Source organism: Urtica dioica, chromosome 2 (assembly GCF_054948205.1).
Source record: "Urtica dioica subsp. dioica isolate 48M chromosome 2, U.dioica_male_clone48M_v1_H2, whole genome shotgun sequence".
Taxonomy (NCBI): domain Eukaryota; kingdom Viridiplantae; phylum Streptophyta; class Magnoliopsida; order Rosales; family Urticaceae; genus Urtica; species Urtica dioica.
The window spans coordinates 50,790,760-50,861,510 of NC_142757.1; the positions used below are offsets into that span (position 1 = coordinate 50,790,760).

The 70,751-nt window shown below is 37.3% G+C and overlaps 6 protein-coding genes across 9 annotated transcripts; 5 read left to right on the forward strand and 1 right to left on the reverse strand.

The window, feature by feature from the left end:
• Positions 1–18,683: 18,683 nt before the first annotated feature.
• LOC149405365 (protein SCAR2-like) lies at positions 18,684–26,001 on the forward strand. Of its 2 annotated transcripts, none has more exons than XM_089607105.1 (9): positions 18,684–19,090; positions 19,857–20,020; positions 20,560–20,683; positions 20,790–20,919; positions 21,479–21,546; positions 21,664–24,970; positions 25,084–25,170; positions 25,266–25,376; positions 25,490–26,001. In XM_089607105.1, the coding sequence occupies exons 1-9, from the start codon at positions 18,936–18,938 to the stop codon at positions 25,538–25,540; spliced, it is 4,197 nt and encodes a 1,398-aa protein (XP_089463231.1). In that variant the 5' UTR covers positions 18,684–18,935; the 3' UTR covers positions 25,541–26,001. The 2 variants fall into 2 exon arrangements, with proteins under 2 accessions (XP_089463231.1, XP_089463232.1); XM_089607106.1 differs by having other exon boundaries at positions 21,482–21,546.
• Positions 26,002–27,674: 1,673 nt separating this feature from the next.
• LOC149405366 (crooked neck protein, putative / cell cycle protein) lies at positions 27,675–32,213 on the forward strand. 2 transcript variants are annotated; one of them, XM_089607108.1, is made up of 8 exons: positions 27,675–28,895; positions 28,990–29,055; positions 29,415–29,559; positions 29,659–29,877; positions 30,185–30,404; positions 30,513–30,708; positions 31,031–31,170; positions 31,874–32,213. In XM_089607108.1, exons 1-7 carry the CDS (start codon positions 27,736–27,738, stop codon positions 31,143–31,145), a joined length of 2,121 nt encoding a protein of 706 aa, XP_089463234.1. In that variant the 5' UTR covers positions 27,675–27,735; the 3' UTR covers positions 31,146–31,170; positions 31,874–32,213. The 2 variants fall into 2 exon arrangements, with proteins under 2 accessions (XP_089463234.1, XP_089463233.1); XM_089607107.1 differs by lacking the exon at positions 31,874–32,213 and having other exon boundaries at positions 31,031–31,381.
• A 4,076-nt stretch (positions 32,214–36,289) lies between these two features.
• Positions 36,290–45,251, forward strand: LOC149405367 (uncharacterized). The gene is made up of 8 exons (XM_089607820.1): positions 36,290–36,393; positions 36,511–36,591; positions 36,709–36,780; positions 36,832–36,914; positions 37,809–37,861; positions 38,030–38,104; positions 38,376–38,454; positions 43,426–45,251. The coding sequence occupies exons 1-8, from the start codon at positions 36,290–36,292 to the stop codon at positions 45,249–45,251; spliced, it is 2,373 nt and encodes a 790-aa protein (XP_089463946.1).
• A 754-nt stretch (positions 45,252–46,005) lies between these two features.
• Positions 46,006–52,961, forward strand: CIP1 (COP1-interactive protein 1). The gene is made up of 4 exons (XM_089607109.1): positions 46,006–46,216; positions 46,716–46,786; positions 48,007–48,160; positions 48,299–52,961. Exons 3-4 carry the CDS (start codon positions 48,067–48,069, stop codon positions 52,651–52,653), a joined length of 4,449 nt encoding a protein of 1,482 aa, XP_089463235.1. The 5' UTR covers positions 46,006–46,216; positions 46,716–46,786; positions 48,007–48,066; the 3' UTR covers positions 52,654–52,961.
• A 7,326-nt stretch (positions 52,962–60,287) lies between these two features.
• On the forward strand, positions 60,288–63,923 carry LOC149405369 (mitochondrial adenine nucleotide transporter ADNT1-like). 2 transcript variants are annotated; one of them, XM_089607110.1, is made up of 8 exons: positions 60,288–60,561; positions 61,046–61,094; positions 61,318–61,481; positions 61,615–61,652; positions 61,978–62,090; positions 62,212–62,325; positions 63,140–63,490; positions 63,584–63,923. In XM_089607110.1, exons 1-8 carry the CDS (start codon positions 60,431–60,433, stop codon positions 63,665–63,667), a joined length of 1,044 nt encoding a protein of 347 aa, XP_089463236.1. In that variant the 5' UTR covers positions 60,288–60,430; the 3' UTR covers positions 63,668–63,923. The 2 variants fall into 2 exon arrangements, with proteins under 2 accessions (XP_089463236.1, XP_089463237.1); XM_089607111.1 differs by lacking the exon at positions 61,046–61,094 and having other exon boundaries at positions 60,290–60,561.
• Positions 63,924–65,776: 1,853 nt separating this feature from the next.
• Positions 65,777–67,089, reverse strand: LOC149405370 (uncharacterized). Its single transcript, XM_089607821.1, has 3 exons — positions 66,717–67,089; positions 66,182–66,209; positions 65,777–66,065 (listed from the first exon to the last, which is right to left on the reverse strand). The coding sequence occupies exons 1-3, from the start codon at positions 67,087–67,089 to the stop codon at positions 65,777–65,779; spliced, it is 690 nt and encodes a 229-aa protein (XP_089463947.1).
• Positions 67,090–70,751: the final 3,662 nt, after the last annotated feature.

Consider the following 70,751-nt stretch of genomic DNA (forward strand, 5'->3'; position numbering starts at 1 on the left):
GAGTTAATTAATATATATATATATATATATATATATATATATCTTTACTGAAATTTTGTCATGATCTCCATTATAATTATTTACATTAGGTAATTTAGAATGTACATAATCATATACACGCACCATTAAAAATGGCTAATGTATTGTTTATTAGTTATTAATTATTAGTTATTACTACGGTATTAATGAAGAACGGACTAATAGCCCTCGAAGTGTGGATCCCACAAGTTTAGAGACATGTATATCACTATGAATGAAAGACAAGGCTACATGATAAGAACGTAATGGTGTGTTATTTACGTGAACATGCCAAAAATAAATTATTAAACGTTATTATAGTGTATAACGTAAAGTTTTTAAGGGCCCTATAATCATTTGTAGGACCATATGCATTTGAAAGACAATAATGTTAATTTCTACATAGCATGTGGTAATTCTAAAAGGAGGTCGAAGGTAAGACAAATCTTGGTTAATTTTTTTTGCTTGGAAGTCAAAACAAACCTAATCTCATATGTTAATTAAGTTACTTTTTTTTTAAATTAAATATTTACTTGTTTAACGTCATTAATAGTTTATATATATAATAACGTCATTAGTAGTTAGTACATATAGAATTGCTAAAGTATAAGGAGAACATGGCTCTTTCTTTTTCTTCAAATTTTTATAGACATTCAAACATTAGAGTTTTTATTTCCTTTCAAGTTTTCTTTTAAATTTTCTTTTAAAGTTTCATTTTCATTGAACTAATCACTTTCCATCTTAAAATTTGTGTTCCAATCAAAGCCTAGTACAGACAACCCTATGAATATCGAGATTTCACAATTGTTTTGTCGGATACTATATCCGTAACATTTGTTCAAATTCTAGGAAAATGCCTATATAATTCTAGAAAAAAAAAACAGAATTATGTAGGGACCTCCTATATAGGAAATTGTTAGCGGAACCTCTATTTTGTCCTCCAAAAAATATTTGCGCATAGGTCCCTGAGGGATTTTGTATGGTTCCTCAACCTGTTTAATGTTTACTAGAGTCAATTTGTCAAATGTTCGTTTTCCTTCTTTAGGGGATGGTGGTGGAAGGGCAGGAGATAACTAACCCAAGGATCCTTAGTCCACCACCGGGGATTTCAAATTTGCCGTGTAACCTTTCCGTTTGATATCAATAGACAAGTAGATTAATTTTATTTCCCTGATTGTCGTGACGTGTCCCTATGAATGATTGTTTGATTGTTGGCTTATACACTTGTATGTTTGTCGATATGTTCTTGTGTGTGAATGATGTGGCCATATGGCTCGTTACAGTATTATGTGGCCGATCATTATCTTATGTTGTCTTGCAGACATCCAGTAAGTTGACTTGCTAGCGAAGCGCCACAAGTGCCGAACGTTCCGACTATCTATTGAGTGAAATTAGTCGACCCGTGACAACATGGCTCTTTCTTTTTCTTGAAATTTTTCTGGACTTTCGAATACTAGAGTTTTTATTTCCTTTCAAGTTTTCTTTTAAAGTAAGTTCATTTTCATTGAACTAAACACTTTCCATCTTAATATTTGTGTTCCAATCAAAGCCTAGTACGAACAACCCTAGGGATATCGAGGTTTCACAATTGTTTTATAGGATACTATGTCTGTAACATTTGTTCAAATTCTAGGAAAATTCCAATATAATTCTAGAAAAAAAATAGAAGTCAAAGCAGAAGCTCGGACATAAAAATACAAAAAACGGATCATAAGGTAAGAGCAAAAAATTATACGGAGATGAACTAAAAATAATAGAAAAGCTGATAATTCTAAGCAGGGACGAAGCTAGAAATTCAAGTTAGGGGGGGGGGCTAATATGCGAAATAAAAAGTTGAGGGGGGCTGATTTGTAAATTTTTAGGATTAAAAAAATATATATGTTGGTAGAGTTGGTATTTAATATCAATATAATGGTTGATTTGTGGCAACAATTTGAGTGGGGTCCACTCATCGGAATTTGATAATCCAAAGTGCTATTGAATATTTATTTGCCAAAATCGGACCTAGAATGAATGAGAAATTGATGCTCAAAGTATACTAAAAGAACACATTTGTTATGTGTAAGTGAAGTGAAAAACAAGAGTCCCACATGAGTTGGGTAAGTATGTTGTGTAGTGTATATATAGTCTCCTCTTTCTTTAGTGGTCAAGCAAGTGCAAGAGAGGAGAGTGTGAGTGAGTTAACTCTTAACCCCTCGAGCGCGCACACACACACGCGTGCCGCCGAGCCGGGTCGGGCCGGACCGGGCTCGGGTTTCGGGAATGTTTAGGGTTTAGGGCTTGGTCCTATCTTTTTATTGCAAATTTCACTTCTGAAAATTTTAATTCCTCAAATAACTCTTGTGGTATTTTGAGAATTAAATTGTAACCGTGTGCACTAAGCTGGACGGTTTTGAGAGCGTTTGTAACAGCTCATTATGAGCGTTAATGGAAATAAAAGCCTTTAAGGCTGGGCGGTTTTGGTCATGTTCAAATTCGTAACCCCACTGTTCCCTTGGCCTATAAAAGGAGGCTTAGTTCTCTCATTCGAACACAACAAAAACCCACAATCTCCCACTGTTCCCGAGCTTCCTTCTTCCCCAGAAATATTTTCCTTTTGTTTGTCTTGGTGATAGTTTCTGACACAGGTTCTAGTTCGTCGTCGATACACTAAGTGGTGCCTTTGCGTGTCCTGTTCATCGTTGTATCCTGGGCATGGTTCTAAATGTCGGGGAAATTCACCGAAAATCGCCGGCGAAGTCGCTGCCGGACCCTTGACGGCCGACGAAGACTTATTTTTTCGTTTCGCCATTTAATGCCGTTCGATATTCGAGAAAATGACGTACCGTTTCGCAGTTAAACGGCCGATAAATTTCGATGTATAGAAGCTTAAAAATCTCACCATTTTCGTCGCTTAATCGGAGAATATCGGAGAAATAGAAAAAAAAAAAAAAAGATATTTGGTGGGAAGAGGGTGTTGTTGAAGATGGTGAAGACGCCGGCGTGAAGCAGCTTGAGCAGAGACTACGTCGCCGGATCGCCGAGGAAGCAACAGTTGTTGGCGCAGAGGTTTGAAGGAGGCCAGCAATGGAGTGGAGAAGAAGATGGATGTGGTTGTTACGTAAGTGAAGAAGAACAAATTCAAAGCCCTAGTGGGTCAAAATAAAAGAAGCCCAAGTGGGTTTAATACCCAAAATAAAAAAGAGCCCAATAAATACCCAAAAAAGAAAAGGGTCACAAGTTATAAAAAATAAAAGCCCATTATTTGAGCTTGTGTACAAAACAATTTTTTTTTAACAAATATTATATGTATAAATTGTTATTTTTTATAATTATTTAAGTACATATACATAAACAAATATTATAACTTGCATATCATATATTTTCAAGTTTAAATTTGAAAAATATATCTATGTATATATTTTTACATATTTTGCAACATTATTTCCGTTCGATTTTTCATCGACACGTCGGTTTTCCATGGAAAACGGTATTTGAAAACGGCATATCAATTTTCTTTTTTCACATTTTTTCCATTCGATTTTCCATCGGCGTGTCGGTTTTCCGTAAATCGGGAGGTTCGAAACGGCGTCGAAAACGGCATTTCAAACCTTGATCCTAGGAGGCTGTCGCCCAAGTAATCCTGCACCTGAAGAGGGCGATAAAAAAGCTTCAAGGAAGCTGTCCAATGAGCCTCGACTCTTTCCTTGCCGACTTCTTCGTTTTTGTTACTATTTCCGGTTTTTGTTCTACATTTTATTTCCTTACTTCTGTTTTTATTTTCCTGTAAATATTATTTTGTAATATTGCTAACAATATATCTATATATATATATATATAAAATCAAATACGGGAAAAAATGCAAACAAAACAAAATTTGAGGAGCGGCTATAGCCCTCTCTGGCTTTTTATTGGCTTCGTGCCTGATTCTAAGGATCAGCCAAGTACATTAAAAAGCATGATCACTAAAAAAAATAATCGTTCGAAGACACTAACTTTTCTCTCATCCCTTAGTAAACTTACATAAAAAATTAAGGACTTGATCAACTCACACCCTAAAAAAAAAACACAACCATAACAAACAATATTAACAAGACCAGAAAGAGACCTATCTTATTAACACTCACAAGAATTTTCATATATTATGATAAATTAGTATTTTTTTTTTTAAAGAAAATTCGGCTTAGAATTGGAAACGAATTTCTTGCTATCTAATTGAATATTTTTTTCTACTGCTATGGTTTACATATATCATCTAATGTGTGCTTATTATTCTTTCTTAACTTAGTAATAATTGCATATATAACCTCACAATATATGATTTTAGAATTAGTTAACCATTGTGATATTCTTCTCAACAAACACTTGATCAAGCGAACATATGAACTTCCATATAGATGTACAGAAAAAAAAAAAAAAAACCTGAGTGAGAAAATAATATTGTATATTTATATTTTAAAATTAATATAACCTGTAAAATGATTTCATGGCTAATTAACTAATTAATTGACATGTAACAGTTTCCAACATTTTATTTTAATAAATTAACTAATTTATTTTTTCTGATTTGTATGCACAGGGAGATCTGTATTTCTTTTCTTTCTCTGGAAAGACTTTTCGTATGTTTTGAAAGCTTCATGTGAGTCCACATAAGAAGATAAGAGATGTTTTTGTTTTGTCTATTTAGATGTGTTTTAAAGTGGTATATTTTTCTTTTGCTTTATAGAATTAAAGGTATCCTTGATCTATACCGTTGAACTCTTCATTTAATTCTTTGATTTATAGGGGCTATACATATTAGCCCAATTGGTCTCCCTTTATTAGATTGTTCTTCATCCGTATATTTATTTTCTTATTTGAAGTTTTATATCGACCTAGTTTTGAGTGTGACTAAACGATTAACGTCAAAATTGCCAATTGGGTAAAGCTTAATGTATATATATATATATATTGCATTAACCAGTATCTATTTTAGAGATGATATAAATTTAGGGATCATAAAAATCATGTGACTTACGGTTGCACCCAATTTATATTAACATATGAAAAGAAAAAGACAAAAGGAAAAGAAAATATAAAAAGGAACAAAAAGAGAGATACAAAGCATAAAGACGAAATCTTGGTTACTTGATTTAAATGTAAAAGGTGATACCTTGTAAATTATAAGTTATTCATGAGATTTCAAGGAAGTTGAGTTTGTAAATTTGATAAATATAAATCATCATCATCATCGTCATCATCATCATAGGCATTATTGCATTAAAAAAATCAATATATGTGGTGTAACCGTTCCCTTCTATTCCCTACGTCTTAGGATTTGTATTAAATTCGATTATATATTGCTGTACCATACAAAATCTTACTTGATTAAGGAACAACATTAACATTAAAGCTAGCAACTAAGAGAAGTCAGTTGACGGGTGTGCTCTTGGCGGTTTTGCTGGCAAAATTTCGCAATGTTCATCAGGCTCGGTTCAAAGATGACAATCAACAAGTTATGGAGTGCCTAGAGAGAAATTCTCAGTGTCCAAGTTGGATTTCGATTTCTCTGTTTAAGAAGATTGAGATCATGTTGGTGTTTTTGGTTTAGTTAACTTATGTTGGAGTCCTAGAGTATTTAATGATTTGGTCCACGAATTGTGCCGTTGGGTGAATCAAATCGGTTTTACTGTGTGAAATTAAAATTTGATCAACGATGTCGCTTAGCCAATCCGACGTACTTGATGAATATTTTACAACTTCCACAGCTATCGAAGTTTTGTTGGGGAGCATATGAGATACGACATATAGAGTAATTTTTTTTGGATTTGTTGGAAAACTCTATACAAACTAAGTGAAAAATGTGGTATGAGGTTTTGAGACCTATGATTGTTTAGAAACGTTTTTGTGGGAAAAACAATATCGAACAATTGTCCAAAACTCCAATTTCTTAACCTGCAATGTTTCAAAAGACACCCACTTCTTAGATGCCAACTAATGGCATAAAAAAGGTCACAAATTTGAAAAAAGCCTTTTTGTGATGGTGTGATCTTTTGCAAAAAAACATGAAGTGGATTTTAAAAAATTGCCCGCTGAAGATAATTATAATAATTATCTTTCTATTATTTAATTAAAAGATGAGTTGGGATTCAAAGCTTCGGAATGGATTACCGGCTGGGCTACCTGAGAATGTTAATTAGTTTTTGACTCATTCCACTCTGGCTTGAATTATTTTGTAATGAAATGCCAGCTTCATTAAAAGAAGAAGAAAAAGAAAACGTGTATATAATAATGTGCATCTATTATATGTGTAGGTGATATTCATTTTCACATTTCCCAAAGAGAAGAAAGTTATTCCAAAAGACGACACTGATTTTGTTGTTGTCGTCGCAACAACTCACGAAGCACAAGGTCATGACGGTTGAACCATAATGAACCAATGTGGGTCCCACTAGACATATATAGTTGGTTTTCAGTTCTTGGGTAGTTACTTTTTTTAAGACAATAATATTAAAGCATTAAGGAAAAAATATGCTTCACAGTGGCAATATGTAATATTAATTAACTCTAAAATCCTATATTGTGAGATTATATGAGCAATTATTACTAAGTTACTCATAATCATACTTATAAGATGATATATGTAAACCATAGCAGTAGAAATTTTTTTTAAGTAGATAGCAAGAATTCGTTTCCCATTCTAAACTGAATTTTCTTTTAAAAAAAAAAAAATACTAATTTGTCATAATATGTCAATGTGAGTGTTAATAAGATAAGTCTATTTCTGGTCTTGTTAGTATTGTTTGTTATAGTTGTGATTTTTTTTAGTGTGTGAATTGATCAAGTCCTTAATTTCTTATATTTACTATAAGATATGAGAGAAAAGTTAGTTTTTTCGAACGATTATTTTGTTAGTGGCCACACTTTTAAATGTACTCGACTAGTCTTTAGAATTATCATCTTCTCTAATATTTTTATTTCAACTCCGTATAATTTTTTGCTCTTACCTTATGATCAGTAAGTGTCTTTTGTATTTTTTATGTCCGAGCTTCTGCTTTGACTTTTTTTTTGGGAGTTATATAGACATTTTTCTAGAATTCGAACAAATGTTACAGGACAAAACAATTGTGAAACTTCGATATCCATAGTGTTGTTCGTAGAACTTCGTACTAGGCTTGGATTGGAACACAAATTTTGATATGGAAAATGATTAGTTCAATGAAAATGAAACTTTAAAAAGAAAATTTTAAGGAAAACTTGAAAGGAAATAAAAACTCTAATATTTGAAAGTCTAGAAAAATTTTAAGAAAAAGAAAGAGCCATGCTCTCCTTATACTTTAGCAATTCTATATGTACTAACTACTAACTACTACTGACTTTATTATTTATATATATATATAACTACTAATGACGTTAAAATATAAATATTTATTTAAAAAAAAAAGTAAATTAATTAACAATTGGATCCAAGCAAAAAAATTAACCAAGTTTTGTCTTACCTTCGACTCCCTTTTAGAATTACCCCATGCTATGTGGAAATTAACATTATTGTTTTCAAATGAATATGGTCCTACGAATGATTAAAGGGCCCTTAAAAACTTTAAGTTATACGCTATAATAACGTTTAATAATTTAATTTTGGCATGTTCACGTAAATAACACACCATTACGTTCTTATCATGTAGCCTTGTCTTTCATTCATAGTGATATACATGTCTCAAAACTTGTGGGATCCACACTTCGAGGGCTATTAGTCCGTTCTTCATTCGTAGGGATGACAATTTGACCCGTTACGCGTTCCGGCCCGTTACCCGATTTATTCGGGACGGGTAATACCCGTTCTTTTTGAGTAAACGGGTAATACCCGTTAAGGTTTTAACGGATCCGGGTACGGGTAACGGAATAGTTATCCCGTACCCGGTTACCCGGGACCCGACCCGTTAACTTTTAAATATTTAAAAAGATAATAAATTTTTATATGTTGCAATGAAGATGACCAAATTTACAATGAAGATGATCAATTTGCAATGAAGACTTTTTTTTGTATTTTTTATTTATTTATTTTGAATTTTAATTTTCTTTATATTGTAGTAGCACTTTGATATTTTTCACCTCAATTTTATTATTTTTAAACTTTCTATTGTTGATGGATTTTTATTTTATAAACGGGTAAGCGGGTCTACCCGATCCGCTACCCTTTTTTAAACCGGGTAAACGGGTAACGGGTCCAATATTTTTAACCCGCTTATCCGGCGGGTATCCCCGTTACCCGGCCCGTCTCAAAATCCGGGTAAATGGGTCCGGGTAACGGGTAAAAAATTATAACGGGTACGGGTAACGGAATAGGTGTACCCGGCTTTACCCGTACCTGTTGCCATCCCTATTCATTCATACCAACCATAGTAATAACTAATAAACAATACACAAGCCATTTTTAATGGTAAGTGTATATGATTATGTACATTCTAAATTACCTAATGGTAAATAATTATAATGGAGATCATGACAAACTTTTTAGTAAAGATATATACTAAATATATTAAATGACTCCCAAAATTTTAAAATTCTGATGCCATTTCTCAATTTAGAAATTTGCAAACTTACAACATGGGTAATAAGATAAATGAATAACTTAAAAAATGATATTTCTTAAATTAAGGAGCTTGTATATAATTTAATCCAGCTACTTAATAGTATTATAATTAACTAAGATAGACTTTTGTCTCACATTATTGAAAGCCCGAAAATGTGGCTGATCTAATTTTGGTATTTGAAATTTTTTGAATAGTTAAATTTACATGGCAAGGTTGATTTTCTTTTATCAACATTTACAGAATATATGATCAATTGAATAATACTCGGTAAATAAACATGATTGACATCAAAATCAAACAATATAATTATTATTTTTAAGTGTCTCAAACAATATAATTATAAACACCACGTTTCAGAAAGATCTATCTCATATTCTTCCTTAAAATTATATTGCTTGTGAAAGGGCCTACATCATTACCCCAGAACCGAGAAGTAACTATAAATGTCTAGTGACCACAATAACAAAATCAGTGTCCTCGTTTGGAGGAACTTCTCTTTTTGGGAAATGTGGAAATCAATATCCACGGTCGATCACCCATACATACAAAACAATACAATAAATACATGTTTTTATTTATTTATTTATTTAATGAAAATAGTATTTCATTTCAAAATAAATCCAAGGCAATGTGACAAGAGTCAAAAACAACATTATCAGATAGCTCAGAGGAAGGTAAAGAAAAGAAAAAGATAGCTCAGATGAAGCTTTTATAGCGATGAGAATTGGGTGGACTATTGAGTTACAATTGTTGAAAATAAACTCAATAAAAATCAAACGACTTAAAAATATGATGTCTTAGCTTTCATTGTCGTAAAGAATTTGATGTTTGGTCGCTTTAAAAAAAATAAGTGCATGTACTTCAGAAGTGATCCTTGCCTTTCACAATTCAGACTCATGCCTAAATCTCAAAATTTTAAAAAATAATAAACGTTAAAAAAGACACATTTCATAATATTAAGGGTCCATAATTTGATCGAACACGTAAATATTAGTTCATTTCTTTATAAATGTAATTTTTTTTTAGAAGACTTAATTCTTAAATTTTGCCTAAGATCTCCGATTGTATTGCGCCGACCCTGTTGTACTTTTGAGTATAATTTACCCGTTATTTAATTAAAAATATCAAATTATCTTAAAAAATTGTTAAAAGTAAACTCTGTTAGCAATATTATAGTGATATTGACGTAAATAAAAGACAAATTGCATGCATGAAAAGTACACGTAAAATAAATTACAAAAAACCCGGTTACACCTTTATACTAAGAACCGGAAAAACAAAAATAGGTCGAAAAGTCGAGGCCCGTTAGACGGTCTCCTTGAAGCTTTTTATCGCTCTCCCACAGGTGCTGGAAATCGTGAGCGAAAGCCTCCCAGGATACAACGACTTCAGAGGTAAGTTGAGCACCAACCACTTGACTCTCTCGGCGAACTAGAACCTGGGAGAATACTATCACCAAGACAAAGAAAAATTTCTGGGAACGGGAGAGAATCGGGAACAGTGGGGAATATCTGGAATTTTCGAGGTCTCCTGAATGAGAGCTTCGGACCCTTTATATAGGCCAAGGCATCCGAATTTGAACCACCCAGCAAAACGCCCAGCCTTAAAGGAGTTTAATGCCCCTAATGAGGCCATTAACACGCGGTTACATGCCAACGCACGACGTTAATCCTCCAACAGCCTTCATGGCGCATTGATGCACGGCCATAACGCACGGTTTCATGTTTAATTCCCAACCATAACGCGCAACATGAGGAATTGACAATTCCCGAAACCCGAAACCCGAGCCCGAGCCCGGCCCGGCTCGGCTCGGCGGCGGCGGCGCGCGTGTGTGTGTGCGCGCGCAAGGGGTTAAGAGATAACCCACCCACACTCTCCTCTCTTGCACTTGCTTGACCACTAAAGAGAGAGGATAGTATATAAACACTACCACAACACACATCCCCAACCAATGTGGGACTCTTGGTTTTCACTTCCACAACACAACAACAATTGTGTTTCTTTAGCCTACTTTGAGCATCAATTTCTCATTCATCTTAGGTCCGATTTTGGCAAACAAATATTCGATTTTATAGCCCTCGTTACGAGGAATCCGTATCACTTGGAATTATTCAATTCCGATGAGTGGAACCCACTCAACTTGTTGCCACAAATCAGCCATCCACATGATAATAAATAAAATTTATTAACCACATTCCAACAATCCCCCACATGAATGAAATTGAGACGACAATTATAAAGACACGACTCGATGTGGTGATAGATTCTACGGTCAATACCAGTATAGGATAGGTAGGCAAAGCCTTTGAACCTTCCCTTGGTAAGATATGCCATATTTACTGACTACTCAGTAGACACGTTGTCCTTGAACTGTTAGTCGTTTTGTATAAACGATAAACATATCCCCCACTGATATTTCCCTGACACAGGTTCTGTTCTCATGGTTATGTTCATTTTGGCCCTGAACATCAGCCTGGTTCTGCAAGAGTTTCTAAAGAATTAAGCCCAATTAATTCTCCTTTGAAGTGGCCCCACTTCTCTCTCACATAGGTGATTCTTTTATTAAGAGTAATCCCGCATTACTCGTTCGGAATCTCAACGATCTGATTTCACAGAATCATTAAAAGCTCTAAGCTTAACCTCGTACGGGAGTCACTATTTAATATTTAGGAATAGGATTAGGGGTTTTCCCCCACAGTGACCTCATAAAGCCATTGACAATTAGGTTGTCCCTTTGAACCAAGATCTTGGGATCTCCAGTCATCATGGTTGGGTTTCCTTTGCCTTGGCTTTATTTGCCATGGGCTTTAGCCCCATTCCTTTGGTTGTCTTCTCTACTTGGTCCCTATTTAACCATTTGGTTAGCGGATCCGCAATGTTCTCTTTGGACCTAATATAGTCAATACTAATGATTCCAGATGAGAGAAGTTGTCTAATGGTATTATGTCGTCGACGGATATGTCTAGACTTACCATTATACATCACACTATGTGCCCTACCAATAGCAGATTGGTTATCACAATATACACATATTGCAGGCATCGGTTTTGTCCAATTAGGAATATCCTCCACAAAGTTCCTTAGCCATTCGGCTTCTTCCCCACATTTATCCAATGCAACAAACTCAGATTCCATCGTGGATCTCGTTATCACAGTTTGTTTGGAGGATTTCCAAGATATGGCTGCACCTCCCAGAGTGAATACATAACCACTCGTGGCTTTTGAATCTTGAATATCAGATATCCAACTTGCATCAGTGTAACCTTCAATTACCTCGGGATATCTCGTATAGTGTAGACCATAATCACGAGTGAATCGTAGATATCTCAATACTCTTACGATTGCTTTCCAGTGTTCAGCACTTGGATTACTCGTATAACGAGCTAGTCTACTCACGGTGTAGGCTAAATCCGGTCTCGTGCAACTCATCAAGTACATGAGACTGCCTATCACTCTAGCATATTCAATTTGAGAGATGCTTTCACCTTTATTCTTAGACAAGTGTTGACTAATGTCTATGGGAGTTCTCGAGACTCCAGAATCGTTATTTCCAAACTTGTCTAGAATTTTATCAACGTAGTGTGTTTGATCCAGTACAATCCCATTGGGTGTTCGGGTAATTTTGATCCCCAGAATTACATCAGCAATTCCCAGATCTTTCATATCGAACCTTGAGTTCAATATATCTTTTGTGGATTGTACCATATGATCATTACTCCCCATTATGAGCATGTCATCTACATATAAACACAGAATCACATACCCATGTTCAGTGGTTTTAATGTACACACATTTGTCACACTCGTTGATCTTAAATCCATTTGACATCATGACGTTGTCAAATTTCTCATGCCATTGCTTTGGGGCTTGTTTAAGGCCATAAAGCGACTTGACAAGTTTACAGACTTTCTTTTCTTGTCCAGGTGCAATACAACCCTCAGGTTGATTCATATAGATCTCTTCTTCGAGATCCCCATTAAGAAAGGCTGTTTTTACATCCATTTGATGAATTTCAAGATTGCGTAATGCAGCAATGGCAATTATCAATCTAATAGAAGTTATTCTCGTCACGGGAGAATAAGTATCAAAGTAATCAACACCCTCTTGTTGTTTATACCCTTTGATTACCAGTCGTGCTTTGTATTTATCAATTGAGCCATCGACTTTCATCTTCCTCGTAAAGATCCACCTAGATCCAAGTGTTTTACTTCCAGGAGGAAGGTCAACCAACTCCCAAGTGTGGTTTTGCATGATTGAGTCTATTTCACTTCTTATGGCTTCTTTCCATAAGTGACCCTCAACAAAATTCACGGCCTCTTTATAATTTAGAGGTGGACCCTCCAACATATAGGTGAAATAATCAGAACCAAATGATTTTTCGACCCTTGCTCGCTTACTTCGTCTAAGTCCCTCAGACTCTATCTCTTCTTCGGACTCTTCATCATTATCTTGAGTTATTTCCTCAATATCCTCAAGAGAATGGTTTGATGAATTTGGTTCATCTTCCTTAGACTTATAAGGAAATACATGTTCAAAGAACGAAGCATTTTTAGATTCCATAATCGAATCATTGTGTATATCGGGGTTTTTCGAGTCATACACAAGGAATCTATATGCATTACTATGTTGTGCATATCCAATGAAGATACAATCTACAGTTTTTGGTCATATCTTCATTTTCTTAGGAGCGGGAGCCATTACTTTGGCCAAGCACCCCCACATTCGCAAATATTTATAGGAAGGTTTCTTTCCTATAAATAGCTCAGACGGAGACTTATCCTCATTCTTTCGGGGTATCTTGTTCAGAAGATAATTTGCAGACAAGATCGCTTCCCCCCACATTTCTTGGGGTAACCCAAAACTTAACAACATCGCATTCATCATCTCCTTGAGAGTGCGATTCTTACGTTCGGCCACGCCGTTTGATTGGGGAGAATAAGGTGGAGTGACTTCGTGAATAATTCCATGTTGTGCACAAAAAGCACCAAATGGTTCAACATATTCACCTCCTCGGTCACTTCGCACTTTCTTAATCTTCTTATTAAGTTGATTCTCAACTTCCAATTTGTATACAACAAATTTCTCAATTGCTTCATCTTTGCTTTTAAGCAAATATACGTAACAATATTTTGTACAATCGTCAATAAAAGTCACAAAATATTTATTACCACCTCTCGTGGGCATGAACTTTAAATCACATAAATCGGTATGGATTAAATCGAGAGGTTCATTACTTCTTTCAATACTATGAAATGATGTTCTTGTTAATTTTGCTTCAACACAAATTTCACATTTATGATTTGAGTCAATATTAAACTTTGGAATACACTCCAAATTAATCAATTTTCTCAGTATGTCATAATTCACATGACCTAGTCTACCATGCCATAAATTAGACGACACAATCATATACGAGGAAGAAGAAGCTTTATTAATATCTTTTGCCTTGATGGCCATTACATTCATTTTGACCATGCCATTCTTGACATAGCCCTTGCCCACATACATGCCATTCTTAGACAATACAAGCTTTTGAGATTCTAAAACCATCCTAAACCCATGGTTATCTAACACAGTCCCAGAAATCAGATTCTTCCTCATATCAGGCACGTAGAGCACCTTGGTGAGCTTCAATTCCTTCCCAGATGTCATCTTCAAGAAGACTTCACCTTCCCCCTTGACTTCAGAGGTGGCAGAATTGCCCATAAACAACCTCTCTCCATCTCCAGGTAGCTCGAGGGTGGAGAATGAATTCTTATCAGTGCAGATGTGGCGGGTTGCTCCAGTGTCCAGCCACCACTCCTTCGGGTTAGAGTCAACCATGTTGACCTCGGAGACCACAACAACGAGGAGGTCATTATCATCCTCCAAAACATTGGCCTCCTTGTTCTTCTTCGGCTTTCTACAATCGACAGCTCGGTGACCGACTTTGTTGCAATTGTAGCATTTACCAACAATCTTTTGTTGGCCCTTCTTCTTGAACGTCCCACTCTTGACTCCAAGCTTGTGGGCGGGCTTCTTCCCCTTCGAGTTCTCGCCATGTTCGACGACGTTAGCTCGCTCGGAGACGGTTCTAAGTCTCCTATCGGATCCTCGGTTGTCTTCTTCGATTCGGAGGCGAACAACCAAGTCCTCAAGACTCATCTCCTTTCGCTTGTGCTTAAGGTAGTTCTTGAACTCCTTCCACCCAGGTGGTAACTTCTCTATCACGGAGGCAACTTGGAAAGACTCGCTAATGGTCATTCCCTCGGCTTGAATCTCATGGAAAATGAGTTGAAGCTCTTGGACTTGACTCACAACGGTCTTTGTGTCCACCATCTTGTACTCAAGGAAACGACCCACAATATACTTCTTTGAGCCCGCATCCTCGGTTTTGTACTTGTGATCCAACGAATCCCATAGCTCTTTAGAAGATACTTTAGAGCTATACACGTTGTATAAAGAGTCGGCGAGACAATTCAACACGTGGTTTCGACAAAGATAGTCGGATTCGTTCCACCCCATATAGGCCCGAAGCACTTGTGGGTCGGCTTCACCCTCTCGAGGAGTGGCTGGAGGATCTTCGGTTAAAAACCGTGCAAGTCCGATGGTTGTCAAAAAGAAAACCATCTTTTGTTGCCACCTTTTGAAGTTGAGTCCGTCAAACTTCCCAGGCCTCTCGGCCGGCATCACCGTGGGAGGCCCTCGAGCCACGCCCACGTTTGAACCATCAAGGCCCAAACCCGCCATAGGTTGAACAAGACCCGCGGGTCCGTTCCCGGCCGTAGCCGCCATCGAGCTTTGTCCCAAGGTCACAGGGATTTGGCCGATGTTGATAAGGGTTGGCGGGGTGTTCACCACGGAGGGGTTGTCTCCAACGTTCCCTCCAAGATTCATGTTCGTCGAGTCGTTGTCGTTCACATTAGTCATATTTTCTACAAAAGAAAATCACACGTCAGATATCTTCAAACAAATCCGAAAATAAATCCGAAACAAGTCTGGAAAAACCCAGAATATTAAAGAAAATAATTATTTCCCTTTCTCCACGCAACCTGTCTTCTCGATTAAAAAGCTTCAAGATTGTTAGCAATATTATAGTGATATTGACGTAAATAAAAGACAAATTGCATGCATGAAAAGTACACGTAAAATAAATTACAAAAAACCCGGTTACACCTTTATACTAAGAACCGGAAAAACAAAAATAGGTCGAAAAGTCGAGGCCCGTTAGACGGTCTCCTTGAAGCTTTTTATCGCTCTCCCACAGGTGCTGGAAATCGTGAGCGAAAGCCTCCCAGGATATAACGACTTCAGAGGTAAGTTGAGCACCAACCACTTGACTCTCTCGGCGAACTAGAACCTGCGAGAATACTATCACCAAGACAAAGAAAAATTTCTGGGAACGGGAGAGAATCGGGAACAGTGGGGAATATCTGGAATTTTCGAGGTCTCCTGAATGAGAGCTTCGGACCCTTTATATAGGCCAAGGCATCCGAATTTGAACCACCCAGCAAAACGCCCAGCCTTAAAGGAGTTTAATGCCCCTAATGAGGCCATTAACACGCGGTTACATGCCAACGCACGACGTTAATCCTCCAACAGCCTTCATGGCGCATTGATGCACGGCCATAACGCACGGTTTCATGTTTAATTCCCAACCATAACGCGCAACATGAGGAATTGACAATTCCCGAAACCCGAGCCCGAGCCCGAGCCCGGCTCGGCTCGGCTCGGCGGCGGCGGCGGCGGCGCGCGTGTGTGTGCGCGCGCGCGAGGGGTTAAGAGATAACCCACCCACACTCTCCTCTCTTGCACTTGCTTGACCACTAAAGAGAGAGGATAGTATATAAACACTACCACAACACACATCCCCAACCAATGTGGGACTCTTGGTTTTCACTTCCACAACACAACAACAATTGTGTTTCTTTAGCCTACTTTGAGCATCAATTTCTCATTCATCTTAGGTCCGATTTTGGCAAACAAATATTCGATTTTATAGTCCCCGTTACGAGGAATTCGTATCACTTGGAATTATTCAATTCCGATGAGTGGAACCCACTCAACTTGTTGCCACAAATCAGCCATCCACATGATAATAAATAAAATTTATTAACCACGTTCCAACAAACTCAACAACAAAAAAACCAAAAACTTTTATTGAAAATTCCATATGTTTGTTGAGAACCCACCCGACACCAATAATTCTCCTCGTCCCTTTGGAATAACACTTCTAATTAAACAATATCATGTTTTGAAATAGCACATCTCAGTAAATAACGTTTATTTCCAACTAAAAAAGGTAATAATATTTTTTAATTAAATACAATAAATGTCAACTCCTTTTATTAAGGAAATATATTAATTGTCGTATAATTTTCAAATCTATCATAATCATCCCTTTCAATTTTTTGTTAATTATTAAATTAACCCCCAATTTAACAAATCACTAGAATACATTCTTTACACTTTTACCATCCAAGTAATACTAGTATGAAAAAAAAAATTATTTTATTATTATCTTCATATATATCAAAGTACCAGTGTTGAGAATAGAACAAAGGAATGTGACCATATAATTCATAAAAAAACAACCATATGCTTCCAAAAACTAGAATGATTCACGTGAAGCTAAATTTTTGTCACATTTATTTTTTGGCCTACCACAAGGAGTAATTTATAAGGCAAGTTTCATGGATTTCCACTACAATTCGTATATTACAAACCACGTTTCTCATACATGGTCGTGATTTGATGAAGCTCTGAAACTTGTGGTGCTTTTGGATGCAGGAGATTACACCCAATATGAATTCGCAGCGGCGCAAAGACTGTGATCCAATACGACGAACCCCATCATAAGTGGCACGATCTACGCCGATCAGATCACACTGCTTTAAAACGCTTCTAACTTTTGTTTTTATGGTTACTCGTAGGGTTGTACAAAACTGAACCGAAAATCGGATAAAATCGATATTCAAACCGAACCGAAATCTGGAGTCACGTCAGATAATCGAAATTCGGATTCGGATAACCGATCCGGTTTCAAAAACTGGACCGGATATCGGATTTGATTTTAGACAAATTTGAATATCGGTTATATAACCGAATTTTTTTATTTAAAAAATTAAATTAAAAATAATTAAACATTTCACAACCACCTAGACCATGATTTTGAAAAAAAAAAAACTTCACAACATTTTTTATCTAACTTTTATTTTTTATTTTTTAGACTATGGATTATTATTTTAGAGCTTTATATGACTCGTTTTGTACTCGTATTTAAATCATTGTAATAATTTTAGAACTAGATATGTATTATAAAAACTGGATAGCCGGTTTGTTTAAACCGGATATAAAACTGGATCTAAAATTTAAAGAATCGGATAACCGAATTTTGAAAAACGGATACTGGACTGGATATTGGATTTAAGAAACCGGATAACCGAATATTTGGATAATCGAATTTCGGTTTTAGACTAAACTGGACCGGATATTGAACCGAATTTTTAAAAACCAAATATTCGGATTCGGATATAAAAAATGTAAGAAATCGAACCGAACCGATCCAGTTTCAGCCCTAGTTACTCATCTCGTATTAGGTTAATTATTATACATTTATGTATTTATTTATTTTGTAATGTAGAACTATGTGATGTGGTCCTTGTGGATCAGTAATTATGTCATATTTGTATTTTGAGCATGTCCTAAAATGTTAAAACTCTATAATATGTTTTAAAATACTTTATAAAAAGAACAAGAAGTAATATTTGAAAACGATATGAAAATTGTAATCCAATAACTAAAATATAATTTCGTAAGAAACAACACGTACCAAATGACAAAATTCTTACGTTAAAAGATCTACTTAAATTTTAGACACCTGAGAATTTTAATATACATATTTAAAAAAAAAAAGTTATACCATAACATTTTGTGTCTTGTATGCTAGCAGAGAGAGAGAGAGATGCACTGAATTTCAAGAAAAATATAAATATACTTTTCAAGGCAAATCCAAGTAAAAGGTGGTGAATTGTTCGTCATCATAATGCAAAATAATTGCTGGGATGTTAGAAAAATTTATAATTTAGTAATAGAAAGTAAAAATAGATATAAAATTAAATATTTAGTGTCACATTCTCTCATCACGTATGTATGTGTGTGACCACCACCATCATCACCACCAACACCACCGTTGCATTTATTCAGTTTCTCTCTCCTCTTATTTCTTCTTCTTCTTCTTTTTTCTTCAAATTCTCATTTATTTCCGATGTGAGAGTTAGTCGAAGAACACAGAAAACGATATCTCTGTTCATTTCCTCAGAATTGAGCTTCTTAGGGTTTCGGAATCTCCTCTTCTCTCTCTCTGAATCTTAGGAGAGAGAAACCATGCCGTTGACGAGGTACAGAGTGAGGAGCGAGTATGGATTGGCCGATCCGGAGCTTTACAGAGCCGCCGATAAGGATGATCCCGAGGCGCTCCTGGAAGGCGTCGCCATGGCCGGCCTCGTCGGAGTTCTTCGGCAGCTCGGCGATCTCGCCGAGTGAGTCTCTACACCTCTCTTGTTTGATAACTTTTAGGTTCTTGATTTAAATGCGTCCGAATTAGTTGTTCGTCAAGGAATTTCGGAGTTTTCGAGTGATAATTGACTATTGAGTTCGGTATTTGGTTAGCAGAATTGTGAATTGTGTTGGATTTGAATGTTTTGAGGATCTGCCAAATGTGGACTTGTGCCAAAGACTGTAACTTTTTTCAATTTAGTCCTGAATTGGCTTTTCCAAATTAGCTTCCTTATTTAGTTAATGTTAAGGCTTCAATTTGATCTGTGTTCCTGTCAGTTGAGAGTAAATTTAGAGGCAATTCTTGCATGCTTTGACTGTCATTTTTACAAATTTTCCGTGCCAAGTTGAAAATTGTGAAATTTACGTATCAGATGTGTCACATTTGGAATATGAAATGAACTTCGTTTTTTTGCTTATCAGTAACAGTAGATTGTTCTCTTCCTTCATAATGTAGTTACGAAATCATCGTTTTTCCGGGCTTTCTAGAACATTAGGTTCTTTACTTTTTTTTTTTTTTGCTTAACTTGTTGTCTTCTCATGTATGCTATATGGAAATTGAAACCAATCACCTACTAATTCAAGAAAAAGCTGTTTCCCTTTAATGTTAACATCAATTTCGGAGCCATTCACTTGCTCATTAACATTGATTTTTGTGCTGTTATGTGCGTTCTGCATTGAATATTGCTATCCTGATAGGAGTTTATTATTATTATTATTATTTTATACATTGTTGTGGTGTTTCTGTAGGTTTGCTGCCGAAATATTCCATGACTTGCATGAAGAAGTACTGGCAACATCAGCTAGAGGTCATGGTCTGATAGCTCGTGTTCAACAATTAGAAGCAGAGTTTCCTCCAATCGAGAAGGCGCTTTTGTCCCAAACAAACCAGTCCTTGTTTCACTACAATTCAGGTTGGATAACTTGATTCATATTCTATCTATGTATGTATGCTTGAGCCTTATAAATCACTATCATAGCCACGCAGTGTTTTCTTGGCTCATTTCTGCTTGTATTGGCCTGGTATGTAAATTTTCCTAGACGGTTATGCAATTAGATGTTATCCCAGTAATCCTGGCTGGTAAAAGCCTATAAAATTTCCATGGAGTATCTGATTACAATTCTTCATATCAACTTAATAACTGTAGCTGTACTCTAGAAAATCCAATAATCATAGATATTAGTGAATACGTGTTAAACACTTTATTTTTTTTCCCAAATCCAATCGATCATATCTCTAAGCATCCTACATAATAAGGTTCACATATTTTTCTCTCACACCAATCATGCTTTCACTATAAATTGGATTGGATGATAGAACTATGCAATCTTTTGATTGCGTTTGTGCTTTGATTCCACTGAAAGTATTCGTTGAATTAAAATTGGAGTATTTGAACGGTTGTAATGTACAGAGAACTATCTTTTATCTAGTTGACAAGTTATTTGACTATAGGTGTTGAATGGCATCCCAATTTGCGGTCCGAACAGAATCTCGTTGCTCGTGGAGACTTACCTCGTTTTGTAATGGACTCATATGAAGAAAGTCGCGGTCCCCCACGCCTATTTCTTCTTGACAAGTATGATCACCTTGCTGTTATTTCTTGAATCATTTTATGTACGGCCAGATAAAAGATAGGTTATATTTCAACTTGGAGTTGAAAAGAATATGATTGGCTTTCTTAGGTTTGACGTTGCGGGAGCTGGAGCATGTTTGAAACGTTATACTGATCCATCATTCTTCAAAATAGAAGCAGCAGCTTCAGGAAAAGAAAATGTAGAGATTCCTCGTGAAAAGAAAAATCGCAGATTCAAGGTATTCTACTTCATTGCAAGCAATAAACACGATTTTCAAAATCATATTAGCCCCACCCCACCTATTGAAGGAACTTAAAAGTACACTCTGCGTATTATTTCTATTTCAGACGATTTGTATGGATATGCCCTTGTCCAGGAAAGCATTTAAATTTCAAGTCTAAAGTGATTTAGGCTAATGCTAATTTCCACTGCATACACTGACTTTAATCCAATGTTTAATCTTGATCTTGCTTAGGTTCCAAAAACCAAAGTAATTATTAGCTTAAGTCAGAGTTTTTAGTCTAAGATGATTAAAACGACTCAGTAATCACCATGGTGGGGTTATTTATATGATACACGGGGGAAATTGTCATATGGTACATGTTCCAACATTTTACGTGCCAATAGATGCTGTAAGTGTGACACGTTGAAATATGGCATGTTAAATGTCTTATCAGCTATCTGCATCTATTTACCATTTACTCTCCCTTTTAGTGTTCTCTTTAGTGGGCGCCCACGGATAGATTATTACTGTTGATTTGATCGTATGACTGAAGTAATTTTTCCCTAACTTTAAGCAGAAGAAAGGAGCGCGGTGGAGGAACGTAGAAACCACACCAGATGCTGCACCAGCATCGCATACAAGGTGAGGGAACTTTTATTTGGATCCTGATTTGAAATAATGCTTTTGTGGCTCTAGCATGTAACTTTTAACATGGTTTGATAACGTGTGCGTGTGTGTGTGTTTTTTTTTCTTTTTCAGATTGGAACAATTGTTCCTGGAGGAACGCATTGAGAACGGTCACAGTGACCCTGCACGTCTAGTGAAGTTGAAAAGAAGGCATGTGAATGGATCTGACAACGGAGCAGGGAAAAGTTACATGGAGAGGTTTGTGGAGACTCCAGAGGAGCGTGAACTTGCTTGTGAGAATTCTATTGTTCCTGTATCATTTACACCAGAGTATACGAGTGAACCTGGAGTTAGAATACTTGATATCAGTACAGTAAGTCCTGGTGAAAAGTCACTTAGGAGTGAAAGTGCTTGTTCATCACCAAATATCCACGAGAACGCGTCAAAACCATCGACCAACGGTTATGGTGATGATGTGGGTGATGCAGAAATTATCAAGATGACTGACACGTCTGGTAATGATGAGACCTCTGAAAGATCTTCTAGCCTTCATGAGATGCAAGTTGAGAGAGAAGTGAGGATCTACGGCGAAGAAAAGCGTAAAGGGATTGCCAATGGGTATGAGTCTGATGATTTGACCAGTGAGGTTGATAATTACTTGGATGCTGCAGCCAGTATGGAGTCAGAAATAGAAACGGACAATGAGTACAGACCGAATAGCACCACCCGTTTCTTGAAAGACATAAATCGCGGAACAGATTCTGAGGCGAATGAAGAACCAACTGAGCACCGAACTCAGCATTCAGATTCTCAATCAGTTGGAAACTGTTCTACATCAGACGACGGTAATAATTCATATAAGAGAAACCGATCGAGCTTTTCTTACTCTGATTCTCCGAGCAGCCTGGTCGAGAAAACACAAGTTGGTTCTGGATCAGGAGCTATATTCCCTTCTGGTGAAATTCGTGGATCGGAAATTGTGGAAGATTCCTCCAATGGGCCCTCTGAAACTACAGAATCTCTTGGAGCTGTGCCTGGCAAGCTTGGTGTATCTAGTGATACAAGCGGCAAGGAAGAGAACATTCATGCTTCTAGAGAAGCCTCTGGAAGTGGAATTGTTGATGATTTGCATTCTATACAGCAGCATGGATTCTCTGCAGCAAGTTCAGTCGAGGCAGGTTCGCTGGAGGGTCCTGAAACAGGTGGAACGCCCGCTGAGTATATTGTACCTGATTTGAGGGTACGAAATACCGCTGAAAATGAGGTGAACCTTGTTGATGCAGTTTGTGCTGAGCCTCAGATTTCTTCTCAGATTAGTGAAGATATTACGAAGACTTCAGGAAGACATCTCGCAGATGAATCAGAAGCTGAAGATCCAAAAGTTTCAGAACCAGCTATTGAAAATGAAGAATGCAAAATCAAAGAGGAGCTCAAAGAGTCAGAGAAAGGTTCGGGCTCTGATGAGGACGAGCCACATGGTATCTCTCAGGAGGAGCTATGTTCCTCACCTTGGGCAAACTCAGGAACTTCTATTCCTTATTTTTCTGTTTCTCGTGATCGCTTAGATATTTTGGAGCCTGAAAAGCCCGCTGCTGGTGTTGAGGATATTGTTTCACTTGTGGAAGTCCATACAGATAACGCCTCTCCCACGTTGGTTGCTGAAGAGAAAGACACGCCAGAAGATCTTTATCGAGGGGATTCTCCACAGTCCACTGGCAAAAAGGAGGCACATTACACAGATTTTACTGTAGATGTACCTCATGATAAACCTGTTTTAGAGGAAGCAAGTATCCTACTTTCCAAAGAGAGTCCGAATAGTGAAGGTTCGGGGGTAGAAGATTTCGAGGAGACAGGCTCATCTACAAGCCATGATATCTCTTTGCCTTCAGATGCTTGTTCTCCGCCGGAGACCAGGAGTTTGGCAGAACCTCTTATTAGCACTGTGGCTCCCCATCGGAAAGAAGCAGAATTTGTTGAGCGGGTTTCTCCAGAGTGTGATGTGGAATCAGAAACATCTCGAGAAGCAGATTCGGGCTTGACCTCGAGTATATCAGCTTCTTACAGACATAGCCCGGGAACTTGTGATGGCAACGAAGATTCATTGCTGGCTGAAAACCCCCAGAACAGTTTTCCTGTCATTGACAGCGTCGAAACCTCGACATCGTTGGAAGCTAGAAATCAGAAGCCAGAGTCTGTACTGTCGGATCATTTCATCAATAGGGAAGATGTCATGTCCGTGCCTACCTCTCACCAGGCAGACCCAGAAGATTCACTGGAGTTACCTGAGTGCCCAGTGATAGAAGAAGCAAGTCCACATCAAGTACGAGCCGGTCAACTTGATTCATACCGTTTAGAAGCAGATGAAGCGAGTGTGGACTCATCCAGCGCCGCGTCTAAGAATATAGACATAAGTAATAATTACATAGGTGAGAAAACTGCATTTCAGAAAGAGGACGAGCCCGATCAATCCTCAGTGCTGGAATTCTCATCAGAATCAGCTGGTCATGAAGTTAAAAGCACGAATCAAGCATCGAATCCATTTGAACACGTGGCTCCTAATGTTGTCTTGGTCCCCGAAGCAGCTCAAGTTGATCTCGTGGAGATGCCACCATTGCCACCCCTACCCCCTATGCAATGGAGGATGGGACTCGGGGCGGGGCCGGGAATGGGAATGGGAATGGGAATGGGAAACTTTCAGAGTACACCTCTTCAAGGTATTCGGGGCTTCTTTCCAGCAATGCAGCCATTGAGGGCAGATGAGAAAGTTGAAGCCGAATTACCGGTATTTCATACCGCAACACAGCACCTTGAGAATCCAGTCTTAATGGGAATGGGAATGGGAAGCTTTCAGAGCACACCCCTTGAAGGTAATCGGGGCTTAATGCAGCCACTGAGGGCAGATGAGAAAGCTGAAGCCGATTTACCGGTATCTCATACCGCTACTCAGCAGCCTGAGAATCCAGTCTTCTCTCTTGCTATTGGAGAAGATGAGAGACCCCGTCACGTTCCCGAGCCAGCGGAGGCTAGTCAACACAACCCGTTTGTATCGCCGCCAACAATTTCTAGCGAGAGGCATGAGGAAGAAGAAGCTGTGGAGTCCGAGCCAAGTTCGTCCTCACAGCCACAAACAACCAATTGCGCAGCCACGCGAAACCACGATGTTCCAGAAGAGACGAACGAGCTTGCGAGCCAACCAGAACCGGAAACGGGTTTGGATGCCACAAAACACCCGAACGGAGAACAAGGAAGTTCACTTGCGGTGGATGAACAGCCTCCCCTTGGTTTGGTGATGCCGATCGGAGCTAACCGATGGTCGTCAAACAAGTTCGGCGCGGTATCGGAAACCGAATCTCAAAAGGAAAACGGAAACCCGGCGCCCAAGATCCCTCGTCCCAGGAATCCCCTGATTGACGAGGTGAATGCTCACGGGACAAGCAAGGTATATATGTATTCGTGATTGGATAGTTTCTTTAGAAAAAAACATTATTCACCATCCGAGGTTCGATTATAGCATCTTATAACATAACCTCTTTCTTTATGAAATCCCCGCAGCTAAGGAAGGTCGCAGAACGTGTTCGGCCTCAGCTTGGACCAAAGGTAGATGAAAGAGACTCATTGCTTGAACAGATACGGACAAAGGTTAGACTTCTTTATTTTTTATTTTTTGAGTTTGTCTAAAGTCATTTCATGTTTATTAATTGCTGCCCTATTTTTGTTTCCCTGTTACATTTCAGTCCTTCAATTTGAAGCCTACTACGGCGACAAGGCCCAGTATGGGTCCCACCTTTAATAAAACCAACTTGAGGGTCGCTGCCATATTGGAGAAAGCAAATGCGATTCGTCAGGTAACTCTCTCTCTCTCTCTCTCGGAATTGCATATAAATAACTGTATATATCATATATCTTGTTCTCTTTCATTCCTCTGATTGATATGTGCGTAAATTCAAATTCGGCGCAGTCATTGGCCGGAAGCGACGATGATGAAGACGATGAGGACAACTGGGATTGATTAACGCCCACGAAAAGTAAATTCACTAGAGTGGGTGTAAAATTGCCTTGAACCGGGTTCGGTAGTTATAATTCACCAAGAACGCTCATGTCAATACACCGTTGTCAAGAGGGCTCGTCGCTTCTATTCCATGGAAGTTTGCTTGCGGCGAAAAGAGAAGGAAAATAGAAAAAGAAAGGAAAAAAAAAGCACAAACTTTATATACAAGAGAGACTCATCAAGGCCTATAAGGTATGTGGCCTATAGTTAGTCACCAATTAAAAACACATGCTTAGTGTAAATTGTGGGAGTGATGTAAATTTTGATGTGTAGAGGAGGAAAAAAAAGTTTCTGTTTAAATTTTGTATTACTATTTAGCTTGGTTTTTGTATGTGCATATTTACTCATTATTCTTTTCCTTATACTGCTCTGTAAGTAAATTCATTTTGTTCCATTATTGTGGTTCTATTGGGAGTTTTTAACGATCTACTCTCAAATTAAGATGTCCTTGTCAAAGGCTTCAAAAATTAGATCTACGTATAACTATTACCTATTGAAATTAAAGAATGAAGTAATAAATAATTTAAAACAAGGGCGGGGCTAAAAGCCTAGTTTAATTAAACTTTTTGCCAATTATAGCAAATAACATTTTCAAAATTCCTAATACGTCAAAAACAAAATATTCAAACCCATTTTCAACAATCCACTTCAACATTTCGGAAACCAAAATACCAAAACAGAATACCCTAAACTCACCATTGTCTTTCACATCATCATGGCGGTGATTGGAGGCCAAGAACAGAAGCTCTGATGTGTCGATTTGCAAACTCGCCGGAGATTTGTGCTGGAACGAGGATGAGAATCGCCTCATCATCCAGCTCACGAAGAGGCGAGGTAGAAAAGAAAGGAAAAAAGACTTAAATTGAAAATGTCGCACCCATTGATTTGTTGGTGATTCGGAATCGTTTTCGTATTCGTGTTTGTGTTGTGATTTGATTAGAATTGTGGTGTCGTTGCGAATGTCAATTCCAAGTAACCATCGGACGGGAATCAGATTTCATCCCTGTTTTTTTTTATCAAGAAGTTGTGCGAAGATCGGGACGCAGTCGTACATGAAGGCGAGCACATATGAATTGACGATCTTGGTGAGCATCTCAGCGAGAGCTCGAACCTCAAAAACTTCCCATCTCGGCCGAGAACGGATTGTACGTGTTTATAATAAATCTGGAATTTTTTGTCCATTTTTGGTGGAGCAGAAAATGCGTATTTTTTTCTTCAAACTATAAAATTCATTGGCCAAATAAAATCTTAATTAATAAATCCAAATCATATATGACACTCACCAATACTTGAAAGACCATATAAAATAGACTAAAATCAAACAAAATGTTAAAAATAAAAAATAAGTTAAATTGAGTCAAACAAATAACGAAAAATCGATTTATTACTTTTACTATGGGCCTCGAACTAGTGTTCGAAGATACTCAAAACTTCAGACAAAAAGAAAGAACGAAAATAGTAGAATAAGTGTTTATTGAATTGCTTTTGTGTGCTGAGAATAGTATGCTAGAGAGATATGAAAAAGTAACGAACATTTGATGTGTTATTAAGCGATATTTATCGAACAAAAAAAAAAGATAATTTTAAAATCAAATCTTAAAAAATGACAACGCGTAAATAACCGTTGCTTCTCCAGCTCGCCCATTCGCCCTCCACGTCTTTGTCTTTTCGTGGGCTAAGTCATCACTTCCTTTGACTTGATTGGACTTGTTCTTTGACTTTTTCCTGCTCTAAGGTCGCATCATCTATGCCTTCTTCTCGTCTTGGACTTCTCTATTATGCTAACCCCACATCAAACGGGCTTCTTTGTTTTTTAACGAAAACCTAATTGAGCCGGACCAATTGCGACCCAAGGAAATTAATTGACCCCTACAATAATAAATTGCGCCTAAACCTTTCACAGATAATAAAAGTTACTTGCTCTCGGACAATGACACTGAAATATAATGGCGATTTTCAAGTAAAATGCTCTGCAATAAAAGTGAGGACCAAAATGACACAATTATGAAACTTCAGGGACTATCAAATAAATACTAAAAAGCAAAAAATAACAGGATATCCAAATTACAAATTATATAGGATATAAAATACGAAACGACACTCTCACAGCGAAACCCCAATATCTCTCTCCCCAAAAAACCTCAGGAACCCTAACAATGGCGTCGAACAAAGACTCCGACCCATCTCTGGGCTTCCTAACCCGCAAGGACACCGAAGTGAAGCTCCCTCGAGCCACCAGAGTCAAGAACAAAACTCCGGCCTCCGTACAAATCACCGCCGAGCAGATCCTCCGCGAGGCTCGCGAGCGCCAAGAGTCCGAGATCCGACCGCCGAAGCAGAAAATCACCGACGCGACAGAGCTCGGCGATTACCGCCTCCGAAAGCGCAAGGAGTTCGAAGATCTCGTCCGCCGCGTCCGGTGGAACACCGGCGTCTGGGTGAAGTACGCGCAATGGGAAGAGTCGCAAAAGGACTTCGCTCGAGCAAGGTCCGTTTGGGAACGGGCTTTGGAAGTCGATTACAGAATCCACACGACGTGGCTGAAGTACGCCGAGATGGAGATGCGAAACCGTTTCGTGAACCGCGCGAGAAACCTGTGGGACCGCGCCGTCACGCTCCTCCCGCGCGTGGACCAGCTCTGGTACAAGTACATCCACATGGAAGAAGTGCTCGGAAACGTCGCCGGAGCGAGGCAGGTCTTCGAGCGGTGGATGAGCTGGTCGCCGGACCGGCAGGGATGGCTCTCCTACGTGAAATTCGAGCTCCGCTACAACGAGGTCGACCGCGCCCGATCGGTCCTCGAGCGGTTCGTCGAGGCTCACCCGAGCGCCGCCGCGTGGGTGAGATTCGCAAAGTTCGAAGTCAAGCACGGCGAGCTGGGCCGGGCCCGAGAGGTCTACGAGCGGGCCGTGGAGAGGATGGGTCTCGAAGGAGACGATGTCGAGGAGCTTCTTATCGCGTTCGCGGAGTTCGAGGAGCGGTGTAAAGAGACTGAGCGGGCACGGGCGATATTCAAGCTGGCCTTGGACTGTGTTCCGAAGGGGAGAGCGGAGGATATTTACCGGAAGTTTGTTGCGTTCGAGAAGCAATTTGGGAATCGGGACGGGATCGAGGACGCCATCGTTGGGAAGAGGAGGTTTCAGTACGAGGACGAGGTGAGGAAGAACCCGATGGGTTACGATACCTGGTTCGATTACATCCGGCTCGAGGAGAGCGTCGGGGATCGAGAGCGGATCAGGGAAGTTTACGAGCGAGCCATCGCCAATGTGCCTCCGGCTGAGGAGAAGCGGTACTGGCAGAGATATATTTACCTTTGGTGAGCTGTTTTTTTTTTTCCCAGTAAAAAGATGAGTCGGTTATGGTATGCTTTGTGTAGGTACTCAAGTTTTAGTTTTTTGATGATTTTGTAGGATTAATTATGCTTTGTACGAGGAGATTGAAGCTGGAGATGTTGAGAGGACAAGAGATGTGTACAGGTATGAATCAAAAACTGAAGTTATAATTAGTGGTAGAATCAGCTTTACTATTTCTTACTTTGTTGATGAACTTGCATTCAACATGTTCTTGTTTGTATTTTCAGGTTGTAAATATATATATGATTATTAGTAAGCTTGCAATTATCTTCCTTTTTCAAGAATTGCAATTTGTTGATGAACTGGCTGACTTATTGCAATAAGCATGTTCTTGTTTGTATTTTCGGGTGTTAAATATATATATGATTATTAGTAAGCTTGCAATTTTGTTCCTTTTTCAAGAATTGCGATTTGTTGATGAACTGGCTGACTTATTGGTTGTTGGTAATAAATAAATAATACCCATGTTTCAATGCTTTCAGGGAATGTCTGAATCTGATTCCTCACAACAAGTTCTCTTTCGCTAAAGTATGGCTGCTCGCCGCTCAGTTTGAAATCCGACAGCTCAATCTCAAAGGAGCGAGGATGATCTTAGGCAGGGCTATCGGAAAAGCTCCTAAAGACAAGGTAATGCCTATATTTATCATTACTAACCCAATAAAAATTCAAGTGTTCGGTTTAGTTTCGAAGCTGTACTGAATCCAGTTTTGGCTTTACGATTAACAGATATTTAAGAAGTATATTGAGATAGAGATGCAAATCGGGAACATAGACCGGTGCCGGAAGTTGTACGAAAAGTACTTGGAGTGGGCTCCTGAGAACTGCTATGCTTGGACGAAATACGCCGAGTTGGAGAAATCCCTCTGTGAGACGGAGCGGGCGCGAGCCATTTTCGAACTCGCCATTGACCAACCTGCACTCGACATGCCCGAGTTGCTGTGGAAGGTAATTTTATTTTCTCTGCACTGTCGAATACCTTGTTTCAATATTTGCTTTTATCATCTTGTTAGGATATAACGAATGTAGAACATTTCGAAAGTTCCAGCAATTCTCTCTGTATATAGTTTATCCTTTTTTTTTTTTTTATATGTTTGTAAAATATCAGCGATGTTCTTCTCGACACATTTTAACCCATTTCATCACACATTGTATCTTCCAATTGCTCTGATGCAATCTTGGCTGCTGTTGATTGATCCATATTTACATGAAACGTTGTATTGCTTTCTTTTTTTTCGTTTTGGGTTGAGAACAGACGTACATAGATTTCGAGATCTCCGAGGGCGAGTTGGGAAAAACGAGAGAGCTGTACGAGCGTCTGCTAGACCGAACCAAGCACCTTAAGGTGTGGATCAGCTACGCCAAGTTTGAGGCCTCTGCGACGGAGAATATCAATAACGGCGGAGACTCTGCGGAAGAAGACTCGGAAGCCCGTATTCTGGAGCAGAAGAAAGAAAGCGTCCTGAGAACAAGAAGTAAAATCCGGATATTTCTTTTGAGGACATTTAACACTCCATGTTGATAATGATTTCTCTTTTGTTTTTTAGTTACCATGTCTTATTGTCCATGTTCATGTGTATCAGGATTGTTCGAGAAGGCTGTGAATTACTTCCGAACATCTGCGCCAGAGCTGAAGGAGGAGAGAGCCATGCTTCTCGAAGAATGGCTAAACACCGAAGCGAGTTTCGGTGATCTCGGGGATGTAAATTCTGTCCAGTCAAAGCTTCCCAAGAAGTTGAAAAAGAGGAGGCAAATCGTCAGCGAGGATGGTCCAGCTGGGTATGTCACTGAACTCGGTTTTTTTTTTTTTTTTTTTTTTTTTTTTTTTTTTTTTAGCAAATGACATTTTAGTCACTATAGTTCCAGCAAAATGGGTATTCAAACTATTTTGTTTTGTAGCATGTTTGTCCTATAAATAAGTTTACTTTAAATGAAATCTATTCCCTAAGAAACGAAGAATGTATTTGTCAACTAAGAATGTATTAAATGACTGAAGTATTACAAAATCAATAGTTTATTAATATTCCTCTAAAGGAAATTTACTTGTTCCATTGAGTGTAAATCAATGTTTGACATGCGATTCTCTTAACTTGTCTTGCAGCTTCGAAGAGTTCACAGATTACCTCTTCCCCGAAGAAACTCAGACTACCAATCTGAAGATCTTGGAAGCTGCTTATAAATGGAAGAAGCAGAAGATCTCCATGGACGAGGACTGATGGTCTCTTCCTTCAAAATCAAACTGTAAATTCTCTGCTTTTCTGAGCTTATATAAAACCACTGTATTAGGGGTTTTATTTTTTTGTTAGGTATTATTATTTTACTCCTGTTAACCGAAATTTAATCACTCACTCGCTTGACTTTCAATGTCGATCCATGCAATCAAAGGTGTGTTATATTTGGTGATACGAGTGTCCTTGAGCTTCTTAGTAGTATAATTGAATTATATTTTTTACATGGGCATCGAATAGTTTGATGTTGTATTACAACTTGGTACTATAATTGTTGATGTTTTTGCTTTTGTTCCAAATCATACTAATTTTTTTTTTTTTTGTTTCAATATATTAGCGATCGATCTAAATATTTAATAATGAGTAGTTGAATACTTGAATTTAGTCTCACTGATATTGCTTCTGACTTGGAATTGTAGTGGATAAAAGGATAAGAATACCTTTTCTATGATAGAGGTTTTTTGAAATTTAAAACGGAGACATTTCATTTTCTAGACCTACCATGCAGTTTAATATCTAAGTTTGGATTTGTCATGCACACTGTCTAAATTTAGATTTTTGGGTAAAAGTGTTCCTCTTAAGTATTTAAGCCTTATCTTGTGATGATATTCAAAGAAATTTTGTGATGATCTGAGAAGCGACGCTCTACGATGATATTGAATATTTCAAATATAACGGATTTGTTTTGAATTTGGATGATATTGTTGGCTGCTCAGAACTCTCAGGAAGGTCCGGTTTGTTATAATAGCTTTGTCGAGGCTGATGAACGAGATTTGTTCATGTTCATGGATGATATTGGAGTTGAAGCCTCTTTCTCTCTTACGAGATCCCAAACATTAGCGCTGTCGAGGACATTGGCAAAATAGAGATTGTATAATGAAAAATTAGTATATCTAAAATTAAATGTTCATAAATCATTTGGGATTAAAGTTGAAAAATCAAAGGTCATTTCTTCATTTGGGTGTTGAGGAGTTTATGGCCATGTTACTTCTACTCAAAATTACCTGAGCTACATTGTTTTATATAAAATTCGAGAATAGCTCACTTTCATTATTATGATAGTATCTCTCTCTCTTTTTTTTTTTTTTTTTTTTTTTTTTTTTTTTAACGTTTTTCTTTGTTTTACCCTTTCAATGTTTGATATTGCTAAATAACCTACGTTTGGTAAATCTTAGATAAATAGTCATTTTCATGTATTTACATATGTAAATCTTAGATAAATAACCACCTCCATATATTAGGCCACGTTATTATTTACGGCTATTTAACTAAGATTTAGAAATATCAAACGTTTAAATTGACTATTTTTCTAATTTTTTGTTTAATTTATTTATTTTTAGAGAACTACTACCTTACGTTTTTTTTTTTCCGGAGGTTTCCTTTCCAAAATAGTTGTGATTTCAAAACATATTAAAAATGTTTTTATTCAAATATTTTGGACGAAAGAGTATACATTTTTTTAGTATATTATACAGTTTTAAGTATATATTCTATAGTTTCGATATACAATTATTAGTATAATGTACACTGTTGGGTCAGATTTTTGCAAGGTAGAAATGACACCCTGAGAGCAAAAACGACAAGGCAAGCCCATGCGTAAATTTCAAGTTCACAAGATAAATTTTTTGGTCAAACCTCGAGTCAACCTTGACTCTTGACGCTAACTCATTTTGGGCACAAAACAAACCTGATGGCGTCGCCAACCTGTCATGCCGTCAACCTGATGGTGACACTAACTTGAGGTGCCGCCAACCTGATGATACCGTCAACCTGATGACGCCGTCTACCTAATGACGTTGTCAACCTGATGGTGTCACTAACTTGATTACGTCGTCAACCTGGTAGTATCCCCAACCTGTCATGTCGTCAACTTGATGGTGACGCCAACCTAATGCTGGCATCAACCTGAGGTGATGCCAACCTGACGGCGTCAACCCAAAATGCCGCCCACTCTAGATTGTCGCCAACCCCAAAAATCCACCTATATGATGCTGCCAACCTTCCCAAGGCTCTTTGCCGCCAACCTTCCAAAGGCTTCTTGTCGCCAACCTGCCCAAAGCCTCTTGTCGCCAACCCCACTTGCCACAAGGCAAAACTTGTCTCCAGCCTCCCTTTCCTTTAACTCATAACCAAGAAAAGTCTCAAACATCTATAAATACCCCTCTTAACTCTCTCTCAAGGTAAGTTTATCTCAATTTGGAAAAAATCTACAAAAATTACACTATAACTTTCTCTCTCTCTAAAAAACATAGAGACGAGTACAAATCGTTCACCAAGAACAAATACAACACAACTAATGTTGAGCGTCGGAGCACGCGCCGAGGGAAAACCCTCCGCGTCCCTCTAGATTCATGATTTCTTGTGCTTAGGTGAAGGTACGAGGATTCAAAGACCCAGCAAGGAACTCAAAGGATTTGAAGATCCAAGAACAATGAGCAACGTGGAGAACACAATGACGTGAAGACTCGAAGAAGAGATCAAAGGGTTGAAGGCAAGGTCAAGAGAGATTACGGGTTGAATCTTTCTGATACGCTTTTTTTCAAGAAGCACGAAGAAAATTCATTGACGAGACAGAAACAACAAGAAGAGAAGAACATCACCAAACTCAACCTACGTACGGTCATAGGGTCCGACCCTAAATTGAACCACAGACGGTTCTTAGTGCTAATCCAAAAACGTGATTAACATTTTGACGCTAGAAGGAGGGGATCTCGAGAACAACCACGAGCTCTCCACCGGCAAACTCACTTCCTCATCCGTAGAGCACAAGATTCACCAACAATAAATGACTAGCCGCCTAGCCATTTCCGAGGGCGGCGCCCCTCCGGTGGGAGGCGTCGCATTCAACACTCGGGCCCGAGCCCGCCAAGTCCAAGAGAATGACGTTCCCTGAGAGAATGCTCTCTCCACACCCATTCAAGGTGACCGAAACGCATGAATGAATCGAATTGAGACGAGTATCATCCATCTCGCCGACGTTGTCGCGAGACTCGGAGGACAAGACGCCCTCATCAACAACATCTTCGACGAGCATGACACACCGAAGTATATCCCATTGGGACCGTAGATTGAAGACTCGGAGCAAGTCCCCAACGACAACCCCGAAGGCCAAGAACCCGAGCCCATTCAAGGAGAAAGTGATGAAGTCCCCGATCCGAGCATTCGTCACATCGGCCACAACCACATTGAAGGAACACGAGGAGTTCATGAGCATCACTGACGCCGTGAGGCTAGCCAAACGATGGTCGAGCCAAGGCCAAGAAACTACCCGGCCGCCTCACGAAGCTCTCTCTCCTTCTTCAAGGCTAGAATGGATCGATCGCATCTGTCTACCTTCGATCGCCGAGGCCATGAAGAGGACATGGCTGATATCGGCGTTATTCAAAGGTTCGCGCCACCAAGACGCATCCATTACCCTAGACTCGGTACCCGCAATGGCGAGGACCAAAGGCAACGGCAAAACGCAAAATATGAAAAAACTAATATAGTGTCTGTCTTAGCGAGACATCAACAAAAAATGACCCGTAACAGTAAGAAGCTATATAAAAAATTAACAACCTTAAACACTCTCCTAAAAGATTTTGATAACAACCCCTCTTGTCAATCCAAGTAAAAACATAAAATTGATCTCATAGATTGCACTGGGCTGTAAAATCAAACAATATTCGCAAACTATCATTACATTCATGAGAGAGAGAGAGAGAGAGAGAGAGAGACAGAGAGAGAGATAGGGGGGGGGGGGGGGGGGGGGGGAGAGGGGAAGGCTACGAGTAAACGTCAACAAGAGACTCTCTCTTTTCAAATATCACTGCTTCAACCAACACAAAAAATATCCCTCATAAAAGCATATCTATCGGCCGAACAAAGATGCTTCTTCACGTCGCACAAAAATCCCCCAAATAAAAATTCAATCATACAATCGGTATGAATCCGATTAAATTTGGCTTTAAAACATGATCTTCCTTTTGTGTTTTTGATGCGCAGTCACGTTTCTGATGTAGCGTAAGAGATCTCGATTTCAGATATATGCATTTCTAGCGGAAATATCGTACGTTACTTTCATTTTGTGGTCATCATTGAAGATGCACGTATGCATCGGAGCAATTCGATGATACGATATCGGCCAATCTGGTGCAGATCTAGTATTTGAGATCGCATTTATAATTCGGGGGGACGTCAAATTTATGTACCTCCATTAGAGTTCTTATCATAGAGAATCTTTCTCCGTCTGAGAGAAGAGCGTAATGACGCTTAAAGTATTTTTTTCTCATTTACCGACACCGGCGTCGTTCTGAAGAGGGCACTGTAGCAGGTCATGTACAAATGTACGAAGAGTAGAGCCTGGGGGAAGTTGTGGGAATTGGTCGATCAAATGAGAGAGTACGTGGTGGAGATTCTTGTAATCATCGATGATGTTTTTCCAAGTTTTTTCCCTTAAATTGAGACTCCATAATTTCAACTCTCTATCCTTTGTAACGACGTTATTCAACGAGAAAGGTTTCAGGCAAAAACTTTTCTCGTGAATATAGACGAGATAATCTACTAATGACATAATCTGTAAACACAGATAATTGGTGGGATATATAATATCTCTTACCGGCCTATTTCTGAACACAGAGGATGATATAGGTGTTGGAATTTGGTAATTAGCAAATGCTTCGCTTGAGCCTTCGCTTGAGTTGCTGAAGGCTTCTCTTGCAGTTTTAACCCAAGTCACAAATGTGGACTCATACAGGACATGAGCTAGGAGGAGACGAATGGCGCGTGAAATCGGAGATAGAGGACCCGGAGCAAATAATAGGTTGTGGTCGCCATTATCAGAGTAGACTCTTAGGGATTGCAGTAGCGCGGGGTGCGAAAATTGCATAAAAGCATGTATTGCATGCCTATTCATATCCACTTGTGAAATCAGAACCTTAACAAAATTACGGGGATATTCACTATGCTCATACAGTATTCTGGAGGATTCTCTATCCACCCGAAGGCGAGAGGTATGAAAGGTCTACCTGACGGCATCATCAAGTTAGTGACACCATCAGGTTGACAGCGTCATTAGGTTGACGATGTCATCAGGTTGACGGTATCATCAGATTGGCGTCACCTCAAGTTGGTGCCACCATCAAGTTGACGGTATGGAAGGTTGGCACCGTCAGGTTGGCGTCACCTCAAGTTGGTGTCACCATCAAGTTGACGGCATGACAGGTTGGCGACACTATCAGGTTGAGGACGTTATCAAGTTAGTGACACCATCAGGTTGACAACATTATTAGGTTGACGATGTCATCAGGTTGATGGTGTCATCAGGTTGATGTCACCACAAGTTGGTGCCACCATCAAGTTGACGGCATGGCAGGTTGGCGTCATCTCAAGTTGTTGTCACCATCAAATTGACGGCATGGCAGATTGGACACTATCAGGTTGACGACATCATCAAGTTAGTGACACTATCAGGTTGACAGCTCCATTAGGTTGACGACGTCATCAGGTTGACGGTGTCATCAGATTGGCGTCACCTTAAATTGGTGCTACCATCAAGTTGACGGCATGGCAGGTTGGCGTGGTGTCACCATCAAGTTGACGACATGACAGGTTGGCGACACTATCATGTTGGCGACGTCATCAAGTTAGTGACACCATCAGGTTGACAACGTCATTAGGTTGACGACGTCATCAGGTTGACGGTGTCATCAGGTTGGCGTCACCTCAAGTTGGTGCCACCATCAGGTTTACGGCATGACAGGTTGGCGACACCTTCAGGTTTGTTTTGTGCTCAAAATGAGTTGGTGTCAAGAGTCAAGGTTGGCTCGAGGTTTGACCAAAATATTTCTCTTATGAACTTGAGATTTACGCATGAGCTTGCCTTTTTGTTTTTGCTCTTGGGTATCGTATCTACCTAGCAAAAATCTGACCCAACATCCCTCATTAAAGCATATTTATCGGCCGAACAAAGATGCTTAGTCACGTCGCACAAACATCCCCTAAATAAAAATTCAATCATACAATCGGTATGAATCCGATTAAATTTGGCTTTAAAACATGATCTTCCTTTTGTGTTGTTGATGTGCGCAGTCACGTTTCTGATGTAGCGTAAGAGATCTCGATTTCAGATATATGCATTTCTGGCGGAAATATCGTACGTTACTTTCGTTTTGTGGTCATTCTTGAAGATGCATGTATGCATCGGAGCAATTCGATGATACGATATCGACCAATCTGGTGCAAATCTAGTATTTGAGATCGCATTTATAATTCGGGGGGACATCAAATTTATGTACCTCCATTAGAGTTCTTATCATAGAGAATCTCTCTCCGTCTGAGAGAAGAGCGTAATGGCACTTAAAGTATTTTTTCTCGTTTACCGACACCGGTGTCGTTCTGAAGAGGGAACTGTAGCAGGTCATATACAAATGTACGAAGAGTAGAGCCTGGGGGAAGTTGTGGGAATTGGTCGAGCAAATGAGAGAGTACGTGGTGGAGATTCTTGTAATCATCGATGATGTTTTTCCAAGTTTTTTCCCTTAAATTGAGACTCCATAATTTCAACTCTCTATCCTTTGTAACCACGTTATTCAACGAGAAAGGTTTCAGGCAAAAACATTTCTCGTGAATATAGACGAGACAATCTACTAATGACATAATCTATAAACGCAGATAATTGGTGGGAATTGGTCGAGCAAATGAAAGAGTACGTGGTGGAGATTCTTGTAATCATCGATGATGTTTTTCCAAGTTTTTTCCCTTAAATTGAGACTCCATAATTTCAACTCTCTATCCTTTGTAACCACGTTATTCAATGAGAAATGTTTCAGGCAAAAACATTTCTCGTGAATATAGACGAGACAATCTACTAATGACATAATCTGTAAACGCAGATAATTGGTGGGATATATAATATCTCTTACCGGCCTATTTCTGAACACAGAGGAGGGTATAGGTGTTTGAATGTGGTAATTAGCAAATGCTTCAATTGAGCCTTCGCTTGAGTTGCTGAAGGCTTCTCTTGCAGTTTTAACCCAAGTCACAAATGTGGACTCAGACAGGACATGAGCTAAGAGGAGACGAATGGCGCGTGGAATCGGAGATGGAGGACCCGGAGCGAATAATAGGTTGTGGTCACCATTATCGGAGTAGACTCCTAGGGATTGGAGTAGCGCGGGGGTGCAACAATTGCATAAAAGCATGTATTGCATGCATATTCATATCCACTTGTGAAATCAGAACCTTAACAAAATTACGGGGATATTCACTGTGCTCATACAGTATTCCGGAGGAGTCTCCATCCACCCGAAGGCGAGAGGTATGAAAGGTCTCCGGAATACTCTATGTACTTAAAAAACGATACTATTAAAGCCGGTATTCTTAAACTTTCACACCAAATGTGTTCAACATTCAAATCATTTCGCTAATAATTAGCCGTTGTGGTCTACGCAATATTCTCCAAACAACTCCGTTACAGTCGCAACTTCTCCATCACCTCTCTTTGATGCTGTCGCTCGAGTTTGCGACATTCACCACGTCGATATCATTTTTCGATTTTCTCTCTGTCCTCAACTTTCTATCATCAAAATCATTCTTGTGGTTTATAAAATCGAACACTTTACTGCGGAGTTTGCTTCTTGCTCATTCTATTTTTTCATTTGTGGTGAAAATGAACCGGCACGTCTACTAGCTAAGTTTTTTTTTTTTTTTTTTTTTTTTTGGTTACAAATATGTGACTTTAGATGAAAAGTTTCTTCCTAATTAAAAAAATAATTATAAAATCATTTCGCCACTTTTATTCCTTATTTGGGATAACATTTTAAAATGATAACGGACTATTATATCATGTTCTTTATGCTTTTGTGCTTACAATGAATTCCATGTGGAAATCAGACGACCTAGTTTCAATTATAAAGAATCTGGTTGATATTGATTTTGGAATTGGGTCTACGTGGACCTCTTATATGCAATTGTGTATACATAATATTAAAAACTCTGTTAGGTGGCCATATCCAATCCTAGAATTCCAAAATTCAAGCTCTCTCCAATTTTATGACTTGAATAAATGTGTATATGTGTGTGTCTATGTATGTATATAATAATGACTTTAACGACCGGTATTTAGTTAATTTGTTATGCCCGCATTGAATATAGAGGTTTCATTAAAAAGTCAAAAGTTGCTTTTCATGCGATTGGACTACATATTCAAGAATATGTACATATTTAAGACTAAAGAAGAGTTTTAGTATTGATTTGAGGAGGGCTTATTTACAAGTATAGATACACATATAATCAATTATTCAAAGTAGCATTGACATAGTTATTCATTTGGTTGGAAATCAAAATCTATTTTGAAATGCAAGGAAACTGGGTTACAGCTTCTAAAAACGTAAAAATGTATTTGGACGATGATTTGTATAGTGGAAATTACCTATAATATTTTTTTTCCAAACTTAAATTCTCAAATTTTTATGAAATTGTATTTACACGTGAGCCTGTTCGAGAGGAGGAGAAGGTACGTTAGTTCAAATTTTGAAATTGCAAAAGTGATCTTAGACTTCTTTGGATCGCTCTCTTTGTCAGACAATCTCAAAAGTCAGACATCTCGATGGTGGTAACCATGACATAGAGCCATTCTCAGTAGAATAAGTGAAACAAGATTTTTTCAAAATGGGCACAACGAAAATCACGGAGCCGGATGAGTTTCAACCAATATTTTTCAAACACAATTGAAACTTGATCAAGAGAGACATGTTTGACAGTTTTGAACGGTGGAGAGAATTCAATTGAAACTTTCGTCCCATTTGTCTACAAAATCATCTCTAAGACCACGATGATCTGTCTCAAATTGATGTTGGGGATCTTATTTCGGAAATTCAAACTGCGTTTGTTTTGGAAAGACTCATATTGAACAATGTGATTACGACCTTCGAAATTATACATTCCATGAACCAAAAGAAAAATAGAAAGATGTTGATATAGCTCTTAAACTCGACATGAGTAAGGTGTATGGTCGAGTGCAATAAGAGACCATGGATTACAGTCTGTGCCTGTAAAAAAAAAATTGAACTCCCGTTTTTTATTGGAAGGAATAAAAGTGCAATCTACGTGAAGAGATTCTCCAATTGATATCAGAGTTTTGTTGAGGTGGAACGTATAGTGAAAAAAAAATCCATTTTTTTTTATTTTATTTACCTATTGCGGTTGCAGTGTTATTTTAAAACTAGATATTTAAATTTAAAGAGTTGTTAAGGACTAATTATATTAATATTTTAGCCGATCAAAACATTCAAGTCATCGATAGTAGTATAGATGGAGAACCTTTCGTCTACAAAACTGTAGCTCAAATTAAGTTTACATTTATAGAGGTTTGATTATTATTATTATTATTATTATTTGTGATCAAAGCTTTAAATCCTCAAAAATTAAAACTAAAATGCCAAATTAAATGGAGTTCAGTTATTAATTTCGCCCATAATTAAAAGTGAAGGTACATCCAACGCTACAGTGGACTCGACATGCACGGGATCACAAAGTCCGAAACGCCAAAAGAGGGACAAGAAAAGCGCGGGAAAAGCGTCCCACGTGGCGTCAGAGATGAGTAACCAATAACGCTCCTTTATCTATTCTTTCTCTGAATTGATCATTTCTCATTATTTTCTGTTTTTGTTTTCTTACCCCAAAAAAAAAAAAAAAAAACAAACAAGAAGAAATAAATCTGGGTTGGGTTGTGTCTCTGAAAACGACGAAAAGTTTGGTATTTCCGTAATATTTCTGAAATCAAGAGGTCTTTTCTTTTCCATTACATATAAGCGCCAAGATTTCGATTCATCCCTGGGAAAAGACAAAACCCAACACCAATAGAAAAAAGAAGAAGAAAATAAAAAAACAATTCTTTCACTTTTCAACTGCCTTTGAAACTTTTGGAGGAAAATTGCTTAATTCAATTCAGATTTGTGTTAAGATTCTATTTCTGGGTGACAATCGCAAGGTAATTAATCATCTTTTTTGCTCTACTTTCTTTCATGTAAATTTAATCAAATTATTATTATTCTTGGGAAGTAAAAGCTTTCTGGATTACCCATATAAAAAATAAAATACAAAATTAATTTATTAATGCTCTAACTAATCAATGTTTCATCTTTAAATCATAGAATTATATTTTTGTTAGGCTCAAGTTTGTGCATAGTTTTCTATTTGAGTATTATAATGTTTACAAGCTTTGTGGTGTCCATGATATGATATCATTTAAGTCTCTCTTTCTCAAATATATATATATATATATATATATATATATATATATATATTTTTTTTGGATTACGTCGCTTTACATCCATAACTATTAACTATTCTAATGGAGGTTTTTTTCTTCTTCTTCCTAATCTATTAAACTGAATTATGTCATTCTCTTTATGTCACACTCACAATGAAACTCCCCCACAAATTGGATATAATATATCTGAAATGGACACATTTCTGTCCTCTGCTTTGTTTCTGTGTGAAATATTGATAGGAAATACATTAAATTACTTTTATCCCCTTTGTTTAAAAATTTAAATGGAAAAAATTGTCCTTTGATTTTTTTTTTCTTCCCCAAAACGCTACTCTATGTGCTCAATTTAATTTCTATGTTATTCACTTTTTTGTTCCTACGAATGCTAAATTGTTTAGATAAATAGTAATATATTATACTACTGCAAACAAAACTGTTTTCTATGTCTTTAATTGCTACTTTTCTTGTTATTTATATATAGTAAGAATGTGTTTAGAGAGGTTTCCATTCATTCACTTTTCCTTTTTTTATTTTTTTTATTTGCTAAGTTAGATAATTCATTTTCTTAAAATATATTCTGATACCAAAAAGTTGATATATTAAGAAACTCAAACTCTTTAAGAGGAATTAATAAACCAGTTTTTGACATTGGCGTTGCTAATTCAGTTCATATCAATAAATTTATTTTGGTTGAAATGTAATTCAGTGAACAAAATCTGATTCAAGTGGGTACTTTTATTCAAGCAATTGACATGTCAACCCTTTTAGACTTCCTCAGAAAAATAAATAGATTTGAAAAATAGTCTGTCATTTTTTTCAAATGCTTCTAAGCTCATCACTAGCAAATATAATGTCCAATTTATAATCTAAATTCTCATTTTAGTTGCATGCTTCTAGTTTGCCAAAGTCTCCAGTGAAAGCAAATATGGTCAAATTGAATAGCACAATCCATATTTAAATATATGTATATAATGTATATGCGTAGCAATTTATGGCCATTGATAGACCCAAGCTTCTTTATTGACATTTATGTTGAAAATGAAACTCTTTGACCACAACTGAATACCCAACAAAAATATGGATCTATATAAATAATAATAAAAAGAAAATATAAAAATCTCCTGGTTAATAACTTTACAGTAATGCACAATTGGCTTTAAAGACTGAAATTCTCTAAATGGAAAGGTGAAAGAGTTGAGAATTTTTCTGAGACTTTTGTTTTTTTGGGATGTGCGAGAATTTTCTGCTTTCCATTCAGAATTCATGTGGCCCTAAATTAATTATCTTACTCATTTCATTTCTCTTTTTCCTTTTTCCAGATCTACAATCTGTACGTGAAATTATTTATCTAAGATAAAAAAAAAATAGAGATGCTAAGCCGGTTAAGAGAGTTAACAAAGTCCTTTGGGAGTCAAGTTGGGTATGATGATGATCAGAGAATTGAGCTAATGAGAACGACTAAATCAGGTATTTTATTTATTTGTTATTTTAGGGGGAAAAAAAGTAATGCAAATTACATGTTTTGTTGTCTTGTAGACATTTATACGAACTGACCCACTTAAGTCACACGAATTATATTTTTTTGTTGAAAATTAGTTACAGCATACCTTTATTTTATTCATTATAATATACATAATTCTTTCACTTTTTTGTCAAATAAAAAATAGTATACATGCTTTTGAAATTTGAACTGTTATTTTATTATTATTTTTATAATCATTTTAAAGTATTAAGTTTACGTGTGATATTCATATACAATACGATGATTCAAACATTTATTCTGTTCATTCGACGGCTTCTTTATCTTTGCTAGTTTAAAATTTGAATTAATAAATAAGAGAAATCGACTTCTCATGATTATATTGAGTTTTTACCTTTTACTTTAAACGTTTAATGAACAAATCAGATATCTTTTTTAATATCACAATTATTGTATATGTTTGAACTTTTGGCATTATAGGAAACACATTACACGTGGATTTATTCATAACATTAGTTTTTCTCGTGTGTTTACAGAAGTTGAAAATAATGTGACAAGAATCTTGGACCTTATCAGAAGCCAACCAGAAGGGCAAGGAAAAGAAAAGCCCTCAAAAGCCTCTAAGAAAGAGAAGGAACTAATTGATTTGGTTGGGACTGTGTACAAAGAGTACGAGTCACTCTATGCCTTGTGCAACCATTTCATAGCCAATTCAAAGAACATCGTTGGCGAAAATGAGAAGAAACAAGAATGTTATTCAGATTTGGGGTCTGATGTGGAATACTTCTCATCAGATGAGATCGAGATCAGCGACATCAAATCAGGATCTAGTGATGATCGAGTTGTCGAGTTGAGGTTTCAATTGACATCAATGGACAAAGAGAATGAGGCTTTGAAGTTGCAGTGTAATTCGGCTCTTACAAGAGTTAAAGAAGTGGAAATGATCAATGGAGAGTTGAAAGCCGAATTGGACAAGAAAGGAATGGAGGTTTCGGGTTTAGTTACAGCTAAGGAGTCTGCAAACAGGCAATTGTTGGATCGAATTAAAGAGTTAGAGGCTCAACTGCTAGAAAAATCATCAGAGGCAATACAGCTTGAGGAGACAAATAAAGGATTACGTTCTTTAAGTTTGGAGCTTGATTTAATTTTGAAAGAAAAAGAAGGTCAATATTGCGTGCTTTTGAAGAAGCTAGAAGAAGATGAGAGACACCTTGAGTCAAGAATCAAAGAGTTTGACGCACAGGAAAGGAACATGACTCCGGAGATTGATTCCCTACGTGTGAAGGTGAGTGAGTTGGAAGTAGAGTTAGAAAACCTTTTAGGTGAAGTGGGAGAATTGGATGATCAAAACAAAGAATTAGAAGCACAATTGGAGAGAAAAAATACAGAGATTGATTCCTTACATTTGAAGATATGTGAATTAGAAGAAGAGTTGGAAAATATTTTGGGGGAAGTTGAAAAATTAGAGGATAAAAACACAAAATTAGAAGGACAAAAAGAAGAGCATACAACTTATCCAATTCGAAGTCAGGCTTTGGATGACGAAGTTATGGACTCGACATTGCAAATCAACAATTCAGAAGAGTGCTCGGATGGTTCGGATGGAAAGAAAACTCAGACGGAGAACCAAAACAATAGCAAGTTGTATGTGACAAATAGAGACAAACCGAATCCACAAATTGTGCAAAGAAAGATGGAGGAAATGGTGGAAAAGTTTCGGATTGGTTTCGAAGACAAGCTCCGCTTATTGTCTCAAAGAATTTTAATTACGGAGCAACTACACTATGATGCCAAAGAGAGCTACAAGGCGATAGTGGATAGGTATAAAAGAGCAAATAAGGGATTGGAAGAGAAGATTGTAGGTGACTTTAAGAAGATGAAGTATGTCTCAGAATCGGCGCGATATGCTTTGGTGACCGAATTCGATTTCTTTGTTCGAAAGTTTGAGGAGGAAAATGAGAACTTTTCAAATCGTATTTCAAGAGTGTCGATTGAGCTAAAAGTTGCGAAAAGGTGGGTCTATGGAGCGACAAATGAGATTAAGAGACTGAAGCACAACGTGGATTGCTTGGTGGCATATTTAGAGCATAAAGAAGAACAAGAGGTTTTGTTGAGAGACAAGATTTGGAAGTTGGAGGCAAAAGTGAGCAAAGAGAGCGGCGAAAGGCTAAACATGGTGCAAGAGATCTCACAACTCGAGAAAAAATTGGCGAAGAATGAGAGACTTACTAAGGAAAAAGATGATAGAATATTGAGCCTTGGCGAAGAGAAGATAGAGGCAATCAGACAACTTTGTGTCTCCATTGAGTATTATCGCAATCGTGTTGATCATCTCAAAACAATTATATCAACCATGAGATAAAGATGGGTTATGACAATATATCTTATCTAATTACATTAGATTTAGTCATGTATAATATGTATAATGATACACATGAAGATATATGTTGTTCTGTTTTTACATTTCTTTTGTTATGATTACATAGTTTGTTTATTGATTGTGATGACCAAATCGGCAAATCCTATTTGCCTAGATGGCTTTCTTTAAGAATTCTCATAGAAGGGTCATAAAGAATATATTTTATTACCTCAACATGTTATTTATCTAGAAATTTTGAAATCATGTAATTGCAATCCCATTATAGCTCTATCAGAACCCAATAATACAACTTCTGTGGCGAAGTTTTTTTTTAAACAGAAAAAAAAAAGAAGAGAAATGCCTATTATGGTTAAACATAGAAATAAAAACGGATATTTCTTAACCAGTCATCAAATAAAACAGGGAACGTCCACTCTCAAAAGCACATCATGATCTTATTCCATTAATATGGTACTTTCAGATTTTATTTTACTATCTGTGTATTAATGGGTTGAACGCAAGAAATTGTAAATACGCTATAAATCTACCAAAAATGATAATCTCGCGGTATTATTCTTTTTTAAAACGATTATATCACGATATTTTGACCAGCGGCAAGATGCCAGATCATATACGCGCTCGTGGATGGCGATTCTCGTAATTAGAAGCACAATAAGGGGTAAGTTTACTAAAAATAGCTCCAAAGATTCCACTCTGAACAAAAAGTTTAAAAATTAAAATAAAGAGAATTAATTTTTATTTATTTTGAAGCTAGAAATGATAGACGAGTCACTCGTCAGAGTTCTCTAATCCAAACAAAAACCACACTCTCTCTCTTTTCATTTCTTTTTTTCCTTTATTGGAAAATCAACACTTTCTTGGATTGGTGAGAGCTTCGAATCAATCGTCTCTTCTTTCTTCTCTGCGTTTGATCGTCTTGTTTCCGAGGTGCTTGTCTCCGATTTCAGGTATTCTTCGATTTGACTCTCAAACTTGTACATCGATTCGATCACCAGTTTATCGGATTCCTTTAGCCGGAGAATTCTATCTTCTCGGAGCTCAAATTTTCGCGGCAGAGATTGAGAAAAAGTAGGACTGTTTGTGAAGTCATACACAGAAAGACACAGAAACGAAGTCTCTTAATTGTTCGAATTTCGTTAGATCAAGTTTTGTACGGACTTCTGTGATTTTTCGTCCTTGAAAATTCATATTCTTGAATTCTTTAAAATATTATATTAGCTGATTTCGTTTCATCATAAAAAAAACCTTGAACTCATACCCAGCTGTATTAATAAAAGTTGATGTAGACTAGATCGTGCTTATTAGAGTTCTAGCTTGCACTAAAATTGAATATTAAATCTTCTTTTGATCGTGATATTGGGAGATTCATTTAAAAAAAAAAAAAAAAAAAAAAAACTCTTAGTTTGTATTTGTTAATTATTCTGTTTGGACTTTTGGTTTATTCAGGAAATTGAGGCTTTTTGTCGTTCTGGTAGTAATTCCTGAAGAGAAGGGGAAATTGTGGGAAAATCTCACAGGTAAAACTGTTTTCTTCAATTCAATCTTTTGTCTTGAAGTATTATGCAGGGACCTTTTAGTCATTTTCATTATTCAATAAATAGTTGACGTTTCTTTTTTAGCCAATAGCAGTTTCTGATATAACTAAACAGTTTTTAAATACAATATAATTAGCAGTTTTGAAAAGAAACAAATTGTGCTAATACATAATTAATTAGTGTTAATGCTCTAAATTTGATAAGAATTTATGAAACTAAACAACAAAAAGTAACAGCTCTTTTCCAGCAGAATAAATTTAAAGATGAAAAACAGCTCATTTTTTTTTTCTTTCGCTATGATATATGTTTTTTAATGAGCCCACCCAGTTGGCCCTTTAATAATTAAGATGGTATTATGCTGACGTGGCACGTATTATAAGCGCATTTTCGAAAGTGATGTCTTTGGATTCGTGAACTCTCGCGGGATAAAAAAAAAAAAAAAAAGCGAAGTTGAAGGTTTTTTTTTTTTTTTTTTTAACCATTTCTTTTTGCTCAGTTGTAAATTTAAAATTCGAGCAAAAAAGAAGTTGTATTTTTTTAATATTAGCCGAAATTTGTATGGTGGTAGTATTGATTCAGGATGTAATGATTGTAGACTTACGTTTTGAGCCGAAATTTGTATATATATATATTCATATATATATATATATATTCATATATATATATATTCATATATATATATATATATATATATATATATATATATATATATGAAATAAAACGAATTAGAAAGGCTTTTGTTTTATAGCTCAACAAATCTGGGTTTTAGTGCTTTTGAGAATTCAAATACTGGGTTTTGAAGTCTAAATCTTGTCATTTCATTGAAAGTAGCATTTCATTTTTTTCCCTTTCCCAACTAGTCTACAATTATAAGGTATTTTGAGATTTTCTGTATTTGTTACCTGATGAATTTCTGCAGCCATTATAACTCACTATATTTCCTCCTGATATTTATGTGCCTTTTTAATTTATATTTGAATCTCATGTGCTATAGCCTATATAACAGTTTTTCTTTCAGCACATTGGGGATGATTCTAATGTATGCTCTTTTCTCTTTTTGTTTTTTACTTACTGCATTAAATTCATTCACCTTGTATAATCTCCGTGTTGTGTCACGCCAATCGGCTTCATGTGAAACTTATTTACCTTCTCTGATAACCTAGTAATTAATGGTGTTCTGATAAAAAGATTTATTGTTTCAGGCCTCTGATATGAACGCAGTCTTACGAGAGTAGAGTTAAGGTGGTCTTAAAGTTGAAGACATGGGAAAGCACCGTATAAGGGGTTCGTTTAAATCTCTATTTGGAAATCATATTCACGAAGAAAAACATGATGAGCTGAAAGAAGCCAAAATCGGTAAGCTCTACTTGGTGTTAATTTAAAAAACTATTTCAGTTAAATCTGAAAGAAACTACTCTTCTTAAATGTGTGAAACACACTTATGGGTTCTTAAATAGTAAAATGTTAGATGATTATATTTCTCTTTTACTGCAGGAATGGAGGACAATGTGAACAAAATCTTGACGCTTATCAGAGATGGAGATCATGGAGAAAACAATGGCGATTCGGTATCCGACTCGAGACGAGAAAAACTTACAGAGCTAGTCCAGGATTTCCAGAATCAGTATGCATCACTTTATGATCGTTACGATAATCTAACGGAAGAGCTAAGGAAAAAGTTGAAAAGTAAAAAAGAAAAGGACAGCTCTTCTTCATCCAGCTCAGACTCAGACTCGGACGGCAACTCGAAGGGAAAAAGCAGCAAAAACGGAAAATTGGAGAGTGAGCTTCATAAGGTAATTGATGGCATCAAACAAGAACTTGAAGCGGCAAAATTGGAAGTTGTTGACCTGAACAAGAAGCTGACAGTGACCACCGGAGAGAAAGAAGTACTGAATTCAGATTACTCGAATGCATTGATCAAGATACAGGAAGTAGAGAAATTCGCAAGTGAATTGAAGGGTGAAGCAGAAGGTTTAAATGGTGAGAAGACAAAGCTTCTGAATATCAATAAGGAGCTAATCAAGGAGAAAGATGAAGCGGAAAAGATCGCATCGGAGTTCAAAGCCACGACTAACAAGCTCAGCGAAGAGAATGCGATGCTTGCGAAAGAGCTAGAAGTTGTGCGAGGGGATTTAAGCAAAGCTCTCAAAGATAGAGAGGAAGAGAACGCATCTCTAACCTTGAAAATTTCAGAGCTTTATAGTGAGATTAAGCTGATTGAGAGTAAAGAAGCTGAACTGAAACAGGTGAGAGAGGAAAATGTGGGGTTGCAAGCTCAAATTTCAGGGCTTTCCAACGAGATTCAACAGGCTCAGGAGAAGATACAAGGACATTTGACGGAGTCCAGTCAGTTGAAGGAGACATTGGGAGTGAAAGAGAGGGACTTTTCATCTCTCTATGAGAAGCATGAGTCACACGGGACTGAAACGTCGGCTCGAATCAGCGAATTAGAGGGACAGATTACAGGGCTGAAGCTGGAGTTTGAGTCCTCGGCGAGTCAGAGAAGCGACATGGAAAAGAAAATTGCGAGCAAAGAAGATGAAGCTAGAGAATTGAGAGAGGGCAACGTGGCACTGCAAGCCCAAATTTCACAGCTTTCTAATGAAATTCAGCAGGCACGGGAGACAATTAAAGGACACTCGGACGAAGCAAGTCAACTAAAGGAGGCATTGGGAGTGAAGGAAAAGGAATATTCAGCTCTCCATGAGAAACATGAAACACACGGGAGTGAAACTTCTGCTCGAATTATCGAATTAGAGGGGCAATTCACAGCGCTGAAGCTGGAGCTCGAGTCCTTGGTGAGTCAGAAAAGCGACTTCGAGAGCCGTGTTGCGAGCAAAGAAGATGAAGCAAGAGAATTAAGAGAGAGCAATGTGGCATTGCAAGCTCAAATTTCACAGCTATCTAACGAAATTCAGCAAGCACAGGAGACAATAAAGGGACACTTGAGTGAATCAAGTCAACTGAAGGAGACCTTGGGAGTGAAGGAAAGGGAATATTCAACTCTCTTTGAGAAACATGAAACACACGGGAGTGAAACTTCTTCTCGAATTATCGAATTAGAGGCGCAAATTACAGGGCTGAAGATGGAGCTCGAGTCCATGGTGCGTCAGAAAAGCAACATGGAAACCCAGATTGAGAGCAAAGAAAATGAAGCAAGAGAATTGAGAGAGAGCAACGTGGCACTGCAAGCTCAAATTTCACAGCTTTCTAATGAAATTCAGGAGGCAATAAGAGGGCATTTGGATGAATCAACTCAGCTGAAGGAGACATTGGGTGTGAAGGAAAGGGAATATTCGACTCTCTTTGAGAAACACGGTACACACACGAGTGAAACCTCTGCTCGAATGAAAGAATTAGAGGAACAAGTGACGGGATTGAGACTGGAGCTCGAGGCTATGCAAGGTCACAAAAGTGACTTGGAATTGCAGATTGAGAGCAAAGAAACTGAAGCGGGACAGCGGAGAGAGGAAACTGTAGCACTGCAGGCTCAAGTTTCACAGCTCTCGAATGAAATTCAGCAAGCTCGAGCGGCAATAGAACGGAATTTGGCTGAATCTAGTCAGTTGAAGGAGACACTGGGTGTGAAGGAAAGAGAGTACGTCACTTTATCTGAAAAGCACGAGGCTCACGGGACTGAAACTTCGGCTCGAGTTGCAGAACTTGAGGCACAACTGTCCGCTCTGAAACTGGAGTTGAATTCGATGCAGAGTCAGAGAAGCGATATGGAAGTGAAGATCGAGAGCAAAGAAGCCGAAGCGAGACAACTAAGAGAGGAAAATTCCGCTCTGAACGCCCAAATTTCACAGATCTCAAATGAAATTCAACTGGCCCAGGAGACGATAAAGGGTCACTTGACTGAATCTAATCAATTGAAAGAGACTTTGGGTGTGAAGGAGAAAGAATACTTCACTCTCTGCGAAAGACATGAGACACATGGGACTGAAACGTCGTCTCGGATAAAGATGTTGGAGGCTCAGGTGACGGGCCTGGAACTGGAGCTAGAGTCAGTCAGAGCTGAGAAGAGAGACTTCGAAGTGAAGATCGAGAGCAAAGAGGCTGAAGCGAATCAACTGAGAGAGGAAATCACAAGATTGCAAGCTCAAATTTCGGGGCTCGAGTCAATGTCAAAGGAGAGAGACGAAGAACTTTCAGCTCTGATGAAGAAACTCGAAGATAGCAGCAATGAGTCCGAATCTAGAATAGCGGATTTGACTGCACAGGTCAACAATCTGCAATCGGATCTGGATTTGACGCGTGCCCAAAAACTCGAACTGGAAGAGCTGATTGTCTGCAAGGGCGACGAAGCATCAATCCAAACGAAGGGCTTGGTGGATCAGGTGAGTTCGCTGCAGCAAGAATTGGAGTCCCTGCATCAGAAAAGAACTGAATCAGAAGCGGAAATGGAGAGCAAAACTCGAGAAATTTCTGAGCACTTGATACAGATTCAACAATTGAAAGAGGAAATAACAAGCAAGACTCTTGAGCATCAGAGGCTACTTGAAGACAAAGAAAGCGTAGTGGCAGAGAATAAGAATTTGGAGCTCAAGATCGACACTGTTCAGAGCCAGAACAACGAACTCGAGGAGCAAATAAAGGGTAAGATCGAAGAAAACGGTCTGCTGAGAGAAGAAATCGTTGGTCTCAGGGACAGAGTTCTCGAGTTGGAGAAAATCTTGGCCGAGAAAGAGGGCGAACTATCCACTCTCGTGGAAACTCTCAAGAGCGGAGAGAACGAAGCTTCTGCTCAAATAGTAGTCTTGACATCTCAGGTTAGTAATCTGCAGAAAGAGCTTGATTCGTTGCAGACTCAGAAGAACGAAATGCAATCGCAGTTCGAGAGAGAGAAGCAAGAACTCGAGAGTCACAAGGTCGAGTTATCTGGAAAAATCAACAGCCATCAGATAATGCTGCGAGAGCGAGAGGATTCGCACTACGAGCTGAACGAGAAGCACAAACAGGTCGAGAGCTGGTTCCACAGCAGCAAATCGAAGCTAGAAGCCGCTGAGAAGAGGATCGAAGAGATGGCGGAAGATTTTGGGAAGAAATTCCATTCCAAGGATCAGATCATAGCCGATTTGGAGCTGATCACCGAAGAGCTGAAGAGGGATTTGGAGGTGAAAGAAGACGAGCTCAGCACCGTGCTCGACAACATCCACAACATCGAGGTCAAGCACCGTCTCTCGAACCAGAAGCTTCGGATCACCGAGCAACTGTTGAGTGAGAAGGAGCAAAGCTTCAGAGAAGCCGAAGAGAGGTTCGTGGAAGAGAAGAGAGCGCTCGAAGAGAGGATCGCTTCGCTGTACGAGAAACTGGCAGCGGACAAGGAAGCTTATGAAGGAATAATCACGGAAATCTCGGGGAAAGTGACCGAACTGGAAGTTCTGATTCGGAAATTCCACGAAGATTACACAATCTACGCGAACTCCGTAAGCAGCGCATCGAACGAGGTTCGGATTGCGAGGACCATGTTCGTCGAGATCAACGGAGAAAAGCTCAGGATGAAGAAGGAGATCGATGATCTAGCCGAGAAATTGCAGGGAAAGACACGAGAAGGATCGGAGCTACGTGGACGGGTTGATTTCTTGGAGGCCAAGGCAACGAAAGAAGGGAAAGAGAAGGACGATCTGAGCAAAGCGTTGACTTCGCTCGAGAAGAAAGTTACTGAGATGGAAAAGATGATGGAAGAGAAGAACAAGGGAATTCTCGGGCTCGGAGAAGAGAAGAGAGAGGCGATAAGACAGCTCTGCTTGTGGATCGACTATCACCGGAGCCGATACGATTATCTCAAAGAAGCTCTGTCAAAGACTATTAAGCCTAATGTAAGAAGCCAGAGAGCAGCCTAGTAATTGCTCATTATTATTTATTTTTATTTTTATTTATCATTATATGTCATTTTTTTTTTCTTTTATATGGCATTGTTCCTATTTTTTTCACCCATCATTATTTTGATTTTGTGCCTTCTTTTACAATGTTTAAAGCATAAGACAGGTCTGTCTGTGTGCTGTTGATAATGCAAGTTTTGTAGAGTCAGACTCATTAAGCACTTTCACATGAAAGTGGTGATGTACTGAAACCCTTATTTTGTTGGCTTTCTGTATTGTATCCTAGCTTATCTTTTGGGGATCGGTTAAATAATTCATTATGTAAGCAAGATCAGATTGTCCAAAGCTCTTGTTTGATTATATCCAAGTTTTTTTTTTTTTTTTTTTTTTTCGTAGAAGATGTGATGTCAAATCGCTGGTCTGACTAAATTGGTTCAGTCCGGTTTGCTTAGAGACTGGACCGGACTAAGCACAACCTTAATTATCTCCAACCGTTTAAATGATCAACGTTTGACTCGATGTGAGCTGCATGTAACTCGATAAAATAATGGCGGAACCAGCGGTTAATTTGGCTATCAAATTTTTGCTTGCGGTTAATGGTTAACCATGATCCACTTATTTAGGGGGGACTGATACGTTCGGGATGAAAAGCAATTCACTAAACGAATAGTCAAATGTACATGAATATAAAGTTTGAGACTCCTTCTCACTTCCACCCAATCCTCTCCCGGAGATTGATACGCACGTCAATGCAAAAACACGCTCTCACACACTTAGTACAACGGTATAGAAGTTGTAAGTTTTCTAGAGTTTGTTGTCGATGATGATCTCCAGAGTAGACAGACAAACACAAGAATGAGGTTGCGTGATTTACAAAATAGAAAAGTAAGTGAAGTGAGCAAAATAACCTACATGGATATTTATATGATTCACTCCTAATCTCTCGCGAAATATAAAGTCGAACTTGTATGGGCAAATTTGATTTTATCGTCCATGAATATCACAACTGAATAGGCATGTTTAGTTCGTTATTACGCGCGGGAGGAAAAGACACAAGTACCCCGATTCTTTAAGTAGCTTGAACAATTTCTTGACGCTTTGACTTGAACAATTTATTTTGCCAAACCAAAACCTATGCCACAGAGGATCCAACAATTTCCCCCTTGACATTTTGGCAAAACAAACAAAAGACACTTCACAGAGTGTTTCAAGTTAAAGTTCTAGCATATCTAATCAGCTCAAAATATTGAAGGCAATAAAGCAATTGTTTAAGCTAGCTATTACAACCCATTCAAAATAAAACACTCAACAAAAAATACTCTCCATTTTTACCATAAAAAGACAAGCCAAGGGAACATATCTAAGTTGAGAGTAAAACATACTTAATATACTGAAATGAAAGAAAGAGAAAAAAAATACATTTTTCTTCGACGCAACGGCTTCAAACTTTTTCTTCTTATTCAACTTCATCATCATCATGAACTTCTTCAATCGGGTACTTGATGTCAAAAAATAGGTTGCTGGGAAGCTTTCTTGAGTTAATAATCCTTGTGATCTCAACAGTCTTGAACTAATCTCAGCTTCAAGTTGCCTGATGATCTTCTCCTTCATGGACAAGAAGATGGAGGATGTACCTGCAGGGAAGGAAGATGTTGGAGCATCTTCTTGAACATCTTGAGCTGGTTGCTCTCATTCAATGTCGTTTTTATGCTTCCTTGTGAAGAGTTTCGGATCAGCATAGGTCAGCTTGGCTGGGAAGAGTTTCGGAAGATGTTGAACTTTTTCTTCTTATTCAACTTCATCATCATCATGAACTTCTTCAATCGGGTACTTGATGTCAAAAAATAGGTTGCTGGGAAGCTTTCTTGAGTTAATAATCCTTGTGATCTCAACAGTCTTGAACTAATCTCAGCTTCAAGTTGCCTGATGATCTTCTCCTTCATGGACAAGAAGATGGAGGATGTACCTGCAGGGAAGGAAGATGTTGGAGCATCTTCTTGAACATCTTGAGCTGGTTGCTCTCCTTCAATGTCGTTTTTATGCTTCCTTGTGAAGAGTTTCGGATCAGCATAGGTCAGCTTGGCATCTTGAGAGAGATCAGTACTGGCAGCTTCCACCCATGTACTCTGCTTCACCAACATCTCATATATGAGAGATGAAAAATAAATAGGATGGTTTACCTTCTCAAAGTTTGCATGAACAGTAATCTGGTTGAAGATAATTCCCCCAATATCAACAAACTGCTGGTTTCCTATGGCGTACATCAGTTGTCCCATAAACTTGGAGAGAGTACTCTGTGAAGAGATGGGTACCATTTCTTGATAGCAATCCCATACAACAGGGACTACTTCGTTGTAAGATCAGTATAAGACATACTCTACTCAATCCATCTGGTTCTCTCATCACCAGTAAGACGCCTTGCTATCTTATCAAAATCAACTTCTTGTTCGACCACGAAGTTGTAGTACTCATTGATCAAGTCAAGGGTGATGGAGAACTTACCTCTAACTTTAACCTCTCCAAAATGCGGACTCGAAGAGTTTCCAAAATCTTCAATAAGATTAGCTATGACTTCCCTAACAATTTGAACATCAAACTTCTTCGAAGAGGTAACAGTGGAGAATAACTATACTTTAGTCAGTAATGATACTATCTGAGGAACAGTGTACTTCTCCTCATCGATTTTCTTCTCATGAATCACAAAACATGTTCCACTTGTTGGAGTGAGCCCGAGACAAGAACCATATGCCCTTTTTCCATACTCCAGGTGCTTTGGATGAGCTGTTTTCTCCCCAAGCTAAATTCTTTTTCTTGGATTGAATCTTCTCCTTTATTGGGTTCTTCTTCTTTGCAGGGCTATTCTTCTTCGCAGGGTTGAACCTTCTCCGCAGGATTGAACCTTCTCCCCAAGCTACGGTACACTTAAACTGCACAGTAATTTATTACTTTGATGACAGAAACAATTATGTATATACGTTTGTGACGAATTTACCCTTGTCACAGCAATAACTATGAAGTGTGAAAGAAGTTTCATGAAGGCCGTGACCTGTAGTTTTAAGTTGTGCTCTCGCGTCCTGTTCTTAATCGAGGGTGTTGTTGCTATATCACATTCTTTAGCGAGACTGTTCAAGTTGGCTTATTTCAGCTCCTACAATACCAAGGACGAGAACACGAAAGAGTCTATCACGGCGTTTGTGTATATGTTGATCTTCTTTCTATATCTTGTGCCTATGATACTAGCTAATAATTGTTTCGAAGAATCATGCCTTTTGTGTTGAAGAGGATATTGCACAAACAGTTCTTGGCGACCGCTTTCAAGGAGGTCATCACGACGGATTTGGAGAGGTAAAGAAAGAAATTAGAGATTGAAATAACCGGCGAAATTTCATATCCTTTGTGCCAAACTACTCATAAACAGAAATTGCGGTTAACGACGAAGAAATGAAATTATTTAAGTCTAATTTTACATTTTATATTTATTTATTACGCATATAAATTGAATTAGATTCACTATTACACATATGGAATAATACATAGAATTTGAACTTGAAAAAATTGTAATTAATCACCAAATAAGGATCCGATGATGCTACGCTGCTATACGAAAATTCTCAGTGTCTTTGTTCTTCTCTTCTAAGCTTAGCATAGTCCCGAGAAATTCTATCACACGTTCTTCTCTACGCGCATGACGTCCATGTTGTGTTTCAACTCAAATTCTGAACAGTACGGCAACTCGTAAAAGATGTTTTTCTTGGTCCTGATCATTTTGTACAATTCCGCGTTCATTTTCTTCCCACAGAGCCGGCTTGTTTGCCAGTTGCTTTGCAAGAAACACTAGCCATTTGATCGAGTATGTTTTTCGGAGTCGAGCGTCTCTCGTTGCGAGTTGTGTACTGATCGTTAATTTTCCTTAATCGGTGAGAATGATATATATTTTAAACAATGACTCATGTCACCTTTTAATTTGGCTAAAATTTTAAGCTTTAACCATGCATAGACTTTCTAGCTTTAGTCAAACGCCCGCTGCTGAGTGTTTTTCTACAAATTTAATTTTCAAAATACATTGTCTCCAAGAAGACAAGATGAAGAAAAATTGTGTGTTATATTAATTTTTTGATGTCTTCCTTTTCTTTATTTGATATCGTTGACGTAAACTCGTTGTCTCCATCGCACAAAATCTCATTTTCCATTGAACCTTTCAATTTATTCTTTATTGCCATTGATCAAAAGACACCTTGAATCCCTAATACCAATTGTTATGGTCATTGCCTACTGAAAGAAAATTGTAAAACGGAAACAAAGAACTAAGTTTCTTGTAATACAAGCAACAAAGGTTATCAATAATCAATATAAAAATAATGATAACTTGATAATATACAAGAGATCATGGTTTTGACTAGGTTGGCTTACATCCAGTTTTAGAAGCAAATCCACTATCAATGAGCCAAATACTCAAGAAGACTGATTCAACTTTTGACTAAACCACCCTTCACTTGAGAATTCTATATCTCAACTCTCTCCGTGAATGTTTCTAAACTTAACAAGCTTTATCCTCCATTTTGTTATATCTAAACTAACAAAGCCCCTTAAATAGACATGAGGATATGTGACTTGCAATATCAGCATAATCCAACAATCAGAATATATATAAGGAAATGAGATAATTGCGCATAAAAATACAGATTAGGTTTCCTTTTCTATCCTCTCATACTAATTAAACGATAGAGCTAAACCAATAACATAATATAAAATAAGATGACAAAATAAGACAGATGATCTAGATACACCACTTGTGACCGGCTAGGTAATACTATAACAAATACAGTTTCAAGCACGACAAGGAATAGTCGCACGGCAAATTAAATCACCTATCTCTCTCGCTCTCTCTCTCTCTCTCTCTCTAACAATGCTTCATCTTTTTATTTATTCTTCACTTCTTCACACAACCACTTTCTTCTCTTCTCCTATCTATCTCTCATTATACTATAAATACAGATACTCACATTCTTCACTTGTTCACCAAACATAGAAAGAAAGAAACCATCTTCTCTTGTCTTATCTTCTCTTTCTCTTCTCTTCTCTGCTTCTACTATTCTCTCTCTCTCTCTCTCTCTCTCTCTCTCTCTCTCTCTCTCTTTTTCTCTCTCTCTCTCTCTCTCTCTCTCTCTCTCTCCAAGCTATTGGCTAAAATGGTGAATGAGGCCGTGAAATGGGAATTCTTGGAAGCGTGTGCTTCGGACTTTGAGACGGCGAAGAAAACGATGAAGCTCGCTGAAACCAACGGCAAAGGCAAGTTTGTGGTCAATGACTAAATCCTAACCCACCACATGTGGAACACGACCCTTTTATGGGAAACACACACGCTTTTTATTAAGATCACTCAAGGAGAGATTAAAAGACAAAGTGTTCAGGACTCACACTACAAGATCACTTTAGGACTCTTTTGAAGACACTTTTTAGAGACTACTACACTTTGATTTTTTTTTTTTATTTATGTAAAACTAATGATGAGGGGTTTTTATAGTGGTGGTGAAACAAAAAATTAAAATAAATTACAAATATAACATTGAATACAATAATTATTATACAAATATAATATCAATTTAGTAATCTTAGTATATAAAACACCAGTCATTCCTCTATATTTTAATTTATATCAAACAAATGATGGATTTTAATCTTTCATCATATTATACCAAATAACTTTTTAAAAATTTATAATCTACCACTTTCATTTTCTTTCCCAACCCTTTTATATAATCCATCCACCAATTTAGTTGCCGAGTTATTTTTTTTTATATTTGTATGAGCTAATTGTCAAACTGTGATAGATTTTGGGATAAACGGCTATAATAAGTGGGAAGAAAAAGACTCTTTGATTGATGTTGAAATTTTGGGACATGTCAATATAAAAATGTGGACCAAAACTCATTTCTTCTTCAATGTTTTCCAGCTTTCATTTGGAGTGGATATTGGATAGTGATACTTTCTTATAGATAAACCTCCCTTTAGAAATAAACCTTATCCCAAGAATATGTTTTGTAACATATTTCATATATGTATTAAAAGCCACGGAACAAAAAAATAACTAAGAAAATATGAAATACTTCTATAAAGTTTAGTAAAGTGTGTTTTTGCTAAAACATTTAAATTTCATGTGAACGAGGATTAGGTTTATCTTTGCCGGAACAATAACATGTCATATTATATGTAATTTTAAGAAAATAAGTACAGACAAAATATTTTCCATAGAACTTAAGTTTTTGAAAAATAGCCATAGTTTGTCAACTATAAGCAAACTAGCCAAAGTAAGATTAATCTAGGTTGGATTAAATTTAATCCCACGAACTATAAAGACAGAATGTAAGCTTTATGAAAGCTGGATTAAAATTAATCGAGGCAGGATTAAAAGTCGTAGTACTTTCAATTGACTATTTTGTTATACCTAATGAAACTATGACTATTTTGCAAAAGTCATAGTTTAAATTGGCTATTTCATACCATTTTTTCTTATTTATTTTTGTTGCACTCTTTCAATTCAAATTTTCTTTATTTTGTATGACTTTATTTCCATTAATATTTTCTTAATTATAATTTGATTTTCTTTCAGTTTTTTTATTTCGATTTCAAAATTTTCCTAAACTGTGCACATAAATCTGGACATAAATTTTTTTTGGCTTGTTCTATTACGTGTTTATCAGAATTTTAAGACTAAATAAAACAGAACTCCGTTCGGAATAGTATTGACATTTTGGCCAAACCTTTAAAAACGGGGTTTTTCAGCACTATTAAAATAATAGAAAAACTGAAATATACTCTACTATTTTTTTCAACTAACATTATGTTCCGTAAATAGGAACAGAACATTATTTTGTGACCGGTATGGAACAGAATTTTGGTACCCGGGGTTTATCACGCACATACACATTTTTATTTAAAAAAGTTTTTTTTTTTTTTTTTTTTTTTTTTTTTTTTTTTTTTTTTTTAAATCAGTCATATAAAAGTGGATAAGCACAACAACAGATGAGCTAAAAAGTACCAAATTACCCCTCTTTTTATTGTGTTCATTGAAAAATCAGAACCAACAAAAGTTCATTTCAAGCTGGACTGAAACTGATTCGGTTCGGTTTGATTTTGGCTCATTTTATAAATTGAAATTAAATTTTCGATTTTCAAATTTTTTGACCAATAACCAGACCGAATTGGTGATAAACCGAAATTTGGTTAACCGAAGTATGAAAATCGATATCCACTTAAAAAAAAGGTTATCCAGTTTTGAAACTGATTATCCAAAAAATTGATTATCCAATTTCATAATCGGTTTTTCGGTTCAAAGCAATTTATTTTTCTATAATTTTGTACTAATTTAGAAATAATAATTAAAAAATTATTAATATGTTTCAAAATTGGTTATTTGATTAAAATCGATTATCCGATTTTAAAACCGGTTATCTGTAAAAAAAAATTAATTAAATAATAAAAAACAAATTTCCGGATATTTCAAAATCGATAATCAATTTAATTTCATAAACCAAATCGGTTAAACGAATCGAATTTTCAATTGTATGACGTGGCACCGAATTTCGGTTTCTATTGATTCAGTTATCGGTTAACCAATTTTCTTGTACACCCCTTCGACACATATAAAATACAACAAACGAAAACAACGATCTATCGCGAGCCGAAAAAAAAAAACGATTTTCCTCTTCGAAGTTGAAATTTTCTTCGGCGAACGCTGCAGCGAGAGCGCTCGCCGCCGGGAATCAAGAAACCGCGAGCTCCGGCGAGGCATACATAAATGGCGGCGTCAGAGGACGCGGCGGGGAAGAAGACGACGGCGAACTTCGCCGGAGAAGGAGTCAAGGCTCCGAGCCACGCCGTACTCACTGTCTGCAAGTCTCTCGTCGCCGGAGGAGTGGCCGGAGGAGTGTGAGTTTGACAAAAACCTTCGGTTTTTGTTGTGTATTCATTTCTTGTTTTTTTTTCATAATGATTTATTTTCTACAAATATTTTTCCTTGTTCGAGAGTTGAGTTTCAATTTTTGGTTCATTTTCTTGATTCGTTATCTGCTTGATTTCATTTATGATAATAAATTATATGTCATCAATTTATCACTCTATTATCAGTGTCAATCTCAAATCACTAAAATTAGAAACACAATGAACGAGAACGATCACGTATAAATTGTAAAAACAGGTTTCGTCAAGTCAATCTTTTTTTTTTTTTTTTTTTTTTTTGTGTGTGTGTGTGTGTGTGTGTTTACAGTATTCTATTTTAGATGAAGAACTATACAACAAACTATAGTTATATGTCGTATAGCTCAATTTGATTTGAGATTCTTGAAGCCCTTGAATAATTGAACAACGAATTTATTCATCGGAATCTAAATCTCAATCGGTATTCGTACTGTAGGTCTCGTACTGCCGTCGCCCCATTGGAAAGATTAAAAATATTACTCCAGGTTCTTCATCAATCCAAATGTGATCAATTACACTTGTTAAAATTTTACATATATATTTTTTTAATTTCTTTAGTAACGGGGTTGGATCTAGTATTTGACCGATGATCTAACTATGGGGGCTTCGGACACGATGAGATAAGAAGCGGGTGTACTTTTTCCGGTTAAGGTGTGTTTTCTCGCTTTACCGATAGCGTGAAATCGGATTCTTGTTTGCTATTTGCAGGTTCAGAATCCTCACAGTATCAAATACAACGGAACGATTCAAGGTTTGAAGTATATATGGCAAACTGAAGGGTTCAAAGGACTTTTCAAAGGCAATGGGACTAATTGTGCTCGGATTGTTCCAAACTCAGCTGTAAAATTCTACAGCTATGAGCAAGCGTCCCGGTATTTTTTTATATTCCCATTGAAGGAATCATATGTTCTGTCACATTTACTATCTATGAGTCAGCAATTCTTGAAATCAAGAACTCTACGAGACCGATGTTCTTATTCTCATTTCGAAATATTTTATTTACAGGGGCGTTCTATGGTTTTACCGTCAGCAAACTGGAGATGGTACTTAAATTTTATATGTTTTTTTTTCGGGTCCCTTTTCTCTGAATTTTGAAGGATATAGATACATACAACAATTAACTACAGCATAATACATGACCATTAAATATTTATGAAGCTTTTTCGTGGTGCATTTCTGTTCATCCTCAATATGCGAATTGAGGAAGAATTTCACAACAGACCTTTTTGTTTTTAACATTCCGGGTTCGAATTTTCACAATTAACACATTTCGGCGTTGCGTGATTTTGTCCCAATAACGTAATGCGAATTGATTCACGGACACCTCTTTGTATCGAAGTAGTAATATGCAAATTAATATATTTACAGAGGCGGCTCAATTGACACCTCTCTTACGGCTCGGGGCCGGTGCTTGTGCCGGGATTATTGCCATGTCGGCAACGTACCCGATGGACATGGTGCGAGGCCGACTCACTGTCCAGGTATCGTTTTACGCTTTTCTAAATGTTTTTTTTTTCTTTTGTTTAGCCACTACTCAATGAGTCAATAGAGCTTCTTAATCATTTTTAAGCCACTTCTCAATGGGGCTATTTTTGTGTTTAGACAGTAAATTCTCCTCGGCAATACAAAGGAATCTTCGACGCTCTAACAACGGTTCTTCGAGAAGAAGGTCCTCGTGCTTTGTACAAAGGATGGCTTCCTTCTGTCATAGGAGTTGTGAGTAAAAAAAATTCTCTCTTCAATCCCAGTGAATAATTAACAACACAAATAGATACTTTAACTCATAAAAAAGACTCTGATTTTCACACCAAAACAAGCTAATCTATCCCCCTAGAGTCTACATTACTCTACTCCTGAAAGACGTAAACTATAAAATTCGCTCAATTCTATTTATTCTAAAATGCAATATAACAAGTGTAGTTACTGTTGAAAGTAAACTTTTTAAGTTAGATATTTGTTATTTAATTAAATTATATAAGTTCCTTTGGATCAGTTATTCTAAAGTCAACTTTAATCAGGTGTAGCATATTTAGATACATTACTCTACTCCTGAAAGAAGTAAACTATAAAATTCGCTCAATTCTAATTATTCAAAACTGTAACTATATAAGTGTAGTTACGATTGAAAGTAAACTTTTTAAGTTAGATATTTGTTATTTAATTAAATTACATAAGTTCCTTTGGATCAGTTATTCTAAAGTAAACTTTAATCAGGTGTAGCATCTCTTGTGTCTAAATATGCTCGTATCTAATTATCTTTTATGCTTTTATCAGAATAAGAATTACGTCAATGATTCTCTGCCACTCTAGAAATTCCACAGTTACACTAATTCACCCTTTCTAGACTTGCAGAATATAAGTTAAAAAAATAAATGAGCGAATCATCGTATTTTTCTTTTGTTGTTTTGATCGAGCAAGTAAAATCCTCGACTTTTAATCATCGTTAAAAAGAAAAAGTTTGTATATCTCTCGTAAAATCCGGGTTCCAATACTTTTTTTTTTCTGTAATAATACGGGGTGGTGAAAATAGGTACCGTACGTAGGTCTCAACTTCGCGGTGTACGAGTCTCTGAAAGACTGGCTGATCAAAGCGAAGCCGTTGGGATTGGTGGACGAGTCCTCGGAGCTGAGCGTCATAACGAGGCTGGGTTGCGGGGCCGCCGCCGGGACCGTGGGCCAGACCGTGGCTTACCCTCTCGACGTCATTCGCCGGAGGATGCAGATGGTCGGCTGGAAACACGCCGCCTCCGTCGTCTCCGGCGACGGAAAAGGAAATCCGGCGATGATCGAGTACACAGGGATGGTCGACGCGTTCAGAAAAACAGTTCGGCACGAGGGATTCGGGGCGTTGTACAAAGGCCTGGTCCCTAATTCCGTCAAGGTGGTGGAGATCATAGTTTTGAAATAATGTTATGATGATTTACGATATTATTTGTTGACATTCAATTTTTTTTTTTTTTTTTTTCGGGTTCAGGTTGTACCGTCGATAGCGATTGCGTTTGTGACGTATGAGTTGGTGAAGGATGTTCTTGGAGTTGAGATGAGGATATCTGACTGAAAAAAAGCTCTCTCTCTCTCTCTCGATTTTATTATTGGAGGGGTAGGAAATTTTTACGAGAGGTGATTTATTTATCTCGTTGTTGACTCGAGAAAGAAAGACGAAAGAATTGACATTATTTGCTTTCAGAGCGGTTGTATTTAGTATTTACTACGTACTTATTACTTAGTCCACGTTGTTAAATGATCCATTAGATATTTTTCTCACGTTTCCTACTCTGAAGTCTAAACATACAATTATAAACCTTGATTTTTTTTATGTACAATTATTTTTAACCAGGCTTAAGCTCTGCCTCGATTATGGAAATCTCCTAAATTCCTGTTTATAGTTTAAACTATTCTAAACCTTGATTATGACCGAGCTAAATATTACTTTCATACCTTTTTTTTTGTCAGGGTATTAATTTGGTATATTGGTACCTAACCTTTCTAATTCAATATACAAATTAATTGGTTTTGTTAGCTCTTAACGTTATTTTTGGATAACACTTAGAATCGAACATGGTTCGACTTAGGGCCGGACTCTATAAACGTATATGGGTCAAAAGTGGTACAATCTTCGAATTCTTCATCTTTTTAGACTCGAGCCAATGTGGCTCATGATTCCTTTGCTACGAACTCGAATTATGACTCGAGCCAATGTGGTGGAGCAACTCGCGTGCCGCTGACTCGAGATGAGTGTGGTCAAGGTGCCACGGATTCTAAATATAGTTCTTTTTTTTTTAATTGGACTTTGGCCGTGGAGCCCTTTCATTATATGTGGCATTGGTCCTAGTTGAGGATTTGGTCTTGGTCAATAGTCCGGTTGACGGGTCCTCGGCTATGGTCGTTTTTGGCGAGATCTCGGCTCGAGGGTCCTCGCTATTCGCTTGATCGTAGGGATTTCACAAGACCTTACACAAGGTCTTGTGTTGATATCGGTCATTTTTAACAATAAAGCTCCGTTTGCAACCCGGAAAATAAGAGGGAAAGGAAAATGGAATCCCTCTTATTCTCCTTTGGTTGTTTGGATGGAGTTAAAATAGGATGGAAAAGAAAGTATGAGGGAAAGTGTATAATTAAAATGAGGATTCCATTTTCCTGGAAAATTAGATGGAAAAAGAGAATCCTTCCAAATTTTTCTATGCGAAGACTACGTTTATGTGTATCTTCCTTATTTTCCCCCCAATTTTCCGTCTTATTTTTCGTGACTTTCAGATACAATTTAGAATTTTGATTTTCCCTCTTGTTTTTCCTCATATTTTTATTTTTTCTTATATTTTCACTTTATCTCCTATTTTTCGGGGGTTTCAAACAGAGCCTAACAATATGGATGTGTTAGGAATCTTATAGGCTCTCTTTAATACATGACTCCTATTCTCTTGGAAATAATTAGCTGGATCAAATATTAATAAGAGTGCAGAGAATATGGATGTGTGTCTATAAGTTGAGGTTTTCCCACATCATTGGCAATGGATAGGAACCAGACTCGGAACCTTGATGCTTTATAAATATATTTTGCTCAGAATGCTTTTTTATAATTACCCACGTGGAGTTTCGTTTTGGAATAACTCCTTTTTTTATTATTTATAAAGGAATAACTCCTTTTTTTTTTTAAATAAGAAAGGAATAACTCTTTTTTTTTTTTTTTTAAGGCAGCATTGTTGCAGTGGGGATTGAACCCACGAACTCCACACAGGAGGTGGCGTGGAATTACCACTAGGCTATCCTAGGTAACTCTTTTAAGTAGGGAAATTTCATATTTGTTCTATCTTATAAATTTTAGTATAATTTCCTGTTAGATGTCATTTCCTGTTAGATGTCTACACAAATGAGATTTTTTTTTTTATTTCTCTATTATTTTGGTATAGAAGAAATACAACGAATATGTGATTTCAATTATGTTATTGGAATTTGAATGCAAATGAAACTCAAGTGCTTATAAAAAGCTGGAAAGTTTTAGAGAGATCATAAACGTGGTCAAAATAAGTACAAGAACATCATTGCTCAACAATCACCTATTCTAATTGATCCTACTATTTAACTGGCATTTTCTGTCCCCTAGTAAAACCCAAGAAGTGGCTTCAGATTATATCAGACATGTCTCAAAAGGGTATAATGTCAAGAAGAACTAATCGGTTTTGCTAAGACGAGACCAGAAGAGTTCATAATCTTGGGTCCTTGGGATTCTCTTTCCCGAGCCCGATTTCCCGTCAGCCAGTTTTGAAACCGGCGGCGGAGTCTTCTTTGGGACGGTGTTTGACTCATTAGAGAACGAGAATTGTCTATTAACGAGGTTATTGTGCTTCGCCGGAGAATCAAAGGGTTCAATTATCGGCGGGGCTTTGGTTTCTTGATTCGCATCGTCATCGGCAACGGTTCGATCCCCGGGGTTCGGATAATTCGCGTTCCCACTTTCTCTCGGCGATAGAGAATAATATTGTTCCGTTTTTGGTACTTTGGGACACCACGGTGATGATTCATTCTCGGGCAATTTGGTTTCCACGGGACAATCGTCGTCGCTGTCGAGAATTACGATAGGTCAACCGGTGAAGATTTAACACCTGCGTTGGGGAGGGAAAATATATAAGAGTAAGCACAGAATAAGAAACAATTTAGAAGGAAAATCCAAAACCTCTCGGAGTACAATTTATGGGTGTCAAGAGCCTAGTGAAAATATTATCAAAAAATAAATAAATAAACTGATTTTGAAAATCATCACGCTCAACCGAAACTAGTTTGGAGAATCCTATCCCAAGAACATAATTAGAAACGAAATATGGATCGTTTTCTCTTGAATGCGAAGTCAATCCGAGAAGCGTGGACACTAAGAAACTTTAACCCTGCTTACTCAATTCCTTAATGCACTTTATGGTTCCAAGACAAACTCAATTTTTTTTTTTTTTTTTCCAGAAACGCATAGTATTTGTATTAATATAAAGCTCGGCGATCGCCAAAAAACTTTTAGTTGCGAAGGTCCGATCCCCAGGAATATCATTCACATATGTTCTTGTTCCAGAGGACACGGATGCTTCCTTCTCAGTACTAAACCCTAAAAATCTGAGATTCACCGGAGTTTCGCAGACCGAGAACATACACGTCATTCTCCAGCGAAGCGACTCGCTTCTTGTACTCCTCGACCTCCCTCCTCAGCTCCGACACCTCCGCCGAAAGGCTCTCCTTTTCCTTCTCCTCCGCCGCCATGTGCTCCATGGCCTTCGCGAGCTCGTCCTTGAGCTCCACGATCTCCAAGCAATCGAGCTCGTGCTTCTCGACCGCCAAGTGGCTCTCCTCCTTCAGCCGCGAAATCTCTCGCCGCAGCGCTTCCTCGCGCGCCACGAGCTCCTCCTCGGCGCGGTTGAAGTCGCTCGCCAGGAAGGTCGTCCGGAGATTCAAAATGATCTTATCAAGGATAGTCCCACATCGACTGGGTATTACGATCATGGGCTCTTTATAAGGTTTGTGGGTTACTCCTCTAATCACCAAGCTTGGTTTTAGATGGAATCCCACACCTTTAAGATGGTATCAGAGCGGGGCCCATTCTCGATTGTGGGCTACCTGATCGGGCCTATACTTCACGCTTCCAGTGCCTGTGCCGATGTGTGCCCGTGCCTGTGCGCGTGAGGGGGTGTATCAAGGATAGTCCCACATCGACTGAGTATTACGATCCTGGGCTCTTTATAAGGTTTGTGGGTTACTCCTCTAATCACCAAGCTTAGTTTTAGATGGAACCCCACACCTTTAAGATGGTATCAGAGCGGGGCCCATTCTCGATTGTGGGCTACCTGATCGGGCCTATACTTCACGCTTCCAGTGCCTGTGCCGATGTGTGCCCGTGCCTGTGCGCGTGAGGGGGTGTATCAAGGATAGTCCCATATCGACTGGGTATTACGATCCTGGCCTCTTTATCAGGTTTGTGGGTTACTCCTCTAATTGTCAAGCTTGGTTTTAGATGGAACCCCACACCTTTAAGACCTCTGATACCTTCTTAAAGGTGTGGGGTTCCATCTAAAACCAAGCTTGGCGATTAGCGGAGTAACTCACAAACCTTATAAAGAGCCCAGGATCGTAATACTCAGTCGATGTGGGACTATTCAAGATCTCTGAGATACTCTGGTTTCCGCCGCCGAAAATGGCAGAATCCAGCGGAATCATGTCGGTCTCCGTTTTCATGACCGGAATCGGAGGAGGAGAAGGGGAAGGAAAAATGGAAATCCTCCATTGTTTGGATTGAGGAAAATAAAATGAAAAAAAAATAAGATGAAAAATGCAAAGGAAAGTGTATAACTAAAATGAGGATTTCATTTTCCTTCGAAAATCAAATAGAAAATGAGAATCTCTCCAAATTTGTCTATGAGGGGATCATATTTTTATGTCTCGTCTAGTGACCGAGCCAGAAAAGCTCAATAGGGGGGCTTATTTGAAAAAAAAATTATAGGGGTCAATTAAAAAAATCATGGTAAAAATAATTTTTTTTAAAAAAAAAGAGTCAAAAGTGTAAATTTTAGGGTAAAAAATGTAAAACTTTTTAAAAATGGGCAAAAAATGTAAATAAAAAATATTTGAGGGGGCTAATTAAAAAAATTCATGCCCACCCTGGACCTGAGTTAGCTCCGTCTCTGGTCTTATCGTTACTTTTCCGTCAATTTTCTCTCATATTTTTCATCACTTCTAAATACAATTAGAATTTTGACTTTTTCGATTATTTTCTCTCACATTTTCATTTTCTCTATTATTTTCACTTTCTCTCTTATTTTCCGGGTTCCAAACGGAGCCTATGAGTTACGGAAACGTCGGTCCTTTGGTACTTGCAAAAATAAGGATGGAGTGGAAAATGTGACTTTAGCATAGCAATCATTGTACTCGTGTTTCCATGTTTTTTTTAGATGTAATAATTTTTTTTCTTAAAAAAATATATACCTTTATTTATTATTTTAGGCTTAATATAGAAAAATTATCATATCCATAACCTGTTTTAATAAAATGATGCATTTATACCCCTCGATTTTACATTAATTGTAAATATATACCTTATGTTTTATTGATTGTTAAAATTTTATCCCCTTATTAATATTTTGATTGATTTTTTATGCTTATTTATTAAAATAAATGACAAATACACCTTTAAAAAAATCAAAATTCTCTCTTCTTCTTTTCTTTCTTGGAAACCATATTATCACCAGATGCAGATAACTCTAATCTTCTTCATCTTTTTTTTTTTTTAACGTTGAATGCTTTGAATAACACGGTAACTAATATTACTCTTATTGATTAGTAGTGGAAGACATTTTTAAAAATTAATAAAACATGTTATATATTCACAATTATGAAAAACTGTGGGGATGAATGTAATAGACTTAAAAATACAGGTTATAAAGGCTGATCATTTCAATAAAACACACGAAATAAATATGATATTTTCCTTTTTATATTATAGTTTGATTTATAAAGAAAATAGTTTCAAATATCAGTTAATAGTTTGAAATAACACTATCTATTAAAAAAAAATATAACAATCACCGTCTTAAAATATTGAACTTTAAAAATATTATTTTTGTAATTTTCTTGTATTTTAATAACTTATATAAATAGTCAAATAATAAAATATATAAACTCAAATTACCATAAATAATACTACAATTAACCCACAATACTACATAGACAATTAAAATAAATATAACAAAGGCATTAAAAAAAAAACTAATACAATCAAACCACAAATACACTACATAGACAATTTTTTTTTTTTTTTTTTGAAGAAGAAACTACATATTCAAATTCTTAAATGTAATGTTTTGGTTTATGTATTTTGTTTAATATTCAATTAAATCGCATATACAAATTTGGTGATATGAAAAGAAATAATTATTTTGGGCAAATTTGTTTAATATAAAAGTATTATAGGTTTAAAACTGTAATTTTAAGAAAATTCAAGTGGGAAAGAATATACCCATAATATTCTTTAAAGAGATGTAAAATAGAGATGGATTGGTGCGAAAAACACTGTTCACTGATGCAAAGATGCATTTTAGATCAAAATTTTGCATCATGATTGGAGATGCTCTTATAGATTGGGAGATGGCCTGAATTAGTAGTAATTTTGATAATTTGGACAAAAATAATAACTATGTTTTTAGAAACTTTTAATAGTAACCGTAAACTTATATATCTACAATTGTTGTTAATTGTAGACTTGTAAGTCTATAGTTTATGAGAAGTATATATTTTCATATCTACAGTTATTAGTAAAAATAGTCTACCAACCCAAAGTAAAATAATTGACTGATTATGTTAATTTAAATTATTCAGAATATTAGTATTCCTAACCAAAGTAAATTAATTACATAGTTAGGTTAATTGAAGTAATATGTTAATTAATTTACTTCGATTTTATAAGCTATTTTCTTAATAAAATAAAATTTGAATTAGATCAGATAATTAGTCTAATAGTTGTAACTAGGCCTAGTTGTAACAATTAATTGAATATTTATCGATGTATTCGATCAACATCTAAATATTTTATACTTAAATTTTACATCTATATTAATTTTTTGAAAACTCCTTTTAAAATATAATTATTCTTTAATCAACCGACAGCAACGAACTCGTTAATATCTAAAGATGAGTAAAATTTCCTCTTTTTCTTTTCCTTACCCTTAAAAAAGAGAAATTTCATTTTATAGACCTACAAGTTAACAAAATATCGGGATTAGGCCTCACACTTTAAAAATATCTAAAAATGGACTTTTGTCCCAATTTCGGACATAAATACCCATTTGAACAAATACACTCATTTCACTTGAGATATCTTCTCAATCCTTCATTCGATTTTCCACGCTCGATTCCGACGAGATATAACTAAATTCAATGAGATATGAAGAAATCCGACGAGCTATGATAACATAGAATGACAAAATTTCACGTGAATTTGATTTTTTCCGCTTAAAATGTCCAAAAAATATGAATTTTATCGTATAGCATCGTACATTATCGTATGACATCGTACGTTATAATTATAATGTGCATTATAATTTGTATGAATTTTAATGTGCGAATTCATAAAAGTTATAATGTACATTATAATTATAACATACTATGCCGTACGA

Coding starts and splice junctions, on each gene's coding strand:
- LOC149405369 (XM_089607110.1), top strand. CDS start 60,431: ATGGCGGCGTCAGAGGACGCGGCGGGGAAGAAGACGACGGCGAACTTC. Junction 61,482..61,614: donor AGCTATGAGCAAGCGTCCCG/GTATTTTTTTAT, acceptor TTTTATTTACAG/GGGCGTTCTATGGTTTTACC. Junction 61,653..61,977: donor CCGTCAGCAAACTGGAGATG/GTACTTAAATTT, acceptor ATATATTTACAG/AGGCGGCTCAATTGACACCT.
- CIP1 (XM_089607109.1), top strand. CDS start 48,067: ATGGGAAAGCACCGTATAAGGGGTTCGTTTAAATCTCTATTTGGAAAT. Junction 48,161..48,298: donor GCTGAAAGAAGCCAAAATCG/GTAAGCTCTACT, acceptor CTTTTACTGCAG/GAATGGAGGACAATGTGAAC.
- LOC149405370 (XM_089607821.1), bottom strand. CDS start 67,089: ATGATCGTAATACCCAGTCGATGTGGGACTATCCTTGATAAGATCATT. Junction 66,210..66,716: donor TCTCGGTCTGCGAAACTCCG/GTGAATCTCAGA, acceptor TCCCCAACGCAG/GTGTTAAATCTTCACCGGTT. Junction 66,066..66,181: donor TCTTCACCGGTTGACCTATC/GTAATTCTCGAC, acceptor TCTATCGCCGAG/AGAAAGTGGGAACGCGAATT.
- LOC149405367 (XM_089607820.1), top strand. CDS start 36,290: ATGGAAGGTTGGCACCGTCAGGTTGGCGTCACCTCAAGTTGGTGTCAC. Junction 36,781..36,831: donor CATGTTGGCGACGTCATCAA/GTTAGTGACACC, acceptor CGACGTCATCAG/GTTGACGGTGTCATCAGGTT. Junction 36,915..37,808: donor CAGGTTGGCGACACCTTCAG/GTTTGTTTTGTG, acceptor CTATAAACGCAG/ATAATTGGTGGGAATTGGTC.
- LOC149405366 (XM_089607108.1), top strand. CDS start 27,736: ATGGCGTCGAACAAAGACTCCGACCCATCTCTGGGCTTCCTAACCCGC. Junction 29,878..30,184: donor TGCCCGAGTTGCTGTGGAAG/GTAATTTTATTT, acceptor GGTTGAGAACAG/ACGTACATAGATTTCGAGAT. Junction 30,405..30,512: donor AAGCGTCCTGAGAACAAGAA/GTAAAATCCGGA, acceptor CATGTGTATCAG/GATTGTTCGAGAAGGCTGTG.
- LOC149405365 (XM_089607105.1), top strand. CDS start 18,936: ATGCCGTTGACGAGGTACAGAGTGAGGAGCGAGTATGGATTGGCCGAT. Junction 21,547..21,663: donor GCACCAGCATCGCATACAAG/GTGAGGGAACTT, acceptor TTTCTTTTTCAG/ATTGGAACAATTGTTCCTGG. Junction 25,171..25,265: donor TTGAACAGATACGGACAAAG/GTTAGACTTCTT, acceptor GTTACATTTCAG/TCCTTCAATTTGAAGCCTAC.